The 68,701-nt window shown below is 39.7% G+C and overlaps 4 protein-coding genes across 5 annotated transcripts; 2 read left to right on the forward strand and 2 right to left on the reverse strand.

Moving 5' to 3' along the window:
• Positions 1 to 20,153: 20,153 nt before the first annotated feature.
• On the reverse strand, positions 20,154 to 22,758 carry LOC136971533 (uncharacterized). Of its 2 annotated transcripts, none has more exons than XM_067265994.1 (2): positions 22,543 to 22,758; positions 20,154 to 22,253 (listed from the first exon to the last, which is right to left on the reverse strand). In XM_067265994.1, exon 2 carries the CDS (start codon positions 22,251 to 22,253, stop codon positions 20,364 to 20,366), a length of 1,890 nt encoding a protein of 629 aa, XP_067122095.1. In that variant the 5' UTR covers positions 22,543 to 22,758; the 3' UTR covers positions 20,154 to 20,363. The 2 variants fall into 2 exon arrangements, with proteins under 2 accessions (XP_067122095.1, XP_067122094.1); XM_067265993.1 differs by having other exon boundaries at positions 20,154 to 22,298; positions 22,337 to 22,758.
• Positions 22,759 to 38,493: 15,735 nt separating this feature from the next.
• On the forward strand, positions 38,494 to 39,726 carry LOC136971520 (piggyBac transposable element-derived protein 2-like). The gene has a single exon (XM_067265981.1). It carries the CDS (start codon positions 38,494 to 38,496, stop codon positions 39,724 to 39,726), a length of 1,233 nt encoding a protein of 410 aa, XP_067122082.1.
• A 6,460-nt stretch (positions 39,727 to 46,186) lies between these two features.
• On the reverse strand, positions 46,187 to 47,146 carry LOC136971521 (piggyBac transposable element-derived protein 4-like). The gene has a single exon (XM_067265982.1). The coding sequence runs from the start codon at positions 47,144 to 47,146 to the stop codon at positions 46,187 to 46,189; it is 960 nt and encodes a 319-aa protein (XP_067122083.1).
• Positions 47,147 to 62,658: 15,512 nt separating this feature from the next.
• LOC136971523 (E3 ubiquitin-protein ligase SIAH1A-like) lies at positions 62,659 to 63,886 on the forward strand. The gene is made up of 2 exons (XM_067265983.1): positions 62,659 to 63,486; positions 63,704 to 63,886. Exons 1-2 carry the CDS (start codon positions 62,659 to 62,661, stop codon positions 63,884 to 63,886), a joined length of 1,011 nt encoding a protein of 336 aa, XP_067122084.1.
• Positions 63,887 to 68,701: the final 4,815 nt, after the last annotated feature.

Genomic DNA, 68,701 nt, shown 5'->3' on the forward strand with positions numbered 1-68,701 from the left:
CGCAATAAGAGATTTCCATGTGATTTTTGTGATAAAATTGGTCATTTCATAGCTCAATGTCCAGCTAGACTACAAAAAGAAAAAGAAAAGTGGACAACAAGATAGAAGGAAAGTAGCATTCATTGGTGTGAATATGGTGGAGGTAGCACCAAGTGAAAACTCGTGGATTGCAGACAGTGGAGCCAGCAAGAAAGAATGGTTCCTCAGTTATTCAGAATTTGATAAACCAAAGTTGATAAAGATTGGTGACGGATCATATCTTAAAGCTTATGGATCAGGCAAAGTCAAACTTTTATCTAACAATGGCAAATCAAACATTTTATCAAGTCTCAACAACATTCTATATGTTCTAGATCTGAAGTTTAATCTATTCTCAATCAGCTCAGCATCAGATAGAGGCTTCAGTATGATTTACAACAAAAGAGGTTGTAGACTTGTTCGAGACAATGAAGTGTTCGCTATCAGAACAAAAAAAGAAAAGCTATACTATATGCAATTTGAAAAATACCCGAGAAACACAAAACATTAAACGAGTTCGAGAAATTTTAAAGAAATGTGGAATAGAGTACGAAGATGACCCTGATTTCTTTTGTGAATCCTGTATGACGGGAAAACAACATCAAATTCCCTTCAAGTTAAGTACTTCAAGAGTAAAAGCACCAGGTGAATTATTACACATTGATCTATGTGGACCTATGGAGGCAGGATTTGTAGGAGGAGCTTGCTATTTCCTGCTTGTAAAAGATGACCTAAGTCACTTCAGAATTGTATATTTCTTAAAAGGAAAGAATGAAGCCAAAGACAGAATCCGAAAATACATCAAATACATCAAAAATAACTTAAACTACAAAGTCAAGATAATAAGGACAGACAATGGTAAAGAAGAAGTTAACTGCTTAATCAAAGAAACCGAAGAAGAAGAAAAAGGAATTGTTCATCAGTTATCCTGTAAATACTCGCCACAACAAAACGGTTAGAATAGAAAGAGAAATGCGAACAATCATTCAAGCAGCTATAACAATGATCCATGCAAGAGGATTATTCAAGTCACTTTGGGCAAAAGCTGTAAACACAGCTGTACATGTTATAGATCTAACTGGAAGGAGTAGTGTTCGTTTTAAGTGGTGCATTATGTTTAGAAACCGTTTATAAAGAACTTAAAACCTTGCGAGACTCATAAGAATAGGCACACTTACTTTAAATATTTTATTTTGGACTTTCTTGGCCTGAGCGACCTCCGCTCTTACATTAGTCATGGACGTCTCCTTTTTTGCATACCCCCTAGCGTGCCAGCTCCGTAACACGTTTCCTTTTTTTTTCTTTTTGAAATAACAAAAACACAAACTTCAAACTCAAGCACATACATATTTACAATTTAAGTAGAACAGGAGCTTTGAAATTCCTTTTCTTTTGAGATTCCTGCTTGTTCCTTTTCATTTTCTTGCTTTTCTTCACCTTTCTCTTGAGGTGCTTTTCTGGGGCTGTGATTCGGTTTCAGATGTACTCTGTTTCTTCGGTACTGTTGTCCGTGTGGGTCTTCTATTAAGTATGATCTGGGTCATTTAGAGGTTTTACAACCGTTGCTGGAGACCATTCTTTTCCTGTATGCACTAAAACTCGCATTGACAGTCTCAATGGATTGAGGGGAACACTACCTCTGTCATAATACATTGACATCTTGTGCTGGTTCTGCTTTAGTTGCTGTTGGATATCCTCTCTGGAAAATAGGCATTGGCAATAACACTTCCATGCAAATCATCCCATTGACCTTATGTTCCTTCCAATGCATAGCTGGGCTGGAGATGGCAACGAGTTCCTAGGAGTGTTTCTCCAATTTTGCAAAGCCAAATACTGATCTTGACCTGCTTCTGCTGTCTTTTTAAGTATGTTTTTTATCGTTTGCACATGCCGTTCTATATGGCCATTACTCTGGGGGTATCGAGGACTAGATGTACAATACTTGATACTCCATCTGTCACAGAAGTGATTAAAAGCTACTGACGAGAATGGGGGACCATTATCAGTCATCAATACCTCTGGACTTCCAAATCGCAAAAAAGTTTCTTTGAATTTGGGAATGACTTTGGAAGCGTCAGTTGATGGCATTTTATAAACTTCTGGATAGGCACTGTATCTATCCACAATTAGCAAATATGGACTGTTGGCCAAATAGAAAATATCCGCTGTTGCTTCTTGCCATGGGTATGTAAGGATTCTGTGGGGTATCAGAGGTTCTTTAGTCTGAGCTGGTCGAAACCTTCAACATAGTTTACATGATTTTACTACTTCTATGTCACGATTTATTCCTGGCCAGTATACCTTATTTCTTGCTCTGCTAAGTGAAGCGTTGATTCCTAAGTGTGCAGCATGAATTTGCTGTAGAACCCTGGTTTTTTGTTTCTCTGGAATTATTATGGCAGATCCTTTACATATAATATCCTTCCATAGATATAGGTCTTTAAAATCGAAGTAGGGTTTGATGTTTGATGGTATAGACTTTTTATGTACTGGCCATCCTTCTGATATGTATTGGGTTGTTCGGAAAGTTCGTAGCGATTTTTAAGAGAAATAAAAGAAATTGTTTTAATACTAAAAATATACTTTTATTCCATTATGTATGCGCCATTGTTTTTAATGACGTGTTGCCATCTATGGGGCAGCTTCATGATACCCTCTTCGTAGAACTTTCCAGTTTTTTCCGCGAAAAACCGATCCACGTGGTTTTTGCAAGCTTCCAAAGTATCAAAGTTTTTATCATGAAGGGAATTTTGTAGAGAACGGAACAAATGGTAGTCCGACGGGGCAAGGTCGAGTGAGTAAGGGGGGTGGGGTAAAACATCCCAGCCTAGTTCCAATAATTTTTGGCGTGTTCGTAAAGACGTGTGAGGTCTGGCATTATCTTGGTGAAACACAATGCCTTTTCTATTGGCCAGTTCCGGACGTTTTTCTTTAATTGCCATGTTCAGCTTATCCAATTGGGAACAATACTTATCAGAATCAATTGTTTGATTCTGTGGAAGCAGCTCATAGTACAGGATTCCTTTCCAATCCCACCAGACAGTGAGCATGACCTTCTTTGGATGAAGACCGGCCTTTGGAGTTTTTAATGGTGATTCATTTTTCTTACCCCACGATCGTTTTCGGCTGATGTTGTTATAAATGATCCACTTTTCATCACCTGTCACTAAACGCTTCAGAAAAGGGTCATTTTCATTTCGTTTTTCAAGAGAATCACAAATGGAGATGCGATCCAGTAAGTTTTTTTCCGTTAAGTCGTGAGGTATCCAAATGTCATAACGATTCACGTATCCGAGCTTCTTTAGATGTTGAAATACAGTACTGTTTGATGACTTCACTATGTCTGCAATCTCTCGAGTTGTGTAATGAGGGTTTTCATCCAATAATGCTTTGATTTGGTCCTCTTCAATAACAGGAGGTCTTCCTGAGCGAGGAGCATCTTCAAGGCCGAAATTATCAGTTTTAAATTTTGCAAACCACTTTCGAACAGTTGATTCTGATACAACACTCCCACCATAAACATCACATATCTTTTTTGCTGTTTGTACAGCATTTTTGCGTTTACGAAAAAAGAAAAGAAACAAGTGTCGATAATGCACGTTGTTCGCATCCATTTTTGCAATGAGCCAAATTAAACGCTATTTGAATAATCTTAACGGTTTTTTTGTAACGGACGCGTCTCAAGGCCATTTATCGTAATATTCATTGGTTTGTACAATTCTAATCATTTTTGCGTCAATCGGTGTCTCAACTGTCGGCTATCAAAAATCGCTACAAACTTTCCGAACAACCCAATATTTCTTTAGAGTTTGTAGACTTTGATCTTGTTTTGTGTTTTCAGCTGATTCTATGAGTTTGGTATCTGTAATTTCCATACCAACTGTTCTTATTTCTTAATACTTGTTCGTCTAGATCCGGTGTTGCAAAATTGGGTGTAGAATGCCTTATGCCTCTTGAAAGAACAACTGCAATGAGATTATCTCTTCCTGGCTTGTAGTATAGATTGAAGTCATAAGCCAATAACTTTAGCATTAATCTCTGCAGTCTAGGAGACAATGCGCTTAATGGTTTTTTAATCAGCGTGATTAAAGGTTGGTAGTCGGTATATGCTAGAAACGATCTTCCAAGTAGCAGGTGATCAAACTTTTTACATCCATAATATAAGGTGAGTAGTTCCTTTTCAATTTGGGAATAGTTTTGTTGTGTATCATTCAAAGATAATGATGAAAAAGCTAAGGGTTTTCCTTCTTGTGAAATTACTGCTCCTAGAGCATGTTGACTGGCATCTGTATTTAGGGTTATAATTTTGTTTGTATCAAATTGTGCTAACGTTTGAGGCTGTGTTAAAATTTTCTTTATATATTTAAAATCCTTTCTTGCCTCTTCTGTCCATGTCCATTCAATATTTTTCGTGAGAAGCTGCCTGAGATTGTGTGTAAGATTTGATAAGTTAGGTATAAGCTTGCCTAAATAATTCACCAATCCCAAGAATCTTTGTAGTGCTTTTTGATTTTCTGGTTCTTTTAATTGTTGAATGGTAACAAGTTTTGATTCTTCTGGTTTTATACCGTCTGGTCCTATTATGTGCCCTACAAAGGCGACTTGCCTTTGTGCCAGCTGGATCTTGCTTTTTTCAAATTTTAGGCCATGAGTTTCTGCTTTTTGTAAGACTTTTATCAGTTTTTGATTATGCTCTCTTAATGTGTCGCCATAGATTAGAACATTGTCCATATATGTGTAAATGCCTTCAATATCAGAAAGTATTGTGTCGATAGCTCTTTGAAAATGCTCTGATGCTGTTGTGATTCCAAACGGCAATCTTGTAAATTTATATTTTCCGAAAGGTGTATTCATTATTAACAGTTTTTGTGATTGTTCTTCCACCGGCAGCTGAAAGAAGGCTGACTTAGCAACCATAACTGTATAATATCTGGCTTTTGGAATGCTGGCTAATAGTTCTGTTGGCGATGGTATCTGATAATTATCTCTAATAATGTATTTATTTAACTCACGTGGATCCATACACAGGCGTAATTTCCCTTGTTTCTTTTTAACAATGACCATTGGGTGGAGCCAAATAAAAGTTTCTTCTGTCTTTTTTAAGATTCCTTTTCTAACCAGATCCTGTAATTCTTGTTTAACTTCTGTTTTTAAAGCTTCTGGAATCCTTCTAGGAGGAACAAGTTTTGGAATTGCATTTTGATTTAGTTTGATTGTAACTTCATGTTTGTGTTTGAGTTTGCCACTTCCCTCAAATGCACTGGGTTAAGTTCAGTTGTAATAGAATTTATTCTTTTAATAAGGTTCAGTTTTTTGCATGCATCTCCACTCAACAGGTAGTCCACGCGTCCTGACGACAAGGAATTTGCTCGTGGTTTCATGGCTTCCAGATTTAAGTCGGAGGTGACATTCACCGATGATAGGTATTCTTTCGCGTGTGAAGGTATAGGCTTTGACCTTAGTCGGTATTATCTTTGGAGAATTGGTCCACTGCTTCAAATACGTCCAAGAGATAACGTTAGTGTCCGCTCCAGTATCTAATTTGATTTTAGTGGAATTCCCATTTATTTCAACGACTTCTTCCCAGTGTTCATGCGTGACTTCATTCAGCACAACAATTCTATCCAATAGACAATCTTCCTGATCTGAGATGATGGTGGAATTCGGATTATCAATTTAATTTATTTTCTTCGCCTTACATGCTGAAGAAAAATGGTTTTTCTTTTTGCATTTAAAACAAAATTTTCCGAAAGCTGGACAGTTTCCATACTTGTGTATAGTTAAGCATTTGTGGCATTTTTTATTCTTGGCGCTATTTTTATTCGTCATGTACGTATTCGATTTTTTTCGGTTTATCTTTTTGTCTTGGAAACTGAGTTTTCATCTTACTTACTATTATTTCCCCCTCGATGTGGGTTCCTGTCCATGGTGAGGGAACCTCCCAGAGATGGTTTAGTAACCTGTCTTTACCAACCCTGGGATCTGAACGCCTACCCACGTGTTTGCCGTGCGTGGTGACCCGTATGTCAGAAAGGGGGATTCTGGTAGTTGAGAGGCAACATAATGTCCCCAACACACGCTAGTCTATACTAAGCGCTTCTCCGAGTTTTTTGGCGTAGGAGATGCCTAGACCGTTCAACCGGATGTAATACTCCCAACGAGGACAGATGAACGTGCGCAAAAGGTGATGTTTTTGGTGCACCAGCAGAGGGCTGGACGCAGTTTTGCTTAGCAGAGCCTTAGTATCGTTAAGAAGCTCCCAAAAGGAGGACCATATACCGTTCCTCAGTTTACCCAGTTTATTGCCGAGATAACGGAAAGAGTCTTTGGAGGGAATCGGTTTGATGGTGTGGTGGCCGACTTTCAGGGAGATGTCTAGATCCCGACTGGAAAGCAAACCTTGGTTAGAGTTCTTTGTGCCTTTACAGGCGAGAAGTTTGCATTTGTTGCTATTGAGGGAGAGACCCGAATTTGTGGTGAAGTTGATGACCGAATCGTGCAGTTGTGTAAAGTGTTGGGGTGTTTCCGAGATGATAGTAAGGTAGTCGGCATACAGAAGGTGGTTGACCCCTTGGCTCGTCTTCGGTAGCTTGTTTAGAGATCTCGACAAGTGCTCCAACACCAGATTAAAGATGAGTGGAGAGGACGGATCTCCCTGCTTAACTCCACGATGTTGAGAAATGAGACGGGTCTTACCTGCAGGGGTTTCTACCCAGAAGTTGATGTCACCATATAGGCTCATGATAATGTCGGTAGAGTTCTGGTCGAAGCCTAGATTGCTCAATGACTTCCGGATCAATGAGTGGTCGATGGAGCCGAACGCATCCTGAAAGTCATAAGAGCATATGAAAACGGATGATTTACATCTTTTCGCTTTGCGGATGGCGGAGTGGATCATGAAGTCGTGTTGGATGCAGCCGGGAGTCGGCATAAACCCCTTCTGATTACTGGAGATGATGTTATTTTGTAAACAGCATTCCCTGATGCTGCGGGCAATGCAGGAAGAATAGAGTTTGGCTATTGTCAGTTGAATGGTAATGGGTCTCCAGTTGTTAATAGAGTTAAGGTCCCCTTTTTTATATAACAGAATAGTTTTAGAGGTTTTCCAGGCATCTGGAATCCTTTTCTCTCTCCAGCATCTTGCGAATAGATTAAGTAACCACGATTTAAGTGCGGGGAAGCGTTTCCAGATGGCATAAGGGATGCCGTCGTACCCGGCGATGGAACTACCATGAGTTTTCTTAAGTACGTGGTCGATGTCTTCGAGAGAAGGGGGACGTAACTGAACATGGCCATCACTAATAGATTCCTCAGATTGCGTGTTACCGCCGATTTCCCGGGAGTACCTTTCACGGAACGCCACTTCTATGTTGGACAAAGATAGGAGACAACGAGGAGATGTGGTCCTGGCGATCAACTCCTCGAAAACCTGCTTCGGCCTAAAGTTGAATTTACGACGCCAAAAGGAGGCCGAGCGGTCCGAGAGGAGTTTCCTGCGTCTTCTCAGAAGGTCGCCTCTCTGCCTAAAGGTTAGGTTCCATTCATTTAAGCGAGCATTGATGTCCATGATTTCTTGTTGAACCGGATTCACCTCCCTAGAACAGTTGACCTGCGGGGTAGAACCCGAGCGAGTAGTATTGAGATGGGAGACAGAACTAGCGGTTTGGCTGGAAGGATGTGTTAGAGACCAAATGTAGCTGTAGAGCGAGTCTCTGAGAACGTGATCTTTACGCTCCACCTCTTCCCAGGAGTCATCTTCGCAGATCGAATGAGCGTTAGATAATTCAGTGATGTCGAAACAAGCCTTTTCCCATTCCTCGGCAGATTTGATGATCAGATTGCGGAGTTGCCAGCGGGAATCCGGAGCGCCATTGAGGGAAGACGGGTCCTGGGGGCGGATGGGGGACCAAATGGTGGAGACTGGGGCGGAAGCCAAAATTTGGTTGTTGGGAGACCGAACAACCGAGGCGCTAGGAGGCCTAGGCGGCAAGGGAGAGCTGTGGTGGGTGGAACTGGGTGGAGGATGGAGAAACGGGGACGGTAGGTGACGATGGAGGAGGGATCACAGTAGGAGAAACGGGAGCAGCCAAATCGGAGCAGGAAGGGGCAGCGTTGGCTAGATTGGACGGAGTGAGAATAGGAGGAGCCGTAAAACGGTGGAGCTTTTACAATCCGCCAAACAAACTATGGACTATAGTCAACATACAAGTTCTACGAGGAATACACAGCATCAGGCCACCTCTTCATCTTCTAACAGAGTCATTATGTCTTCCTCAAACCTTAACAACAACCAGAGTCTCTCCATTTTACAAATAAACCTGCAAAGGGGCAAAGCCCCATCTTCTCTTGTGATCAAAACTGCCGACGACTGGGACTCAGACATTATTATGATTCAGGAGCCGTACCTTTACAAAGGTGATCTCACTAGTTTTAGTGGCTGGAGAACTTTTCCCCCTAGTGGCTTCAATTCCAATATAAAGACAGCCATCGTCGTCAGAAATCACAACATTAACGTCCAATTTATGCCGCATCTTTCTACCAATTATGTCACCACCTGTGCAGTTAACAGCAGCCATGGAGACATCCTTTTGTCCTCCATCTACTGCTCTCCCTTCGAGAACATCGACCCTATGATCGACGACCTAGATAAGATCAGCAAAACCATCGCTGACAAACCCTGGCTGATTTGCGGTGACTCCAATGCTAAATCTTACCTATGGCACAGCCCGATAGAAGACACCAGAGGCTATCGTATGCAGGAGTTTGTAGCGGCCCTTTTCCTCACTTCTTGCAACACCAGTCCCCTTGCCACGTACTATTCCACTAGGGGAGAAAGCTGGGTCGACGTCGCCCTTGCTAACATTCATATGGCGCCCAGAGTTACTTTCTGCTCGACGATGACCGAGCCCAGTGCCAGCGACCATCGGTACATCAAGACTGTGATCGAAGCTGCCGCAAACCCTGGTAATTTTAATCCATCTTACTGTCACACTCACTGGCCATCTTATCAGCATACCATCTGCACCAGCTGGGACCCTTTGATTCCCATTGTTCAAATGAACCAAAGTGAAATCGACACCTGTATCTCAAACCTTACTCAGCTCCTTACCAGCAGCTACCACCTTACCGGCAAGCTGAAGAGAAATACAAAAAATAACGCTTCCTGGTGGGACGACGAACTGGCCAGACATCGTAGAGAGGTCCGTAGGCTTCGCAAGCTCTATCAACAACAGAGTGACACCCAGATTAGGAGTGATTATCGAGCCACCTACATCCAAAAGTTCAATGATTACAAGACCCTCATCAATAAAAAGCGACACTATGCTTGGAGGAAATTCTGTGGCTGCTTTACGCATCCCTGGTGCGACCTGTACTACATCGCCTTCAAGAAGAGGCAAAAAGCAGACCGACCTCAACCTATCAAAAATGCCAACGGTGACTACACAAACTCCCTGGACAGTACTTTGAAGGAACTCTTCAATTATCACTTCCCTAAAGACGATCCTGATAATGACTCGAACCACCAACAGAACGTTCGCTCCACATCTTCGCAACCTACTAACTTGACGGACGCCCCTCTCTTCACCTACAGGGAAGTTCAACACGCCATCAAGCTCATCAATAATAAAAAAGCAACTGGCATCGATCACATTACTGGGAGAATGGTGAAAAAGGCCTTCCTCGCTATTCCCACAACCTTTGTCACGCTTTACAACCGCTGTCTCACTCTGGGCTACTTTCCTGATGTCTGGAAAGTAGCGTCTATCAAGCTCATCGGCAAACATCCTAATGATCCTCCCCAGTACCCTAAAGACTATAGGCCTATTAGCCTACTCCCGATTCTTGTAAAAGTTCTCGATAGGCTGGTCATCACAAGGATTCTCAACTTTCTTCGAAAAAATGACGTCCTCAGCTCCCGCCAACATGGGTTCACTCCTGGGAAGTCTACGATCACTGCCCTCACCAACCTCACCAATTTCATTAAGCAAGCCAAGGAAGCTGGCAAGCATTCTTTACTGGTCTCCATCGACTTCCGTGGGGCGTTCGATAACCTGTGGTGGCCAGCTATCCTCCACCAACTTAAGAATCACCGCTGTCCCAGGAATCTTTTTAATCTCGTGCATAGTTTCATCAAAAACAGAAAAGCCAGCCTTTTTCTGAATAACAGCAGTTACATTCACAATGTCACTAAGGGCTGCCCACAAGGCTCGATTGCTGGTCCTGGGCTTTGGACAATTGTCCATAATGACCTATTGTCAAATATCTTCAATGATACAGATACCAACGTCTTTCTCCAAGCCTATGCCGATGATACGGTGGTGGTGGTCTCAGACAAAAATTGTGACAGATTGCCTATCCTGAGTAATGACCTCCTGGAAAAGATCTCCACTTGGTGTGATAGTGTCAACCTTTCTATCAACCTTTCTAAGTGTTCTTACATTATTTTCTCAAAGAACACCCCTCTCCAAAGGAGCCCTCGGATTGTGATAAATAATACCAGAATCACTCGTGTGAAGGAAATCACTTATCTTGGAGTTACCCTCGATCAGCAACTCCAGTGGACTGGCCACATTGACACAGTTGTCGCAAAAGCAACCAAGGTCTCGAACGCCCTTATCAGTATTGCCAGAAATACTTGGGGTGTTTCCTACAACGCTGCCAAAATTATTTATTTGGGGGCCATTGAGCCCATTCTTCTCTACGCTGCACCTATTTGGGCAGAGGCCACTACCAGGCCACTACCAGGACACACATTGTTAGGAAGCTTCTAAAAGCACAAAGGATCGCCGCTCTCCGTGTCTGCAGAGCCTACCGGACTGCCCCCACGGCTGCCCTTTTGGTAATAGCAGGCCTCATCCCGGTTCACATAAAAGCCAGGATGACTGCCAGGAACTGGAAAGCGAACTACTTATCCTCAGTTGTGCACACGCTAACCAATAATGACTTCAAAAGCACTTTTGCAAACTTCCCGGCTCAACTTCAAGAAGACATTATATCATTTGGCATAGAGACGAAGAATAGCCATCAAAACACTCTCCAAGACTATCCTACTATAAACAACGACCCATGGAAGCCAACTGCTACGAAGGACATCTCTATTTACACCGACGGCAGCAAAGACGGTGAAAACGTTGGTGCCGCCTTTGTAGTCATCAACCACCAAACTAGCAACATTCATAAATTCGCCTACAAGCTGGGCCCTCATTGCTCTGTGCCACAGGCTGAGATTCTTGCTATCACAAAGGCCTTCGATTACATCTACGCCGATTGGTTTCCACCTAATAAAAACATCACAATCTTTTCAGACAGTTCCACTGCTATTCATTCCATCTTTAACATCAAGCAAAGAGGGGCCAACATCCTCCATATTCATAGTCTTCTTTCTAATAATACTCACAAGCATAATGTTTCCATCTGCTGGGTCTGTGGGCACTCTGGCGTCCCAGGGAACGATGCAGCTGACTGCCTGGCAAAGACAGCAGCAGCTTCTGCACTTCCTTCCAGCTACAATAAGATCCCGATGTCAAAAATCAAGCATTGGAACTGGGAGCTGGCCATTCACGAATGGCAGCAGGAATGGAACAGTGGCGACACTGGTAGACTAACATTTAATTTTATCCCGAGTGTCTCTCGTAGGTTGGGGTGGAAGCATTTCACTCCCTCCTACGCCATGACCCAGCTCCTGACTGGCCATGGCAATTTTAACGCATATCTAAAGCGATTTCACCTCAGGAACTCGGACGCTTGTCACTGTGACGACAGGTCTCCACAAAGCAGTGAACACTACCTCTACGACTGTCATCTCTTCGATAACCACAGGGATGAACTCATAGGCCATGTGCTCCTTGCGGGGTTTAATTGGCCTTGCCCCCCCCGAGGTCTTAATCAGCGATAGTGACATTCACAAAAGGCTAAAGTACCTGGAGTTTACGGCAGTTCTTCACAACACGAACAGTTAACTTCTTGAGCTCTGCCTGAGCGGACTTTACCTCAGCAAGCTCTTCTATCTTCTGCGTCCAGCTCTACACATGCGTTTAGAACTCTCCACCACTGGATCACCTTCTCGTCTGTAGTCCTCCACCGACTGTTTGTTTGAGCGCCGTCCTGCAGTGTGTCTTCTCGCGTTACCTTACTCATCACGCGCTTAGGTTTGTTGTAGCTCTATTAACCTAATGTCTTTGTTTGCACTTGTTGTCTGCCAATTAATACTTACTGTTTATACTCGCCGCATTATTTAGCTCACCTTTAATGTTTATTTGTTGTATCCAGCCTTACTTATTGTCGCGAACATGCCATGTCTGTATACGTTTTTGTATTTTGTATATCTTTGTCGCGCCATCAAATTGTACATATTTTCTGTGTTACTTTAATCTTTGTATTTGTAAACTTTATTATTTTGTATTTGTTTTATTCAATAAATGCGATGCAGGCGCCCATGGTCTCATCTTTCTCCTGTCCCAATCTCATCTCCTTATCTTCCTCCTCTCATCCTCCTCTTATTTCATCCTCTTTCCCCCTCCCGGTAGTACCTATGAGTGAAACCGGGAGCTTCCCCACACTTCTATCTATGTAAGTCATGTGTATTTGGCTGTGAAACATTTCCGGTTTATGCTGGAAGCATGACAGTTCACCATTTACACAGACCATAAACCATTAACGTTTGCCTTTCAGCAACAACACGATAAGTGTACACCCCGTCAGTTGAGACATCTTGATTTTATAGGACAATTCTCAACAGACATCAGACACATAAAGGGGATCGATAACATTCCAGCTGATGCTCTTTTCCATATCGAATCAATTAGTAGCCCATCTATAGATTATAGCAAAATTTCAAAAGACCAACAGCAAGATCCTGAGCTCCAGTCTCTCCTAACTTCACGTGACTCATCACTTGTACTTAAGAAGTTTAAACTTTCTGATAGTGATGTCGATATTTACTGTGATGTATCGACAGGTCGCATTCGTCCATGCATTCCGCCTAGTTATCGTCGCACTGCTTTCAACACTGTCCATAACCTGTCCCATCCAGGTGTAAGGAGCTCAACAAGATTGGTAAAAGCAAAATTTGTTTGGCCATCCATCAGTAAAGACTGCCAGACATGGTCTCGCACCTGCATTTCTTGTCAATGGTCGAAGATCCAGAGACATGTCGCTAGCCCTTTGGGAACCTTTCCTATTCCAGACGCTAGATTTTTAAATATTCATATTGACATTGTTGGTCCATTGCCACCTTCCAACGGCTCAACATATTGCCTCACAATCATCGATAGATTTTCTCATTGGCCTGAAGCAATCCCGTTGCCAGATATAGCAGCTGAAACAGTAGCTTCAGCCCTGTACTCAGGCTGGATATCTCGCTTTGGAGTGCCTGCCCAAATAACATCTGACCAAGGACGGCAATTCGAATCTGGCTTATTTAAATCTCTCACTCAGCTTCTTGGTACCCAAAGAGTTAGGACAACAGCATACCATCCAATTGCAAATGGCATTGTTGAACGCTTTCATCGTTCACTTAAAACTGCCATCAAGTGTCACTCTACTGAAAGATGGACGGAAGTGCTACCTACAGTCTTGTTAGGATTGCGAACTGCGCTCCGTGAAGACACCAATACTACCGCGGCTGAGATGCTCTATGGCACCAGCCTCCGACTGCCTGGAGAGTTTTTCGTTCCAGGTTCTCAGGACGTCAATCCATGTTCTTTCGTCGAAAAACTCAGGACGATGATGGCAAACTTAAAACCAGTGCCTGTGGTGCACCACTCCTACCGCAACCCATTTATCCACAAAGAACTGCAGTCATGTTCCCACGTATTTCTTCGCAATGATGCTGTACGGAAGCCCTTGCAGCCTCCATACGATGGACCCTACGAAGTCGTGTCGCGTGGTAGCAAGACATTCACTCTATGCATAAAGGGGTAAGAAACTGTAGTTTCTATTGATCGACTGAAACCGGCTTTTATTCTCGCAGCGAGTGAGTCGGACCAGTTACCCCCAACGTCTCCAATGCCAAGACCAGCGCCAACTAAACGTACCACACACACGAGGAAAAGGGGGAGAAGGGCCGCACTCAGAGGTATAGCCCTGTTAGGAGGAAAAGGAAAGAAGAGGTAAAGTAATAGGGAGTGTTAAGAGAAGGTGGAATAAAGTGGAATAGGATAGTGTGAAGTTAGAGACTGGAGGTCCATGGGACCAAGGGCGCCTAGCATCGCATTTAATAAACAGAACAAAGTACAAAATTGAGTAAAAATACAAAAGTTATACAATACTTAACCGATATATACAGGGGACAGTACAACAGAAATGGCGCGACAATGTTAACTATATACACGCGAAGATAACATAGAACACCGCGAGGTAAAACAAATGACAATAGGTAATCAAAACAAAAGGTACAATGATGTAGGACATTGCAGAGAGGTGGCTGAGAGTAATCGCGACAAAATGGTAGTAAACAAAAACTATAGTGAACAACTACAGGTGGCATTGGACAAATACATTAATCGCGTGCAGAAAGCAGATACATGGCGACACGGCAGACACAGGGCACACAGAACGGGCTATGCCAGAACATTAGTACACAATAAGACAGAAGTTGGCCGTGAAAGAGTCCAAAACAAAGTCAGTTTAATATGCCAATGTCCATGGCAAAAGTCTTTAGTGCATTGAAGATATTTTTATTGCTGATCATAGTTGTGTAGTTGCATGGCCAAAGTTCGTTTTCATTTTGGACTGCAGAGATAATAGTCCTGCGCTGCCTGCTGTAGAGCGGGCAGTGCCAAATTATGTGATTTGAGTCTTCGACTTCCGTGGGGGAGCAGGGACACTTACCGTCCGTTTTCTGTAAGAACCTATAAAGGTACCCGCGGAAATTTCCATGACCTGTGAGCAATTGAGTGATTTGAAAGGACGGGACCAGGTGCTTGTTGTAGCGTCTCTGCAGAATGTTTGGGATGTAGTCATGTGTGGTCCTGCCTGTAGTGCTACGATCCCACCTTTCCTGCCAGATGCTGAGGGAGTGCTGGCGAATGTTCGTAGTAAACCAAGCCACCGGAGTAACCTCGAAAGTGTTGTTTCGTAGCCAGTTTGGTGCTGTCCGGGCTAAGAGGTCCGCCCTCTCGTTTCCGTGCACTCCAGAGTGCCCCCTCACCCAGGCAAACTTGAGGCGAATTTTGTCTTTTAGGTTAAGAATAATACGTACACTGTCATGGACGATCTTCAGCTTGATATTGAAGTTTTTTCAATTGTAGCAGTGCCACGCGACTGTCACTGAGAATTGTGGCGCTCTTGATGTTATGGGTCGCCATATTGTTAGATATCCAAAGTAAGGCTTTGCAGATGGCGAGCGATTCTGCCTGATTCACAGTACAGTGCTCTGCCAACCTATACCTGGCCTGATAGACTATGCTTTCATGCTTCAAGACCACGACAGAACTGCCTACACCAACATCGGTCTTTGACCCATCAGTGTAAACACAGAGGCCTGTGGTGGCTGCCGGACTTTCAAAGGTGAACAGTTCGTCGATAGTTATACTGGGGTGGTAGAAGTAAGGCTGCGGGCTATAATCTAGGTTATACTTGATAAGATGATCAGAGAAAATGGATAATGTAGAGTTATTCACGAGATGATTTAGTACACTATTAAAGCGGTCGTTGGTGATTTTACCGGTTGTCAAATTAAGTTGCTGGAAAACCCAGACTTTTTCCCTGATTACGATGTCTATAGGAAGGATGTTGGCGATAATCTGAAGAGCGTCCGTTGGGGCGGTCTTATAGGCTTTAGTAATGGCAATTAATGCTAGTCTCTGTGCCGACTGGAGTTTACGCTGGATGTGCACTTTTGCTATGGCAGTACCCCAGACTTCTGACCCATAAGTCAGAATAGGTTCGAGAACCGTCTTGTAGAGCAGCCTGCACGCATTGCTCCCGTACCCCCACCTGTTACGGGCAATGCTGGCCAGAGAATGCATCACTGTTAGGGCTTTCTCATAGGTATAATAGATGTGAGGCTTCCAAGTTAGCCTATTATCCAGTTGTACGCCAAGGTATTTTATTGTATCTTTATTTTTAATGCGGATCCCATCTAACCTGATAGTTGGGCCTTTACGAAGAGGGGTGGTCCTGGGAAAGACAATGCAGCAGCATTTTTCGTGATTGATCTTAAGTTTCCTGTTCTGGCACCAGGACGAGATGTCTTTTAAAATATTGTTGGCCCTTGCTTGCAACACCTCTTGATTCCGATGAGTAAGTGCAAGGACTGTGTCGTCCGCGTAGGCTTGAAGCCTGCAGTGATAGTCTGCAGGGAAAGAGGAGCTTAGATCCAGGAGACTGTTGTGCATTATATTCCACAGAAAAGGCCCGGAGCGAGAGCCCTGCGGGCAGCCCCTATTTATGTTCTTAGTGAGGTAGGTGTGGTTATTGCTGCTAACACTGATCTTCCTGTCACTTAGGTAGCTGTTTAACAAAGCGTAAAGGTTTTTAGGGCAGCCGGTGCTTTTAATGGCGTCGAGAATTGCAGGCCACCAGGCGTGATCAAATGCGCCCTTAAAGTCAATTGCAACCAACATCGTATGCTCGCCTCTTTCTTTAGCCTTCCGAATAAAGTTGACCATGTCGTCCAGAGCGATGATAGCGCTCTTCCCTTTTCTAAATCCGTATTGGTTATTGTTTATGTAGTTGTTTTTCTCACAGTGGTGCTGCAACCTATTGGTCAGCAGCCCATCCAGTATCTTACCAATGACTGGAAGGAGGGAAATTGGTCGAAAGTCTGATGACTTAGAAGGATTGCCGGTTTTTGGGAGAAGCTTAATGGAGGCGGTTTTCCAGCAGTGGGGAAAATAACCCAGCTGCAAGCACTTGTTGAATATAACAGTAAAAGTTGAAGGGATGGCTTCATAGGCCAACTTGGCCATACGGGGTGTTATGAAATCTGGGCCGGGGCCTTTCGAAGCTTGAGATTAGAAAATTCGTTGGCGATTTCTTGATAAGTGAAGAGTCGGTCATCATCATTGGTGCAACAGTTTGAGGCGTTATTTCTGATGGAAAGATGAGTGTTGTTATCTGTTGTAGGGTCATCGTCAGGAAAGAGGTCCGTGATGATGCTGTCCACTGTGTCTTCGATTGAGGAGCTGGCATTAAAGTTATTCGTCTGAAGATTATTGGGTATTTTGGCATTTTTAACTTTTTTCCTGGCGACATAATACGGGATAGACCAGGGATTTTTACCGCCCATATCGGTACAAAACTTTCTCCACGAGTCTGTACGGGCTTTATTTATCTCAGTTTTGTAGCATCGGAGTTTAGATAGGTATTCCTGCCTGAGAGTTTCTTTTCTGTCTGAATTAGTCTCCCTCCTGAATATTCTTCTGGCTTTCCTAAGGTCGGTTCTCTGGGTGGACAGCTCTTTTGTCCACCAGGGTGCAGATTGTTTCGTTGCCTTTATAGTGGTCGCTGTGTGATACGCACGCAGAATGATGTTCTGAAGCTGCTCGATGACCTCTTCTAGGGCCTTGGTATTGTCGATTTGTTCTACAGAGTTGATGTTCCAGTTGGTCTTTATAATATCTTGATAGTATATCCAGTTGGTATTTTGTTTAATGCACCTTTTCTTTTCTATCCCGGACATCTTGATGCAAGTCACTATGTAATTATGATCACTTACTGAGTGCTCGTCGAGAGTGCTGCATTGGACTCCTTGCCTGTATAGGAGGGGGTTTGCCATGCTGATGTCGACCCAACTCTCTCCTGTTGAAGAGGAGTAAGTGGGCAGAGGGCTGGTATTCAGTGATTGCATATTAAGACTGTTCATGAACTCGACCACTTTGTAGCCCCTCGGATCTTCAGTGGGGCTAAACCAGACCTGGGATTTTGCGTTGAAGTCTCCCACCACCAGGACTGGGAGTCCATTAAGCTGCTGGATTGTGGACTGCAGTTTTTCAAGCGGGTCTGTTAGGTCGTCATAAGGCGAGCAGTAGAAAGAGATTATCATTACCTGGGTGCTGTGATGTTTAATCAGAACGGTGGTGAAATAATTGTTTGTGTGTTGTGGGATAAGCTGGACATCAAGGTTGTTATTGACCAGAATGATGCCAGTAAGAGGGTTTGCAGTCGGATTATTATGATTAAAAACTGGAAAGCTACCAAAGAGGGCAATCTTCTTCTGAAAACAGTACGGCTCCTGTACAGCTATTATGTCTGCATGATGTAGGTTTGTGACTTGCATTGCTTCTGTAGCAGCAGCTTTAGAGCGCTGTAAATTAATCTGGAGCAGTTTCATATTCTGGAAGGGCCTAGAATCCATAATTTGTTTGGACTATGGCTTGCTTCTTTGCTCTGATGGAGTGTTGGCATGTAGAATGGAAGGCATTGTGGTTGGTAGGTTGACGATCTTCTGGGGTAAGCTCTCTGTTTGACAGTTTGCAATTAATACAGCAGGGAGGTTGATCTTTTCTGTTGCATTCACTGTATTTATGACTTTTAGAACAGTGACTACAGTACTGTTTAGAGTCGCAGTCACGCGCTATGTGGTTAAAACCACAGCATTTGTAACAGCGCGTTATATGGACATAGTCATCTAGAGTTATGTTGGCCCATTGAATTGAAATAAATTTTTGTTTTATCAACACATTCCTTATGTCCGGTGTCGTGTTAAGGATGACATGCCGGCAATTCTCCCGTACATTGCCATTCCTAATCGAGGTACTAACTCTTGCGGCTGACAGGAATTCTTGCTTCTCTATTGAATTGAGCGATATATTTTGTTCATAGATGGTTTCGACTATACTCCCGTCCTCTACAGAGTTGGGGACGTTTAATAAAATGAGTCTTGGGCGTCTGCCTTCAGAGACCTTTGTTCTTACTCATAGACTGCATGTCTGTAAGCTCCCCTATTGCTTTTTCTAGAGCTATGGCATCTGCCCTATTGCCAGTTCTGAAGCACAAGCCGTCCCCTTTCACCTTTCTTATGGCAGTAACTTTTATTTTAAGTTTATTTGGTTTAATATTTGAGGTAATTTTCTTTTCTATTTCACCCATGTTTATCTTGGTTCCTTCAATATCTTTTGGATAAACAATAAGAGCATGGCTGCTCCCGCTCCCTTCTTTTTTAATTTTGTTGTTTATCGATTTATTAATGGATTTAGTAGTGTTGCTAGGGGAAAGGTTAGCCCTAGCAACAGCTGCGTAAGAAAAGGCTTGAGACAAGCCCTCCTGAATCGGCTGATTTTCCTTATTATTGTTAACAGTTTTAGATCTCAGTTCCTCCAGAATGCCGTACATCTGACTTATAGCAGAAAACATTTTGGTGACCCTATCTCTTATTTCTTTTTGCTCGTGAACCGAAGGGTTTGATTTACTGGTAGCTGGGATTAAACTCATAATTCGCTGGAGATTTAAACTAGACTCTTGCAGGAGCCTATCTTCGACTAAACTGAATTCTTCTTCTCCTTCAATGCTTTCGGGAGTACCGGGTCTAGAGGTTGCCTGGTTGCTGGACTGAGGGGGTTCTGGCACAAGCACTGAGTTTTCCATGATGAAGGCTTATTAGCGCACAAGGTGGGAAGAAACAAGAGTCCAAAACAAAAGAGTAGCCAGTGCAAAATATAGAAATGCCGAAAACACGAAAAACGCCGATCGGCTAATACCACGCTGTATGGCTACGCCCCGCCGGTTCGGCCGATCACGCCGGTCAGATACGCCGCGCCGATCGGCTAAACACCACGTGGCTCGAATCAGTTCTTTGTTCACAGTACAGATTCCGAACGCTCATATCTCGATGACGGTGAAAAACAGCGATACGAAATTTATACACGACGTAGATGGTTATATAGGGTAAAGATGCCGAATATGAGATACCATTTTTATTTTTGACTATAAAAAAATAACTATTACACTTGGAGCGTCACAAATTTCAATTTTGAATAGGGAATTTAATATATTTAGCAATATAATTGCTATTTAGTCCTAAGTATAATACATTTTTAGTTATGTTAGATAAAATGAAAAAAGTCCGAAATTGCGTCTTAGGTAAATGGTCTCCTATTATGAGATATTAGGGGTTGCTAATATGAGATAGTATCTCTTATTAGGTTCCTTCAGGTTTATAGTATAAATAACAAATGGAAAAACAAAACATACCCAATTAAAATCACACTTTTAATTTGCACTTATTAATTAAATGTACACTAACATCAATCTTCAAAATAAAGGAGATATCAATTATTGTTAATTATTAATCAAAGAACAAAAATATAATTACAGCGATTTTTATAATGGCACTTTTGAAACAATATCAAAAATCAATAAATATAGATAGCGTAGAGATCTCTTCAAAAGGATTCCAAATTTTACATATCTAAACATAAAGAACACAAAAAACGATTTTCCGTTACTTCTCCACATTCCTCATGAGTCCACTTGAAACAACCTTGACACTTAGCCCATTTTTCTCCTCTCGTGTCTTCCGAGAACCTCCCACTGCAGTATGGACATTCAGCGTCATATGATTCATCATCACTACTGCTATCTGCGAGCTCCGGTACGTTATCATCTTCAGAACTGGAACCGTCCGGCTCTTTAATTTTCTTTTTCTTCGCAACTTTCTTATTATTCTTCTTTGTCTGTTGTTCTTTGCTTGCATTCTTAGAGCTTTTCCTCTGATCCTTTTTATTTTCCTTTTCTTTCTTTTTATTTAAACATTCTATAAGTGTGTTTTTATATGGAGAAGTAGTAATTATGGCAGCTGATCCAGCCCTGGTTTTCTTGGCAGAATCATTTCTAGACAGCCTGGGTATTGGCTTAAGTGCAAAAGGTGAGACATGAGACGATGTGCAAGGCATTGGATTTTCATATAAGCCAGCACTAGATGCCAATGCGTGATTCTCATCAAGAGGATTTCCAATTGAAGGGGTTACACAGTGTTCGGCTCTCTGATCCTCCTGATTCTCATTTGACACTCCATGATCAGGTGAAACGTGGTGAGTCTGGAAAGGTCTATCTGTCTGGTCATTCAGTACATCTCGACGTAGATCTTCATCATTAAAAACTGAAAAATCTTCATCTGTAAAAATATAGCGATTGCAAGGCAACAATCCAGTTTTCCGAAAACCATTGACGGAGTTACTCATAGTTGCAGCTTTTTCATAAGCAATGCCAAATAATCTAACTACGTATTTGTTGGTCACTGTGCGTCCTGGGTTATTTCGCAGCCATGTTTCAATTTCTTGGGCGTAATAAGTTTTCAGTGGTTTCATAAACGCCACATCCATGGGCTGCATTTTGTGCGTGCAATGTGGCGGTAAGCAAACAATAGCTACATTATTTTCTCGAGCTAAATTTATTACATCAATGTTGCGTGTATGTGTGTAGTGGCCATCTAAAATCAAAATAACTGGATCATCTTCACTTGGTTTTACAAAATTTATAAAATGTTGAAACCACTTTGTGAATTGGTGTGTTTGGATCCAACCAGAGGGATGACAATCGCCTATTGAACCTGCAGGTGCATCGTCCATTAGTTCTTGGCCCATATTTTTCCTTGGAAAAATTATCAATGGTGGCACATAGCTACCACAAGCGTTCATGCACGTCACTACGGTCATTAGTTTGCCTCTTTCCAATGATGTCAACGCAGCAACCTGTTGCTTGCCTTTCACGCTGATGACTTTGGACCGTTTATGTTGTACTACTGTTATTCCGGTCTCATCAACGTTGTACACTCTATGTGGAGAGGATTTTATCTTTTCAATTTCTGGCTCATATAAGTCAAAGAAATTATTGACGGCAACAGGATTGAACCCTTTCACTCTTGCAGCAGAAACTGCTTCAGGTGTTCTAACTGATAAAGCAGGATGTCTTCTCATATAACCACGTAGCCATTTTTTTCCAGCAGACGCTTTAGACAAGCTGAAGGGGTGTTTAAGATTATTTTTGATAGCCAATTGATACGCCATGTACTTAATATCCTTCAGACGTAAGCCATAAAATCGTTGATCCATTTCTTTGCAATATTTTTCCAGCTCTACTTCTAAATGGTCAGGCAAGACTGGATGTCTTCCCATACGAACCTTTACAAGTACTTCAGCATGAGCATCATTCTTGACGTAGCGCTCTAGGGTACCCTTAGGAACACCAAATTGTTTTGATGCCTTTAAGTAACCCATTTGGTTGCTCCGCACTGCATTCACGGCTCGTATCATGGCATGGTGATCCCAGGTTTTCCTTTTAATTGGAGCCATCTAAAATATATAAAAAATAACTTAAACTAATACGTATACTTTCGCCTCACATATGAAATGAGATATCTCATATTAGGATACACATGTATCATAATATGAGATATCTCATTTTAGGAACCCCCATGTGTCTCATATTGAGAACACATCCAAATTTTACAAAATGGCTTCCTACTTTTTTTGCTGACAAAGAAAACAACAGTACCACACTAATATCGTGGAATTGACCGTATAATTGATACAATGAATGTAAATTAAAAGAATTTAGCGTAATAATAACGTTGTTAAATACCTCGTAAACATTTAATGTCAAAAAATTTGTTTCGTACTTCTATGAAAATTCGCACTACCACGTTCTAACAGTGTCTCTGGCCGGCACGCACTGACATACGTTTTGAGGTGTTGCCAGGACGCTTCGGGTGACACTAGCGCCAAATGGTTGCCGTTAATAGTTTGGCCAAAACCTCGGTATCTCAAATTTGGCGCCTATCTCATAATAGGCATCTTTACCCTATGCTGGCTAACACCGTCGATAAAATTAATCGATGGGGCCTGAACAAAATCGCAAGTTTCGGATGCTCGTAAGTAAAAAACTACGAGCCGGAAAATAAAAGCTGTTACACTCACAAAATCCTTACAAAAGGCGCTATCCAACGATGTATTACTTTTGTCTGCGAGGTAATTATTTCCAAAGTTATTGCGATAGAAAGACGGAGCACATACACAAGCACATATCCACACTCCCTTTCCATTACCATCTAAACGTACCACAGACAATCCAACCCCAACGCGACAAACTGCCACACGCTCTGGCCGACATGTATCCTCTCCCGCTCGTTTCGTGTCGCAGACACTGGTGGGGGAGTAGCTGTGGCCGCCAGCGCCAGAGATCCCGAACACTGCCTGGCAACACTTGCCAACGAGAGTTGGCTGGCAACGTGAAAAGGAAGCGCGAAAAGTTCGCGGGTTTTTGCGTGGGTGTTGGCCGAGGATGTCGGTGACAGTTCTCACCTTTTTAATAAAGTTTTTGTTACTGTTCGTGTTTGTCTGCTTAGTTCTAAGATCAGTAGGATCGAATGACAAAAGTTGAACAACAATGGCAGGAAGAGTGGGAACACTCCACAACTGGAAGAACCCTATACAGATTCATACCAACAACTAACAATAAACAAACATACAGACATCTGAGACCCAACTATGAGGTCACACAGTGTCTGCTAGGACATGGAAATTTCAACACATCTTTTCCGCTTCGGCAATAAAAACAACGATAAGTGCGACACTGATACCGACAAAATAGATGATGTCTCCCACTATCTCTACGAATGTAGCAAATATGAACACCAACGAGAGAAATTCCAAGGACAGTGTGTTTTAGCTAGATCTAATTGGCCACCAAAAGAGAGTGAATTGACTCAAAACAGAACTCTATATAGGCAACTCTGCAATTTCATTAAAGCAACCAGAAAGCTGTCATCACCAAAGAAAAGAAGAAGCGAAAACCATCGAAAAGATAACCCAATGAACAGTAGACTGACACCAACATCTCAAGAAGAGACTGGCAGACATTCGGAATAGCATCTGAATCAATACAATAGAATTGATATTGTGTAAATAATGTAAATACTCTCAAATGTTAAGCATAAATTGTTTAAATGTTTGCCTTGATTATCGCGTTCTTGGCAAAATAGCCACAATTGTAAATTTTTGACTTTTGTATTCTAATTTTGCTACTTTGTTTTTTTTTTTAAATCGCCGGGTTAGGCGACTCGTGTGATCCCCTCTGACTTCATCTTCTATCCTTCCCTTTACTCTCCGACTTTTATTCTTCGCTCCTTTCATTTCTCTAGGGCTAAGTCTGTCAGCAAGACAGACAGCTCTCTTAAACTTTACTCTAATAATAATAATAATAATAACTCTCCCATGGTCACCACCTGGTCGTGGTGGGAGAGCCCAGTAATTTTACTGATCCATAGGGCAATGCAGGCTGGAGCACAAGCTCCTGGTAGGGACACCCATGCCAGTAAGGTCTATGGGGAGAAATGAAGCTAAGAGTGACCACACACCCACATTCTGTGGAGATATATATCATGGTAGTAACCAGATCTAAATGTGATACCGGCTCGGACGTCGCCCGGGTTAACAAGGTCCGCGTTCGTGGGTTAGGCAGAGGCTCACGTTCGAAAAATAGGCCACAGTCTCCCTTGGTTACCGGTGGCGAAAGCAGCACCGGCCCAAGCATGGCTACTGCAATGCCCTCAACAGATGTGAGGAATCAACCCAGCCTTGGTGTTTCTGTGGCAATGCATCCACAGACCACAAAGGCTGGAAAACCACGCCAACGGATAAAATGGACAGTAGAAATGAACGAGTTTATCATCCGTAATTATTACATTATCACAAAATTCGAAACAAACATGACAGCATACAGACAACAACTACACCATAAATTCACACAACAATATCCTCACCTCACTGTCACCGAACAAAGGGTTGTTGATCAAAACAGAACAATTATACACAACAACCTTATTCCACAAACAACACTTGAACTTATCAAACAACAGGTTGCTGATCAAATACATCAACAGACAGAAACATCTAACATTAATGAAGATCATGTAACCTGTCAGGATAATCCAGCAACAAGCATTGATAATAACACACATACAACAATTACCACTAATGATACTACAGACACTTCCTCATCCATCACTGATAACATAGACATGGATTTAGTTAATATGCTCTCACTTATATTTCAGGAAACACTCACTAAATATACAGGCACAGATCCCACACAAAGACCACGAATACCAAAAATCAACATGTCGAAGGAAGTAGGAAAAACACTAAATTATGTAAACACTCACTTACTACCACACTACATTCATTCAATTTCTACACTCGCAGACATTCATACATTAGTTTATGCTGGGGCAGTCACAGTAGTGACACACCATGGACTGAAAGTACAATCACAGACAAATACACAGAAAACACAATTCTATCACAAGCCTGCCTGGCAGAGAAGAATAGAAACACAAATAAATGACATTAGACAGCAATTAGGCAGGCTGACACAATACACTAAAAACAACATAACACCCAAATTAAGGAAACAGCTCAAAAACATTTTCAAGAAAATAAAAACACACACAAAACATGAACATCACAACACACGCATTACAGAATACATTGATACACTAAAACAAAAACTTGCTGCCAAAGCACGTAGACTCAAACGATACAAAACATGTACACTACGAAAACAACAAAATAAATTATTTACAAACAATGAAAAACTCTTTTACAGACAAATTAATAACAAAGCAAACACTGATACACAGCACAGTGGCACACCAACAGAAGAAGAACTCACAACATATTGGTCTTCTCTTTGGTCCAGTGCTGTCACGCACAATGCTGAAGCAGGCTGGATCGAGGAGGAGAACAAAAACTTACACAACGTACCAACTATGCCCTGTGTTGAAATAAGCATACGTGATTTCCAATACACTGTTAACAGAAGACACCTGGTGTAGACAACATTCACAATTTCTGGTACAAAAAGTTTACATCACTGCACCAGGAACTAGCTAAACACCTAACACACATCATCATCAATCCACAAGACATGCCAAATTTTCTTACTCAGGGCATCACCTACATGAAACCTAAAAACAACAATACCACAGACCCCACACAATACAGACCAATTACATGTCTTCCAACACTGTACAAATTATTGACATCCTGTATTGCAAACAAAATATACAAACATGTTGAAGAACACGACATTCTAACAGAACAACAAAAAGGTTGTCGTAGAAACCACAGGGGATGCAAAGAACAGTTACTCATAGATTCAGTCATTCTACGGCAAGCACACAGACAACACAGAAACATACACATGGCATATATAGACTACAGAAAAGCATTCAAAAGTGTTCCACACAGTTGGCTGCTACATATTCTACACATGTACAAAATACATCCATCACTCATTGCATTCTTTCAAAACACTATGCAGCACTGGAGAACAACACTACATCTCAGGGTTAGTAACACTTCCATACAAACAAACCAAATTTTTATTAGGCGAGGAATTGTTCAAGGAGATTCCTTGAGTCCTCTCTGGTTCTGCTTAGCCTTGAATCCATTATCCAACATGTTAAACAACACGCAATATGGTTACAATATCAGGCATGAAAAAACAACACAGTATACACTGTCACATCTCATGTACATGGATGACATAAAACTTTATGCATCCACACAAAAACAACTTCATCAACTCCTACAAATCACACATTCATACACCAACGACATACAAATGGAATTTGGTTTAGATAAATGCAAAACACTTCACATAGAAAAAGGAATCCTGAAGAAAGAAGATTTTGCACTTGAACATTATGGAGACATGGAAGAGACATGGAGACATTATCGAATCCATGGAAGAGGGCGAGTTCTACAAGTATTTACAAGGATTCCAACAGGCCAAACTAACAGAACATACACAAATAAAGCAAAGATTAATTAAAGAATACCAAAGTAGGTTAAATGCTATTCTCAGAACACAATTAAATGCAAAACACACAGTTAAAGCAATAAACACATATGTCATCCCAGTACTCACATATTCTTTTGGAGTTATACATTGGACTCACACTGATCTTGAGCAACTCCAAAGGAAAACAAGAACATCATCATCCTAAATCCACCACAGAAAGATTAATCCTTCCACGTAAAGATGGCAGGCGTGGCCTGATTGACATAGTTAACCTTCACTACAAACAAATACAGTTACTGCGAGAGTTTTTTTATGAAAAACAAGAAATATCACAATTACATAAAGCAGTAACTCTAGCAGACTCGAATAACACACCATTAAACTTACACTCACATAATATGGACACAACACAACATATAAAAAGCATAGACACTATTAAGCAATCGTGGGCTCGAAAGGCACTCCATGGCAGGCATCCTTATGATCTGGCCCATGATTTTGTTGACAAAACTGCGTCAAACAGCTGGTTAGCTCGGGGATTCATGATTGCCATACAGGATCAGGTCATAAATACTAAAAACTACAGAAAACACATACTCAAAGATGCAACACTCACAAATGACACATGCAGAAAATGTCACATCATGCCAGAAACTATACAACACATCACCTCTGGTTGCAAGCTCTTGGCACAGACATAACCAAGTAGCAAATATAATACACCAAGAGCTTGCAAAGAAAAACAAATTAGTAGACATCCACGAACCATACTACAAATACATTCCACAGACAGTATTGGAAAACAACACGCACAAAATGTACTACGACAGAGCCATAATCACAGATAAAACAATTTACCACAACAGACCAGACATCACACTCATTGACAAACACTATAAAATCACATACATTATAGACATATCCATTCCAAACACTCACAATATACAAAACGCATGCACTGAAAAAATTAGCAAGTACACAGAACTCGCCCAGGAAATAAGGCATCTGTGGAGGATGGATAGGGTGCTTATTGTACCTGTTGTTCTCTTTTCTAGAGGTGTCATACCACACACACTACACAAAAGCCTGGGCACATTAGAATTGAATAGAAACACATCTATTCAATATAGTGGCCTTCTGTAGAGTGATATATGTCATATTGTGAGAAAATTCCTGAATACAGACACACACACTGATACACTTCTTTAATTTCTGTTTTGGTTACTATGCCTTGACTTTGGTCCGGCATAGTACTTAGATATACTCGGTTAACACAGGTGGCTAACTTAACCCAACATAATAATAATAATATTAAGGATTTTAAATTTTATAAAAAAGCTTTTGATGCAATGAATGAACATTTAGACAAATGTGTAAATGTTTAAAATATGTCTTTTATATTAAGGAAAAAAGCTTTTAGAGGTTATGCTAAAACTTATCGTGCTCTTATTTTAGAAAATAGTGATCCATCTGTCTTTTTTGAAAAAATAACATCTAGTATTTATAATATTTTAGCTAATGATAATTTAGTTCGTAGAAGAAAATTTTTAATAAATTTAAAAACTATATCCATAGAAACCATATAGGATATATCCTTATAAACTATATAGTTAAAACTATATCCTTCCCCGACCGGTGCTTAACGGCTCAACAATAGGCGACCCCATTATGGACAATGGACTGTACGCAGCCCTCAGGGGTAGAACTAAGACAAAGGAGTCACTTTTGAGCAAGAGCTGGAGGAGGAAAGACGAGAAAAGGAGAGCTCCTGTATGCGTCTTCGAGACCGCATGAGTGAAGACAAGGAGGACTTTATGTTTAGTGAATATATTGACTGTTTTTTCGTCATTAAGAAGAGATCTGTCATATACACCGTTATATGTACCGTTATATGCACCTCATCGCATTAGCGCCGAAATAGTTGGGTACCCATTTCTTTTTTTTTTATTCTCTTAAATTCTTCTATCATTCTGCATTAGTTATAATTAATTATAAGTTTAGAAGTAAGGTCTACATATATTTGTAATCACCCTTCGTAATATAGTTATTTATGTATCGGAATAGTCGTCACGAGACCTGAAGCTTATGTCATTATTTTTTTGTCGGGTTCCGTACTAATATATACCTGTGTCGGGGATAGATATATTATAGCTGGTATCCCACAATCCTTCCTGTATCTATATACGCGAATAAAAGATCCTGTTGTAAAAAAAAAAATTATTCCAGTTTCTTTGTGTACCACATTCGCAAAATTCACAATAGTAACAGTGTGAAGGAAGAGGTAGGGAATGGGATCTCTTTCACATCTTACATCGCATTAATTAAGATAAGCAAAGAATTTACATAATATATACATTGAAGCAGATGCCAATTTGGCTGGTTGATTCCTTGTAGAATATTATACTGCAGGCCGCAGTTTGCGGCTTAGTTGATACATCTCATAATTTAAAGAACAATTTAAATATTTACAATATATACAGTAAGGCTATGCCTGTTTGGCTGGACGATTCCTTGTTGAGCTTAACACACTGACCGCCATTGGCGGCTTAGTAATACCACTCCTATAAATAAGAAACAATTAAATATTTACAATATAAACATTGAAGCAATGCCAGTTTGGCTGTACGATTCCTTGTTGAGCTTTGGCCGCTGTTGGTGGCTTATTAATACCACTTGTATAATAAAAGAAACAATTAAATATTTACAATATATACATTGAAGGGATGCCAGTTGGCTGGCGATTCCTTATTGAGTTTAACACACATGACCGCTGCTTGTCGGCTCAGTAGTACCACTTGTATTATGAAGAGACAAATAAATATTTACAATATATACATTGAAGCAATGCTAGTTGGCTGGACGAATCTTTATTGAGCATACACACATGACCGCTGTTGGCGGCTTAGTAGTACCACCCATATAATAAAATTTAAAAATTAAATATTTACGATAGTTACATTGAAGCAATGCCAGTTTGGCTGGATGATTTTTTGTTGAGTTTAATACACTGGACCGCTGATGGCGGCTTTATAGACAACTGTAATATTTTCAATTAAGTTTTTTAGTTTTTGAAAAGTGTCCTTCGACGCACAAAGGAAGTCCAGAGTCGTTGGTGGCCAGCTCTGGCCGTTGGTGAGGCAGTGTATAATGAGTTCACGCCGTTCGAAGTCAAATTTGGTACAGTCGGTTAGAAAGTGGATGACATCTCCGTGTGAGCGCCCATCGCACTCACAATGTTCATGGTCACGTTTTTTAAATCTGTGGAGGTAACTCGGGAGATTCCCGTGCCCAGTAAAGAACTGGGTTAGACTATAGACAGGCTGGAGATAATGCATTTTCATGCAATCCTTGATGGAAGGCAGGAAAGAATAGGTGGTTCTATCCGTGGAGGAGGCGTCCCAGTCCGCTTGCCAAAGGTCTAGTGAATTTTGATTGACAAAAGCACTAATATAGCTGAGTGGTATCTTCTGAAAAGATGGTGGGTTCTGGGAGCAGGCTGCCTTTTTTGCCAGAGAATCAGCTCTTTCATTTCCTTTTATGCCACTATGCCCAGGAACCCAGTAGAATCCAATGGTTCTCCTTTTATCCAGGTTACAGGCAAGATGTTTGATCTTTGTTCCAGTTACAGTTGTAGTTTTAGTGTTATTTATAATATTTAGTACATAGCAACTGTCTGTGAGGAAATTGATGGTACCCTTGAGTTGTTTAATGTTTCCCGTGACGTAGCTGAGGGCTTTAAACATCGCCCACAGTTCGGCTTGATTGTTGGTACAGAGTTCTCCCAACTTGTAATACTCTTCATGTACCGTGTCATTTGTGATCAAATTATAGACCACAAAAGCCACTCCTGTGCCCTCCTCATTACTGGCACCTCACTAGTTAACAGTCTCTTCAGAAATTTCATGATCCTAATTACCAAGTACGGCTCTAATAACATCCGATTTGTATCATGACGGATCGCATACCCCGGCACTGCTTTGTCTAATCCATAAATTTTTTTATAAATTGTAATTGAATTTTTTCAAAGTAAGATAACCAGTTCAGACCTCATAATGGTAGGGCATAACAAATAGAATTGATAACCAGCACTGAAAACAGACGAAACTGAGTTTGAATAGAATTTGTTTTCATTTTAACAAATAAACCAATTAAACTATTAATTGTTCTATATGCTTAAACCTTCATCCGCTGAAAGTGTTTTCCGAAAGACAACGTTGAAGTGATAAGAACCCCCAGATAGAAAAATTGAAAGTAACTGAGGAAGTATTATCTCACCAAATAAAAGTCATGGTCTTTCCTCGCCAGCTTACCTCCCTTTCGAAACACAACAATATGGGTCTTATTCGGGTTGATTTTCAATCCCATTTTCGTATCCTGAATGGATTAGCATGGCCCCTGCGCAAGGATGACACGCAAAATCCCATTTTCGAAAAGTATCTCTCAGTTAAATTTAATTTTCTTTGAAGACCTATTTTTGTCGGTGAAATAAATACCACATCATCAGCATATTGAATCGAATGTACTATCATATTATCCTTAATAATAATACCATCCTCCTCCTTCATAAATTGATTATCTAAGTCATATATCATAAAATTGAATAAATAGGGTGATAACAGATCAACCTGTAGTAAACTGCCACTTATTTCGAACGAAGGGTAAGTAATTAGGCCACTTTTAATTGTAATAGTGTACTGACCAAACAAACACTTTATTACCCTTGTAAATGTTGAATCTGCTCCATTATCTTCCAATTTCGCACATAATTTATCCACTGAAATAGAATCAAATGCTTTTTCTAGATCTAAAAAGGCCATATATACCTTACGTCTTTTTTTAACAAGGTGAATTTGTATGGTCAAAAGCAATAAAAATATTGCCACTTCCGTCCCACTCTTTTTTACAAAAGCAAATTGTGAATTTGAAATTAAACCATTAACCTTAGTCCATTTTTCAAACCTATTCACAAGAACTGATGTAAAAATTTTTCTTAGCGTTGATAATATGGCTATAGGTCGATAATTCTTTGGATCAGTTTCTTCGCCCTTTTTAAATATCATACGAAAATAAGCAGAATGCCACATTTCGGGCAAAAAAACTTGATTATAAATATAATTAAAATTCGACACTAAAGCGTCTATCAATTTTATAGGTAAACGTTTTAAAAAACTAACTGGTATTAAATCCAGTCCCGCCACTGTCGATTCTCTTAGTTTTGTAATAATCTTCACTAATTCACCTGCTACTATTGGCTGGTTTAACACCCTTTCTTTATCTCTTTCCGTAGGTAAATCTTTATCGTCAGTAACCATTAAAGCACTCGGCTCTCGCTTCTTAAAAAACCTATACCAGTTTTCAACACCAATAGGGTCCTGATATTCCACCTTCTTTCTCGGACAGTATTTTTTTATCACTGACCAAAAAAACTTATTATCAGATAAAAACAATAATAATCTTCTGTTCAAATTATTGTAATATTTTCTTTTCTTAACCTTTATGAGGTTATTGTATGTTCTTTTTGCCCTTATATAATCAGTTAATCGTTCTTTCAATCTAGTTTTACAAAATAGAGTTAAATAAGATTCTTTAAGTTTCTTTGCTCTGTAGCAACACAAATCAAACCATTCCTGTTTGAGCTTATTTTTCATTTTAAGTGACTGTTGGATAATCTGTGGACTTTGATTAATATTTGTAATGAATATATTATAGAACAATGTGGAATATATTTGATCGGGCCTCACTTCATGAATTAAGGTTTGGTTTGTATGAGTTTTTTGGCACAAGAGCCATATAGGCTATGCTGCGCCATGCCAAATAGTTAAATGAAATAAAGCTATATATATATATATCAAAAAATTTTAATATAACACAAAAACAAACGAGTGCAAATAAAAAAGAAAAAAAAACAAATATAAGTGTATAATAAATAAATAAATATATTAGTTAACTCAAATCTCTTTATTAAAATTTATAACTTTCAAAAAGTTCAGTATCTTATCAAGATTTGGCCTCTGGCCCAAAATCTCTTTCAAACTTGCATTTCCGAAATGTTGTCTGCGACTCTGGTCAAAAGCAACACAGTTGCAAAGTATGTGTTTAACACTTAAAGTACAAATGCAATATTGGCATACTGGCTGGTCATCACCCTTCAAAAGGTATTGATGAGTCAGCCGAGTATGTCCAATTCTCAGACGAGTAAGAATGACTTCAGATCTCCTATCATACTGTTTGTTGTGTGTCCAATTTTCTATCACAGGTTTGATCTCGTGTAGTTTATTGTGGACTTGTGCGTTCCACACATTTTGCCATCTCTCCTCTAGTCGTTTTTTAACAACTAGCTTCAAGTCACCTCCTTCAATAAACATTGTATGCTGAGAAAGGCTTGCTGACTTTGCAGCTGCGTCAGCTTCTTCATTTCCTCTTATACCTACATGGCCTGGGACCCAACAAAATTTTATAGAGAAATTCCTCGCAAAAAGATGGCAAATCAGATTACGAATTTTAATCACTATGGAGTGAGAACTAGGTCATACAAGATCAAAGCCTGAAGTACACTAACTGAGTCAGTGTAAATCACGCAGCAACGATGACCTTTTTTATTTATATACTTTAAGGCTAAATAAATAGCCTGCAACTCCGCAGTAAAAATAGAGGAATTTGGTGCGATTTGTTCTGCCACAATTTCATTCTGGCAGACAAAGGCTGAGCCAACATAATCATCCGATTTAGACCCATCAGTGTATATAGGAATTAAATTCCTGTCACGATGTCTAATTTCAGCAAAGTACTGTCTATACATGTAATCTGGGGTGGATTCCTTAGGAAATTGCTTTAAGCTAAGGTCGACATTTATCACAGGAGTTGACCAAGGTGATATACTGTAAAGCTCAGGCTGTGAAATGTTGCCCATATCCAGGTCAGTCTTGCTGCTGACATTCTCCATTCTTATGCTGAATGTAGGGACACTACTTGGGTGGGCTGCAAATAATCTTATCAGCTGAGTATCTAATACTATACAATCAACTGAAGATTTAATCTGAGATTTCTGCTTAATATAATAAAACAGAGACAACTGCTCTCTCCTAAGAGATAGTGGAGGCTCATAAGCATCCACGTACAGACTTTGAACAGGAGAAGTTCGAAATGCACCAGTGCACAAACGCAATGCTTGATGGTGGATTGGATCCAGCATCCGAAGAGTAGATTCTCGCGCAGACCCATACACAATACATCCATAGTCCAGCTTAGAGCGAACGAGGGCTCTATATATCCTGAGCATCAAGCATTTGTCTGCTCCCCAGGATGAGCAGCACAGTACCTTTAAAAGGTTCAGAGATTTTAAACATCTACTCTTCAAATTGTGCAAGTGTGATAAGAACGTCAGTTTTTGGTCAAACACAACACCCAAAAATTTTGCCTCATTCACTATTGGGATTTTAACCCCATTTAGGTGAATTTCCGGGTCCAGGTGCAAACCGCGCCTTCGGCAAAAGTGGATGCACGAGGTCTTCTCTGCATTAAAAGTAAAACCATTGATCTTGGACCAATTGCCTATGCGGTTTAGCGAGGTTTGCAGTTGTCTCTCGATGAAACCCATGTTACTAGACTGGCAGGAGATCTGAAAGTCATCCACATACAGAGTGTGTTTCACACTGGGAGGGAGACACTTAGCTATGCTGTTAATTTTTACTAGGAACAGAGTCACACTCAAAATACAACCTTGAGGAACACCTTCTTGTGTGAAAAGCCTAGATAAAGTGTTGCCCATCCTGACTTGAAATCTACGATTCTGCAGGAAGTTTTTTATAAAAATTGGCAAATTACCCCGCAATCCAAATTCATGCAGATCACGGAGTATCCCGTATCGCCAGCAGCGATCGTAGGCCTTCTCTATATCAAAAAACACAGACACTAAGTGCTGTCGTCTGACAAACGCTTCGCGTATAGATGTTTCAAGGTTTACTAAATTGTCTGTGGTACTTCTGTTCCTACGGAATCCACTCTGATGTGGTGAAAAGTAGTTCTTTTCCTCTAGGAGGAACATCAGGCGTCTGTTTACCATTCTCTCGAAAAGTTTGCAGAGACAACTAGTCAGAGAAATTGGTCTATAATTAGAGGGATTTTTGTGGTCTTTACCTGGCTTGGGTATGGGAATGATGATAGGTAGCCTCCAAGAGTCAGGGAAAGTATGTTCTGTCCATATTCTGTTGAACAGATTCAGAAGGTTACTAAGGGAATTGTCTGACAGATTTTTAATTATTGCTGTAGTGGATTTTATCCGGGCCTACAGCAGTATTCCCCGAGCGAGAGATTGCTGTACATAGTTCTATTCTGCTGAATGGCACATTATATTCCTCATTAGATGAAGAATGGAAATTTAAATTTTGTTTTTCTGTTTGGGCTTTATAAGCTTGAAAGTCCTTTGTATACATTATATTGCTGGATGAAGAAGAAAACGTTTCACCCATCAAATCAGCAATACCCTGTATGTCGCTGATTATTGTGCCATTATTTTCCAGCATGGACAGAGAGTGAGAAGCATATTACCCGTTAATTTTATGGATTTTATCCCACACTGCTTTTGAGCTGGTGGAAGATGTTATGCTAGATACATACTTCCTCCAAGAATCCCTTTGGCTTTGCCTTCTGATTCTCCTGGCATTTGCCTTTGCTTTTTTAAAAGCAATCAAATTGTTAGCAGTGGGGTATCTTCTGAAAATCCCCCATGCTTTCTTTTGCTTTTTAAATGCTGCCTCGCAATTCTGATCCCACCATGGTTTCGGATGTTTTGGATATCTGGTTGATGTTTTCCCCATTGTTTTTTCGGCTGCCTGAATAATACTGGAAGTGACAAATTCAACTGCGTCATTGATATCAGCAGTATTGACCATTTCCTCAGTGATTTTAGCCAAAGAGGAAAATGCAGGCCAATCTGCCGTTTCAAGTTTCCAGCGTGGTGGACGGGCTGTTTCACAGCTTTCTCTGCCTCGATATTTTAAAAATATTGGGAAGTGGTCACTAGAGAGTGGATTAGATCCAACCTCCCATGTAAACGCTGAAAACAGATTCGGGGTTGCTAATGATAGATCAATGGCAGTGAATGTTCTTGTTGGGGTGTGGAAGTATGTCACTTCTCCAGTATTAAATAAATACAGTTGGTGATTGCCTATAAATCTCTCAATGGCCCTGCTTCGACGGTTTATGTCAGGACTGCCCCACATTGGATTGTAGCCATTGAAATCACCAAGTAAAAGGAATGGAGTCGGCAGTTGTTCAACCAAGGCATCCAATTCATCTTCATCGACTCTGACATCTGGTGGCAAGTATATGGAACAAACTGTGACAGTTACTCCAATAGAAATTCTGACTGCCACCGCTTGCAGCTCTGTTGTTATTTGTACCGGTAAGGTATTGGGATTCCAATTTATTTTAAATCCATCAACTTTGATTATAACAAATATTAACCCTCTATAACATTTGGTAGACTACAGGCAACAAAGTCAGTTCGCTTTTCTAATTTTCAACGGAATTTTTTTCATCCCTTTTTATGCATTGTAGTCTGTTGTCTACGTTCCAAGTTACAATATTAGTTTAAAATCTAAAATTTAGATGGCGCTACTTGTCACAATTTTGAATTTTTCGTTACTGATTTGAACATTTGAACAAGTTCGTGCACATCGCGAATATAAAAATCTAAAATTAGAAGTTTTAGAACTTGCTGATGTGTGTTTTTGTGAAATTCTGAAAGGTAAATATTTGAATTTTATTATCTAATGCTATCTTTGAGAATTTTATAGATTTTTATTGGATAATCTGGTATTTAGTGTTTGTATCTTTTGAGCTACGTCATGTGAAAAGGGTAGCTGTCTTGTATGAAGAGTGTAGTTAGTGATATACGTACTTAACACCTTACACTTGCCGAGAAAAATATATTTATTTGCAACAAACACGCAAACGTTTTTAGCCTGATTCACAGGCCATCTTCAGGCTTGGAATACATTTGAAATTAAAATTCCATCCATGGAATACAAAAATTCAAATTCAAAATTAAATAAGGTACAATCAAAATAAAATATTGAATAACTAACATAAAGCAAAAAATAACAAAAAATATATAAAAATGTAACAAATGAATACGTAAGCATTAATAAATGCAAATTTCTAAGACATACAATAAAACCACTATATTGATTGGTTAGAGCCGTTATTAAACTTCTTAACCATAAACTTCCATGCAGAGGGAAGACTATGAAAGTATGAATACAGTCATGAAAGAAATAGCACACAGAAAAAGTTCGAAGATGCTTATAAAAAGGGCCCCTAATTTATACAAAATCCTCAGGAATGATAAAGATGTTATAAAGGCAGAAGAGAAAGCAGGAGTTTATAAAATTCCGTATGAAAACATGCAATTAGGCGTTAAAAAAGATTACATCGGAGTAACCACTAGAAGTTTAGGAATTAGAATCAAGGAGCATGGTTATGATATCAGAAAGGGGTCTAATGCAACAGTTTTGTCCCAAATGGCGCAAGCGCCAGGAGCTACGGTCAAATGGAATCAGGCGGCCATCATAAATCCTTTATCGTCTCCATCATTAGCCTTGACAGCGGAAAAGTTGCAGATTTTTAGAAGTAGATTACAAGAAGGCTGTCTTAATGCAAGGGACGCAGATAGTCTTCCCTCTGCATGGAAGTTTATGGTTAAGAAGTTTAATAACGGCTCTAACCAATCAATATAGTGGTTTTATTGTATGTCTTAGAAATTTGCATTTATTAATGCTTACGTATTCATTTGTTACATTTTTATATATTTTTTGTTATTTTTTGCTTTATGTTAGTTATTCAATATTTTATTTTGATTGTACCTTATTTAATTTTGAATTTGAATTTTTGTATTCCATGGATGGAATTTTAATTTCAAATGTATTCCAAGCCTGAAGATGGCCTGTGAATCAGGCTGAAAACGTTTGCGTGTTTGTTGCAAATAAATATATTTTTTCTCGGCAAGTGTAAGGTGTTAAGTACGTATATCTATAATGATTTGCTGAGTGCTTTATAATATTATTGAGTGTAGTTAGTCACAAAGGCTATTTTCATGTTTTAGGATGGCTCACAAACATCGCCTTTATGAAAAAGATATTATTTCTGAACTCCGTGATGATTGTCCGAGTGAAGATGGCCTGGATTTTGACGACGACAGCCTCGCTGACCCTGATTTTGACCCCGAGTTTGGAGAGTTTGCTGAAGAAACTTTGATGGATGAAAGTGATATGGATGCTATAATGGAAAATCTAGAGGATGACGACATTGACCTTTCTCCTGACATAGAACCACTCCCTTCAACTTCAAGCGCTGCAGGTTCTTTAGTTTCCGTAGCAAAACGACAAAAACCCAAAAAAACTAAACTTGCGCTGGAAAAAGAAGAATCTTGAATTGAATGCAGAGCAGCTGGCATTTATCGGCGATGAATCACTAGATTCTAACATTTTAGACCTTGAAAGTCCTGTCCAGTTCTTTCTTTACCTGTTTCCACCAGAACTTATCAAGAGAATATCGGAAGAGACTAACCTTTACCTGGTACAAAGGAATCCTAATGACACTTTTCGTGTATGTGAAACGGAAATCCGGCAATTCATTGGTGTGGTGTACCTCATGTCACTAATTCAACTGCCTAGAGTTACCAACCACTGGGGGCCTGTCCTTGGAACACCCCTTATTCAACAAACAATGGCATTGAACAAATTTGAAAAGATTAGACAGTTTCTGCATTTCAATGATAATAGCAAACTTCTTCCTCGGACTGACCCAAATGCCGACAGGATTTTCAAAATCCGACCAGTTATTGATGCTTTGAATACAACATCCAGCAAAGTTCCACTAGAAAAGAACCTATGTGTGGATGAGCAAATGTGCTCCACCAAAGCCCGAAATTTGCTGAAGAGATACAACGCCAAGAAACCGCACAAATGGGGATACAAAATCTATGTTTTGAGTGGCGTTTCCGGGTTTGCTTATAAGACAGAGGTTGAAACAGGCAAAGAAAATATTGTTATACAAGGAGAACCAGATTTGGGAGCCTCGTCCAATGTCGTAATGAGATTGTCACGTATGATCCCTAGGCATCAAAATTTTAGGTTGTACTTTGACAACTATTTTACTTCTCTGCGTCTCCTAGAGTATTTAGCCAAAGAAGGAATCCTCAGTCTTGGTACTATTAGAAGAAATAGAATTCCTGACTGCAAACTGTCATCAGAGAAGTTGATCATGAAGAAAGAACGAGGATATTCAGAAGAATACGTAGCCAGCATCAATGGCATAGACGTGTCAACAGTCGCGTGGAAGGATAATAAAATTGTCACCTTGGCTTCTACATTTGCTGGCCAAAAACCTGAAACTGAAGTCCAGAGATATGACAAAAAGAACTCAAGGTATGTAAACATCAAACGACCTAATGTAGTTGGCGAGTATAATCTTTTTATGGGTGGCGTAGACCTTATCGACAGCATTATGGGTAGATACAAGATTCGACTGCGGAGCAAACGTTGGCACATGCGCCTGTTCTATCATTACTTGGACCTCACGATGGCCAACGCATGGCTGCTTTATAAAAGGGTGTGCAAATACAAAAATATTTCTCAGAAGACCATCATGGCTTCAGCAGATTTCCGTCTGGAGGTTGCAGAGACACTGTGTAAAATGAGGACAAAATCAAGTTTTTCGACCCGGCGATCTCTACAGGGTGAGATCCTAGCAAAGAAACATAGAGGACCTGCTCAGCATGTGCCTCCGCAAGCGGTTCGTCAAGACCAGATTGGACACTGGCCTCAATGGGCTGATAAAAAAATCCGTTGCAAATTCCCAAAATGCTTGGGATTTACTCACACTGTATGTGAGAAGTGTGGCGTGGCTCTATGCTACACGAAAAATAAAAACTGCTTCAGGAATTTCCACCTTTCATAAACCATCATGCATAATTAGCATTTCTTTGCAATTATTACTCAGTGTTGCCTGTAAACTACACTCCCTGTTTTGTATTTTTTGCTCCGAAATAAAAAGAATTTTTTTATTTTTTAAATTACTTGTTTATTATTTTCCTAAACCCTGCCTAAATCTGTAAAAATAATTAATATCTATGTTTTTGAGTTATAGAGGGTTAAGTTAACATTAGAATGAAAATAAATCCACTCTCCCATATTTTTCTTCACCAATAACAACAATCCGCCCTTAGGTCTTCCAACTCCCAGTTTTTTTGTAGCTGGGACCATTAAATAATTAAATGAAGACTGCAGAAATTCCATCTCTTTGGCAGTTAGGTCAATGATCCAGGTTTCTTCCACACCAATAATCTCGTATTGTTTCATTAATTTTTGAAAATAAGTAGAATATAATTTTTTCCTAAGACCTTGAGTATTCCAGTTTATAATCGTTATGTTTGGTTCTTTAACTAATGTTTAAATTTGTTTTCATAAAGTTATTGCTGCTATTCTTACTAACTCTACTATTTATTTTAGCCAATATGTTGGTTAGTTGATTTCCACTTCTAAAAAAGAACCAGTGTCCACCAAACAGTTCTCAGTTAAATTATAGGTAAATATCTTATTTCTGTAAATCAAAACAATCATTACGTAATAAAATCGGACTACTCTTTTTCTTTTCCTCTAAATAATATGGGATCAATTTCGCTCTTCTTTCCCTAGATTCTTGGGTAAGATCAGAAGTTATGTGTAATTTACTATATAATTCATTGGAGGAATCTTTTTTATACTTATAAAACAATGATATTATTTGGTTTTTCCTCTGGATTGAATTTAGAGTGATTTTTAAAATAGTCGGATCTACTTTCTTTATTACATAATAGTCTCTTATTTCCTCTATCTTAAATTCGATAATCCTTAACTCTTCTTCTATAAATCTACCTAGACTTTCTCTAGTATTCATATTATCAGACAAAGGGTATCCGAATAATATTAAATTAGACTGATTTGATATATTTATAATTTCGTTTGTAAAATATTTTTGGGTTTCTAGTTTCCTATTTAGTTCTAGCAATGCTAATTCTAAATTATTAACCTTCTGTTCCATTAATCCAAGTCTAGTCTTAAATTCTTTATTATCCTCATGTAGCCGACCAATCTCTGTTTTAACATCTAATATTAGTTCAGTTATAGCTCCATGTGAAGCTTGAATTAGTTTAGTCATTTGGCGTAAACTTGAGGTGATCGGACAGTCTTCTCTCTCTATCGACTCAAAACATTCCACAAATGTAGATTCAAAATCAAAATCACTCACCTCCTCAGCTGTTATCTCATTTTTCTCCTTTTCCCTCAAAGCAGGCCTTGATTTACGTAGCATATTCTCCAAACTAGTCGATTTAGACATCTTAACAGCATTATTACTTCTTGTTAATGGAGGTCGACCTCTTTTCGATGGTGAATGTGATAAAGGGCCCGGATTTTGCTCAACTCCGGCCAAGATAAGCAAATTCTGTATTATTAAAAGTAAATATACTTTGATCCATAGCATTTCCATCTTTTAAATTCCTAATAACTCTTCGGAACAAACTCTCACTAAAATCACACCAACACCGTTGAATGCTAGCAGCGCCCCCCATTTCCGGAAATAGGCAGGATGGGCATCTTGGCAATTCACACAGTGTGGAGTACTTTTACATTCAGTACTGTTGTGACCTTCAGTTCCACACTGTGTACATAAGTTTTTGCCTCAGCAGGAAATCTGGGAATGTCCAAATCGCTGGCATTTGAAACAACGCAGCGGATTTCAAATATATGGACGCACTTGGCAGCGTAGGTATCCTGCGGTAATGAAGGATGGCAATGTTGGCTTGTCGAACATCAGAATTAAATGTTTTGTAGGAATCAACTTGCCGTCTCGGCAGATGGAAATGCGTCGAACAGAAGTGACCCCTTGGTCCGAGAGGGTTGATCTGAATGTCTGATTCATCTTCAGACATCAAGTCAAACTCAGATATCACACCATGTGATGAGATCAAACTACCGTGTGGTGTGACTGATATTGCCATGTCTCCAAGAGTCTTCATTGTCATAAGCTTTGTAGTCCCAGGCCATGTAGGTATAAGAGGGAATGAAGCAGCTGACACAGCTGCAAAGTCAGCAATTCCTTTTCAACATACAATGTTTATTGAAGGAGGTGACTTGAAGCTGGTTGTTAAAAAACGACTAGCAGAGAGATGGCAAAATGTGTGGAACGAACAAGTCCACAATAAACTTTACGAGATCAAACCTATAATAAAAAATTGGACACACAAACAGTATGATAGGAGATCTGAAGTCATTCTTACTCGTCTGAGAATTGGACATATTCGGCTTACTCATCAATACCTTTTGAAGGGTGATGACCAGCCAGTATGCCAGTATTGCATTTGTACTTTAAGTGTTAAACACATACTTTGCAACTGTGTTGCTTTTGACCAGAGTCGCAGACAGTATTTCAGAAATGCAAATCTGAGAGAGATTTTGGGCCAGAGGACAAATCTTGATAAGATATTTATAACTTTCAAAAAGTTCATTATTAATAGAGAGATTTAAGTTAACTAATTTATTTAATTAATTAATTTATTTATTTATTTATTATATATTTATATTTGTGTTGTTCTGTTTGTTTGCACTTGTTTGTGTTGTATTGACGTTTCGTGATATATATATTTAGCTTGGTTTATTTTACCATTTGTCATGGCGCAGCATAGCCTGTATGGCTCTTGTGCAAAAAACTAGAACTAACTAACTAACTAACTCATGAAAAAAATCACAAAATAATAAACATATCAAATTTCAACTCGCTGTAAGTTATCTGACGTTTCACCGATAATCATTGGGTTTGTTTTCAAATGGGGAAGAAAGATCACTCATTCGTGTGAAGTCAGTAGAAATTCAGTACTACTGCTAAAAATTTTTTAAACAGACCTCGCGTTACCTCCTATCGCGAGAGTCAATAAACATTAATTGTTTTATGGCTCTATTAAAAAATGCTTATTTTTGAGTTTCAAATCGACTAATTGACAACTGTTTTATTTTGTTTTATTCATTAGAATGTCATCTTTAAGATTTAACAGATAGTTTTGTTTGATTTTTACACATGAATTTTATTTTTAATTTTTAATGTGATATAGTCGTGTGTTAGGCTTAACTCGATCACCTGTAGTGCTCTGCCACTATTTTTTTATATATAGGTATTTTTTTTTATTTTTATTTTTATTTTTTTTTTGCGTATCGGGACCGATCCGGCTTGGGAGCCGTACATTGTCGCGTTGTATTTTTTTGTAAAATATATTGTCACGTCATTTTTGTAAAATTTTCCGTTGTCGCGTATCCCCCGTTTGTAGCAACCTCACGTGACTGACCAAAAGCCCCGGATGGCGAAGGAGTATAAAAGGGTGGGTCTAACGTGTAGCAGGATTTTCTTTTTGTTTTGCTTCCTGGGACATTGAAGGTAAGCGGGGAAGGACGGATAGTGGCTAGACTGAAGTGGAAAGATAATCCGTGTGCATCCACAAGGCAAGCCAACTGATAACGTAACCAAGGAGACTGTAAGAACTACAATAAGGAGGACAATCTATTAGTGTGTATATTAAACCGATCTGTTGTAAGGTTTTCGTTCAATACAAGTGATATTCAACGTACTTAAGCCAGTCCAGCATGTACTCACCAGTGTGACAGATTGTATATATCCGGTTAGAATAAGCGTTTTTTTCTGTTATTTGTAATTAATATACTAGCGATTTTTAATTTTATAAGTTTTCTTTTGTATATATTTGTAAACTTTAGTAAATTCCTTCCTAGTATTCACGTGTCAATTCTTGTACGGCCCTTAAATTTCCTCACCCATTGTGGGACCGTTCCTCACCGGTAACCTACTCACTACACACCTAATACAAAAATTGACATCGGTCAAAATATTATTCAATCTATCAAAATTCTTTGTTGATAGTTTAGATATAAATGTTTTCTCTGCACGAAATGAATCAATCGAAAAAATAATGAGGGGCCCATCAAAAATTCGGCAATTAATGACATGTTGTCGATTCTGTAATTTGTTTTTTTTATAATATAAAATATTCACATAATAAAACTTTAAAAAGGCATCCATATCAATATCTGAATGTTATCAAAATGCAATTATCAAAAATTTTATAATTCATTCATAATTACTTGTTATGTAGATCGGGCTAACTTTTCAGGTTTGTTTTGTTGTGCCGCGATGAAAAATGAATAAATAATAAAAGCAGATTATAATTAAAAGTATTTTTATCAGATTAATCTGAATTATTAGATTATAGAATAATTATAGCTATGCGATATGATTGTCGCGTAGTTGTAATTATTTTTCTTATATCTAATTCCTTAATGTTTAGGGTCTAATTAGCTAACTTCTAGTTGTTATATTTCGTATGAACGTGTAAGCATCGTTTCAAAATTGTCTGGTGGGAATTGACTGAGATTAGAACTACCCTCCACGTAAATCAAGGTTATAATGTAAACAAACGTTAGACAATCGCCCAGTGACGTAGCGTGGGTGTCAGCCGCCTGGGGCGGAGGAAAATTTCCCCGCCCTCTTATTTAGGTATTTTTACAAGATATTATTATTTATTGTGAAATTTTGCCGCTCTCACTACGCTACGCCACTGCAATCGCCGAATTAAAATTTAATTTTTATTTTAAATTTGTATTTTAATTTAAATTGACCAGTCATAAACTGTAATATGTTTCTGATAAAATCTCAAAACAAATCGATTTCAGTCTAATTTTTAAAGAAAAATCGCAATTTAAATTTTATTTATGCGGAAAATACAAAAAAATTCCAAAAGTTAATAAACTTTTGGAATTTTTTTTTGTAGCTAAAGGAATTTATATTAATTAAAAAATTTAAAACAAAACACACAAATCAAACTATTAAACAGAATTTAATTAAAAAGATACAAAAAAACATTATTTTGTTTTTGTCTTTATATAATATTTGTAAACATTCGAAACATAATATGCTAACAAAGAATAAAATAGTATTTATGTTGTATTTATATTCTATTTATGTCCGAGTAAATACACTATATAGTTACTGTTTAAGTTGCAGAATAAAATACATATACTGGTTGATATTTAAAAACTAAATAATTATTATTTTCAAATTTATGCTCAAAACATTTAACTTTACTTGTGCATTCAGAATAAAAACAACTTCTACCTAATAACAAATATATAGCATATATTTATCTTTAGTTAAAATGTTGGTTTCTTATTTTTATTCAACACAATCTCTACATATTTGAACTGCATGTTCCAAGCATAGATATTTTTTGCATTTCACGCAGGTATATTTCGTTTTTCTATCTTTCCGTGTTTCACATTCATCACATCTCTTTCTCTTTTTTTCGACACATTCCGTGGATGAATGTGAAGGTCCGGCTTCAGAATCTGACGGAAATATCCTTTCCGCTGCCGTTCTGATAGTTTTCGAAAGATTTAAAATACATTTTTTTTTATCAATATGTTCGCTCATTAGAATGATACATAATTCCTTCAAAAATTCTCTTCTATTATTCAATTTGGATGTATTTTTGTTTGCTTGGTGAATAATATAGGAATTAATTCCTGCTAAATTTAAAACACAATAAAAAATGATCATAGGCCATCGTCTGGTGTTGCGTACGCAATTATAATTCCCGGTTAACTGGTCCACGGTATCTACTCCCCCTTTAGTTCTATTATAAAAGGATATTATTTCTGGCTTTGTCTGCCAGTCCAGTTTCCCGATCAATTTCTTCACTATGATGTAATGACGACAAAAGCAATACATTTTTACTTTTTTTCGGCACATAGGAGACCAAAGTGATCGCTTTAGTAAATGCAAACTTACTACTGTTTACTTTTCTATTTTTTATATTTAAAAATTCTGCAGGAATTTCTTTTCTATTTTTTCTGATGGTACCAACTAGCGTTAACCTGTCTTGCAATAAATCTGTAGCCAAACTGAAACTGGTGAACCAGTTATCGGTAGTTATATTACGGCCGCTGTTAACAATAGGCCTAGTTAATCTTTTCACTACACTGTCCGCAGAATTCGATACTGAGAAGGGTCCATCGGGCTGTTTTCCGCAGTAAACCTCTAAATTGTGCGTTTAGCAATGTAGCTAAAATCCGTCGAGGTGTTCGAGAGAATAGGTCCAAATTAGATCCTACCTCGAGTGATAGTAGTTCCGATCTCGCCCACGTGTTCCACGTCCTTTGTTCGTCGGACAAGATTAACGAGGAGACTGATTCCTTGGAAACACTATATTTTATTTCTCTGCGACCACGGACTATTTACAAAGATCTAAGTTGAATAACTGTACAAATATGCGTTCGTCGTCGAGGCTGACTTCGGAAGATTGGCGTAACAAAAGCGAAGGTCAGCGTACGAAAGCGTCTCTCCAAATCAATGTCAGAGGACCAAGTGAGGACAGAGGGGAAAGGTCAAGCGGTGGCGCCCTCTGCCCTACATGCGTATAAAATGTTTTACTGTCTACCAGCAAGAATATTTTTATACCGTATTTATTTGGTTTACTTGGTATATACTGGCGGAATCCGCACCGCCCTCTGAATCCTTCCAGTTTCTCATCTACGGTACAGTATTCCGATACATTGTAATTTTTTATACAATTATTCGTAAATACATCTAAAAAAGTTCGGACTGCTGCTAATTTATCAAACTTTAGTCTTTCACCTCGCGTCTGTTTATCATCAAATCGGAGATTTGCTAACAAAAAACGAAAACGTCTCTCCGACATGGCCGTTCTTGCGATTTCGAATCCTGTACCGTCCATTGTCCACATTTCGTTAACGTGACAGCGATTTACCTTTTTATACGCAGCAAGGTAAAATAAACCGATTAGTGCTTTTATTTCCTGCAGATCTGTTGTATTTGCATCACGTTCTCTTTCGTAATGCGGTTGTACTTTTTGTATTTGTTGATTTGTGTGTATGACTATGGTATCTAAAATATCATCTGTTACGAACAGATTCCAACATTCAAAAATAGACCTTGCGTTTGTAGCCTCTCCAATAGGACCAGGTATAAGATAAATCAAGTTCTCTCTTCTTGTCTTCGTTGCAGGATATTCCCACATACTCCATCTGGTTCCATCGCGAGCTAGGAAAGAACAATGCTCACCTATTTGTGATGACGAGGCTGCTACTTGTGATGATGAGGCAACTGCAGGTGAGCCTACTTCTGATATATCTTCGTCTTCCTCTTGCTCGGTGTCTGTATTCTCAGATCTAACTTCTACAAAGTCACATTTTTCTTCCGAAGAAGCATCTTCATATACTATATTCTCGATCTCTGAATCGATCATAAAATCTCCGTACATTTTTACTTTACTATAGACAAGGCACTCAAATATAGTCTATTAGGCCAGGCTTGTTTCTCCTAGTTTCAACGGTGGCATTGCCTTATATACAGTTTTTAGATCTGTTGGCCGACCAATCAGGAGCTAACTCGGTTGCTCTCCTGCAAATCTGTTTCAGTTGGCATATCTGTCTCAACATGTCTAGAACTGAGGCTATCCGATATTTTCAGAAAACGAGTTCTAACGACTAAAACCAGAATTCTCCTGTCACTACTCGACAAGTCTTCTTGAATGTACTAGTCTAACTCAGAAGCAGAAATGAACTAAAAACGCCATAAAAGTGATTTAATGACACACCGATCTCTTCTGTCGGCTCTATTTTGTTTGAAGTATATGAGAATATACATTAAACAAAATAAACTTGACAGAAGAAGGGCAAAGTACTGAAAAGCGTCCCGACAAATAAAAAAAAAGGAATAAACAAATGTAAACAAATCATGTGTTATTTAGATTACACTGTATTGTGAAAAATAATCAAAAAAGAAAATTGATACAGATTCAGATATAAAAGCCGGTTTATTACTACAGTACAGTAAATATATTACAGTTTACGGTGTTTAATTTTTTTTTAATACAAATTTAAAATAATACTAAAATTCACAACTAGATATTCCATAGACTTACTATAGGAAAATAAAGTTTCCAGGAAATATTTATTGCTAAACAATTTTAAAAACATGTTTACTCATCTGAACACTGTCGAACATTTAATTAGCAATTTATAGCTCATAACGCGATTAAAACAAAAGAATTTATAGCGATTGTGTAAATTCGATTACCAAGATCATTTCCGAGGGGGCAGGATATTTCCCGGAATTTTATAGCTAGACTGTTTTCACAAGTTTCTGATTACTTAGTAAAAGTGAAAAAAAGCCAACTTGCATCGCCTAATATACGAGGAATAATCATTACTTATCACTTTTATATTTAAATTAACATTATATGATAAAAATAAAAAATAATTAAAATAATTAAAAGTTTATTAGACATTACTTTTAAAAACATTATAACAACAAAAAAAACAAAAATATAAATATACAAATAAATAACGATATGATAGGATTTAATAAACACCGCGCGACAACTTCAACGCGATAAAGTTATTGCGACACTCGCTATCGGCAACGGCGACAAATTAAACGGTCTTTTTTTACCCCCATCATGCGTCGCATGGGTCTGACAGACCCAAACTATTTTTTTTCTCAAAAATGAGCGTTGCTATTCAAAAAAATTTAACAGCATGTTAATCGGGTTAGAAAGTTAGAAGAATATTAATTTTTTCAGATTTTTTGAAAAATATTAAATATTAAAAAATTTTAACTAAAGTTTGCGCCGGGTCTGTGAGACCCGTGCGACTCACGTAGGGTTAAGAGAATTAATCTTATATATAAAATTCTCGTGTCACAATGTTAGTTACCTTACTCCTCCGAAACGGCTTTACCGATTTTTACCAAATTTCATATGCATATTCAGTAGGTCTGAGAATCGGCTACTATCTATTTTTCATACCCCTATACCATTTCCCCCCTTTCAAAAATATATTTATATATGGATTAAGGCTTCTATTTCCAACAGATGGCGCTAACTTCCGACGACCTAAGTTTGCTTTTCTTGAGGCATTATGCTTTTCTGTGAGGATGAACTAAAGCAGATCGTCTTCTATCTATTTATATAAATAAAAATGTAATGTTCGTTTGTTCCTACCGATTCCTTTGAAATATTGACACAACGTTGCATTCGAATACGCACGTGTTTTTATATAATATACATGTCGAAATTCCCCCCAGTGGGGGGAGATGGACGGGATTAAGGCTTACCGTAAAGAACTCAGCTTCTATTATACTATTTTACATGCGGTTTTTTGCGTTTTTAATCGCATTTTAATAGGTTACGTCAACAGAATATACACTAAAAAGGGATTTTTCGATATTCCCCAGCGGGAAAAGTGACGGGATTAAGGCTTACTGTGAAGAACTCTGCTTTTATTATACTATTTTAGACGCGTTTTTGATTGCGTTTTAATAGGGTACGTCAAGAGAATGTACACTAAGAAGGGATTTTTTGAAATTCCCCCCACGGGGGAAGTGTTATACATTTATAATAGATACATTTTGAGCCACAACAACGCGTGGCCGGGTCAGCTAGTATTATATATAGTTTTAATATATTTTTATATATATAAGTATTTTTTTGGTTAAGCTGGTGCCATCTGTTGGCAAAATATTAAATTTTTGTTAAAATGGTGCCATCTGTTGGCAAAATATTAAACTTCATTTTTTTAATTATTTTTTTGGTCCTTCGAAATTACGAAGGTGATTAAAAAAATAACAAACAGCACAAACCGTCCGTCGCTAATCGGATCGTGCCATTTGCTATTAGTAGTATATATATATGACAGCCTCTGGGATAATTTTGTAAAAGTTTAACACTTTATAACTTTTATCCTAGTATCTCGCTATATTTTCGCAGGAAAGACAGCCACCAGGGGCTAAAATCGACGAATTTCGCAATAACGGCTAAATTGCTCGAGCGTTTCTGAAATATTTTGTATCCCAGAAGCTCGCCTACCCATCAAAACCATACCCATTTTTGATGCCCCTTCGGTTATACTTTTCCACGTGATTTAAATGAGAGTTTTTAAAATATTTTCTAACTGTTTTTCTATATACAAGGAAACTAATATTTTTTTTAATATGAGGATCTAGTCATTTAAAAATTAAAAATGACATTTACACGAATAATATTTAAATGAAAGCAAGACTTCGAAAAACAATTCTTAGATTCCAAAAAATATTAATTAAATAAATCGATCAATAATTAATGACGACAAAAATATTTTTGTGCCGCCATCTGTTGACAAAAATATTAAACTGTGATTAAATAAATTGACTGCTTGTCTGACGACTAGTTTTTTAAGTTTGGTGATAAGTTTTTTATGTGGCGATGGTTTTTTTTTTAAATTGGAATAAAGAACAAGGCTCTCTTTTATTGGGATAAAGAATAAGACTTTCTTTCATTGGAATAAAGTTCGAGAGACTCTAATGTTCAGACGATGATTAAATAAACAGTTAGACGCAACGGATAAATTTATAATTGAACAAAAATTATAGATTGTTCGACAAGGTAAGATATTACTTTTTTTTCTTGGAAAAATTAGCATTATTTTATGACTAAGATTGAGTTAGTATCTATTTTTCCTAAAGAAGTTTTAAATACTTTTTCCCGATAATGTTGAAAGTGTAAATAATTAAATAATCACAACGACTTTCTCTCTCTCTCTCTCTCTCTCTCTCTTATTGGTAAAATAGAGACTACAGTAATGATAATAAAAATGGTTACATTTTCATTTAAGATTTAAAAATAAGCATTACAATAAAATGAGTACATTTCTTCATTTAAAAAAATAAACGTTACAAATAATAATAAAATGATTACATTTCTTCATTTACACTAATAATATTAAAAATATCAATAAAAAAGTATTAAAAAATGTCTATGAAGATATAGAATAATGACCATAAGATAAGAAATATATTTTAAGTAATGGAATAGATACTTTATCATAAAAAGCAGAAAGTGAGATTTTATTTTGAAATTGGGTCGTGATCACATGATTTTTACTAATTATTTGTGATTGACTATGACAGTGTTGTTGTTTTTTTAATAAAGTTGACTTATATAGATCATGATAAAAAGTTGATTTAACAACCGATTTATTTATACCTTTTGCTGTTTTTTTCTCATAGTATTCTCAAGAAATCGAATACATTTTAGCTTTTAAACCTACAAATTCTGATATTACTTTCGATTTAGCTTCATCTTTGAAAAATCCTAATTTGTTTTTATTTTTTTCACTGTATAATGGATGATCTAGAGCAGTGATTCTCAAAGAGGGGGTCGTGAAAAATATTTGGGGAGTTGCTGAAAAATTGATGCCATATCAATGTTTTTTCAAATAAATTTACTATGGATTCATGTTTAGAAATAATAGAAATAAAAAACATATAAATTAATTTTTACTATTGCACATATAAATAATAAAAACAATATAAATATTAAAATACGAGCCTAAATATAATATTCATAAATTTGTGCTCTATTGGGGAATCCCCCGAGTTCCACTCTCCAACTAAACTATGATAGAACAGCATTGTCATTTGGAACGGTGTTCGCTAGCAGCGTTGCGTCTGTAGGCAAGTCGAGTTAGAAATACAGTAGAGTGTCTATTATCCGAAAATTGATCAACCGAAAGCATTTCAGTAGGCTAATTCGAATTTCCGCTAGTGCTGTGGCGCTGCAATATTTGGCTATGTCTTGGGATACTCAGATATTATTTTAGTTGATATGCGTTTTGTGAGGATCCTAAAATGGCACCGAGAATTCGGTTGTTTTCAAGATCGCTACCTCGGGAAATTTCGGAAAGTCAATCGGAGCAAGAACGCGCACGGGCTATAAACCGGACATCTGTAAAGCATTTCTTCTAAAACAAACACAACGCGGTAATAAACGACGAAGGGAATGTCGCGGTGCTCGTATACAAGAGTCGAGATATAAACAATTAACAAAAAAAGGGGAGAAAGAAGAGAGACAGATGGTCACGGACACCTGCTAGACCATATGAGCCCGGGATCGTCGCGAAAAGGGGGGGCAGCCACAGAACGTTTGGCGGATCGGTTCAGCCCGATTTCCACGAGAGGGGGGCAAACTGTGTAAATTATGTGAGTAGCTGTCAACGCCCAGGCGCCATCCCCGGCCGAATTTGGTTTTCGTCTTGCTTAGAAACAGTAGACTGACCAATCGAAAAAAGGAAAAAGGGACTCAAGACCAATCAAGAGGGGAAGATAGGAAGGAAAATCGTATAAAAACCCCCGAATCAAGGTCAGAGGGGAGACGACGGAGCTTTCTACCCGGAAGTGGACGACGGTACTCCAACCAGCCACCTACTCCTTCGCCGACGTCCGTCACCGACCCCATCGGACTCTCCTACCCGACTGCCCCGGGGCCTTACCGACGACTCCGACAGCATTCTCCGATCGCAGTCATCCGGAGCGCCTTCTGCCGCAGACGATCTAGATCGCATCTTGTATTGTAGGCCTACTTTGTAAGTTTGTTTTGACGTTAAAATAAACGGTTATTGTAAGACACTTGTCATCTTTGCCTCTGCCGCCACCACCCACATACGATCGGTCCCTAGGTTTTTCCTGACGTGCAATTAACTAATTGCCCCCATATGTCGGCAGCTTACATTGGTGTCAGAAGCTCGGGATTTACTAGCCCCACAAAACTTTAGTAGGTTACGCCGACAAAGAGTTTTTCTAACAAGTGGGTCGAACGATGGAGGCAGATGCAAGTGTCACGACGCGACCTCGTGACGGTGGCAGTGGCGGTTCTCTTCCCTCCTTTTCCGCGTTTGGAGGATTGATCCCGACGTTTTCGGGTGAATCAAGGCGCGTCACCGATTTCTTTGACACGTTAGGAGAGATTGCTAGTCTGGCGGGATGGACCCCTTGCCAGTGCTTGAGCATAACCAAGTGCAAACTCGCGGGTGTAGCCCGAGATTTTGCATGGCGAGACCTCAGCATGAAGAGCGTAACGGAGTTTGAAACTTTTCGGAAGCTGATGATCCAGCATTTTGACCAAGAACCATACAGCATACGTGTCCAGAAATTCCATACATGCTCTCAAAAGAGAGACGAGATGGTCCAAGAATTCGCGGTCCGCTTGCAGTCCCTTGCTAGCGCGACAAGCATAGATCAGACGGGTGCGAACGAAGAGGAAAACGCAATTATCAAACGCTGCCAACAGCGTGAACTGGACGAGAAATTGCGCGTTCAGTTCCTGCATGGCTTAACTGACAAGCTAAAAAGAAGAGTCATGACTCATGACCCAGAAACTTTCGCTGAGGCATTAAAAATAGCCATTCGCGAAGAAACGATAGATCAATTGGCGGGAAAGACGCGAAATTCAATTGCCGGCATCACTGATGCAGTGGAAAGCCACGACACGCTGGCGGAAGAATCAAACTCACGGAGAGAATCGGCTCTCGACGCAAAAATCGCGCAGCTTTCGAAGCAATTAGCATCAATAGGGAAAAGACTCGATCAATCGCCCGCGCCTAAGCTCATAAACAATTTCCAAACAGGTGAGCCCTCGCGAACAAACCGGACACAAGGAACTGATAGAGCGAATGATGGGATGCGAAATCCACGGCATTCCCCGAATGTGCAGCGACGCCCGTCGCAACAATTTCCCTCACGATCTCAGCCCGCCAATCGGCAAAGACAACCCCGTGCGCGATATCCTTGCTACGGCCCCTATTCGGAACAAGGTCCAATGCCCCCTTGGAGAGGGAGTAGGGATGGATCACCAAAATTTCGCGCGATGAATCCTAATTGGGCAGAATACGGAGGTTATATGCCGTCGCCACTCGACTGGTATGGGGGAAACGCTTTTCCTCAGTATCCCGGGAGGTGGGGAGCGAATCAAGAAGTTCCCGAATGGCAAACCCCCATTAGAAATCTGCCAAACGCCTTTAGAGCTAGTCGGTCAGGACAAATACCCTTTTCCCCTGCGCGATTTAGACAATTCGATTACAAAACCAACGGACAAGGTGTTCCGTTGCTCTTTTATCCCCCGCGTTACGGTCCAGGTTGGCCTGGAAGTAGCTTCGAAATGGAGCGCACACCGAACAACGTAGCCACTCCTCGATTTTTAGCGTTGCCTGCCCCTGAAAATAGACCGGTACACAATAAACAAACGCGAGACCCCGACAGAGTCACATCAGTTGCATTTAAAGAACGAAACAGCGAAATAAATCAACCGTCAGTAGGTCCCGACGTACCACAATTAGCGGGAATCAATAAATCAAGAAGTAGAGAATTACCTCCTTGTACCATGATTTGTGAGATAGAAAATAGGAAAGTTCAGCTGACGATAGAAATCAAAGTAACGGCTGCACCCGTGTCTAAGGATCTATTTCCCGACACGGCGAAATCGCAGCAAGCGGAGACTAGAATGGTAGAGTTAATAAGTGTTACCGGACACGTTATCGAGACATTCGGAAAGTTTAAGTTAAAATTCCAAATCGGACGTTTGACCTTTTTCCATGATTGTTATTTAGTGTCTCCCGAAATTACCATGCCTAACGATGGACTCTTAGGTAGGGACTTTATCCAAAAATATGACGTTACAATCTCGGTAAAAAACGCGACGCTCAGTTTCCCCTCAGGAGACACGGTGACGTTTTGGGGATTAGCCAATAAGAAAAAACCCGACCATGGTTCGGAATTAAAGGAAATCACCAAGGACAATCGCACGCAACCAAGCGCCGAGCTAAGCGTACCGCCGAAAGACGATTTAAGTTTATCCTTAAATAGTGACAGCGAAAATAGAGTTTTAGAAAGCAAGGGGATAAAAAGGAAAAATAAACGTACACAAAAATATAAGCGAAAGACTAAACGGGGGAAGTTAAAACAAATAGCGGTAGACAGCCTAGAACGGGGAGAGGACGATTCTCCTATAGAAGTAACGTTAGTCAACGACTACGTTATTCCTCCAAGATCAGAAGTCATTGTAGAAGGGAAGGTCCACAACCAGCTGACAAGTCAATTAGGAGTTGTAGAACCAACACATCAGGAGCGAGAGGGAGTGTTTATTGCTAGCACGTTAGTTAAAACACGGCAATTTGGTAAAGTACCCGTTAGAATAATGAATGTAAAAACACAACCGGTTAAATTAAACAGAGGGAGTAAGTTGGGAAATTTCCTCTTAGCGGAAGAGGAAACAAAAGAAAGCGCAGAACAAAATAAGATGACGCGATCAAATGCAGACGATTTGACTAGAGTTCAATTTGCGAATTTATTCGATTTTAGCGAAGTAGGAAAGGACAAATTAACCCCTTTGGTAGATTTATTATACAAATACAGACAAGTATTCGCGAAAGACGATTACGATCTAGGCTATTATGATTTAGTGGAGCACAAAATAGACACTGGAAACAGTCCCCCTATTTGTCGTGCCCCATACCGAATTCCATACGCGCAACGGGAGATAATGGATGAGATAGTGGAAAATATGATCAAAAACGGCGTAGTTGAACTGTCCAGTTCCCCCTAGTCGGCACCTGCGTTATTAGTCGCTAAAAAGCCCCAAGGCTACAGATTAGTTGTGGATTATAGACAATTAGATAAAGTTACCAAGGTAGACCCGTACCCATTGCCCCATATCCAGGAGTCATTGAGTTTGCTGGGAAAATCGCGATACTTTTCCTCCATGGATACTTTAAGCGGATTTTGGCAGTTGCCTTTGAGCCCTGAATCGAAAGAAAAGACGGGGTTTAGTACTCCCTCAGGGCACTACCAATACAATCGGATGCCAATGGGTGTTACCTGTGCCCCAGCGACATTCCAAAGATGTGCGGATTTAATATTAAGCGGTCTGAAGAACAAAATTTGCCTCGTCTACATGGACGACATTTTGGTATTTAGCCCAGACTTCGAAACTCACTTAGAACGGATGGAAATTGTCCTTCAGCGCCTGGCGACAGCGGGTCTGAAGTTGAAGCCCCGAAAATGCCAGCTGCTGAGGCAGCGAATAAAGTTTTTAGGGCACGAAGTGTCGGAAGATGGTATCCGGCCCGACCTGTCTAAGATCGAGTGCGTTAGAAATTTTCCCCAACCTCAGAATGAGCGAGATGTTAGAGCATTTCTGGGACTGACAGGGTACTATAGGCATCACATTTCACAATATGCAAAAATTTCAAAGCCCCTTTCGGACTTACTTAAGAACGATGTAAAGTTCCACTGGGCCGAGGAACAAAGCCGCGTTCGAAAAATAAAAAAAAATTTTGATAACTGCACCCCTATTAAGATCCCCAGATTTTGGCCGTCCTTTTGTGTTAGCAACAGATGCCTCAAACACCGCAATAGGCGCTGTGTTATCACAGGAAGATGAACGGGGAGAACTCCCAGTGGCATATGTGAGTAGGCTGTTAAAACCAGCCGAAAGAAATTACAGCACCACAGAAAAGGAATGTTTGGCCATGATATGGTCAATCAAACACTTTAGACCCTATCTTTACGGGAGAAAATTCACAATAATAACGGATCATAGACCCCTTAGGTGGCTTATTAATGTTAAAGACGAAAGTTTGAGACTTAGTCGATGGAATTTGGCGTTACAAGAATATCAATTCGAAATAATCCATAAGCCAGGCAAGGCCCACACGAACGCAGACGCGCTAAGTCGAATGCCCGTGGCAAAGTTCAGCGAAATGCAACCTATATACAGTAAGGTGCAAATAAAAGAGCAACAGTTAAAAGATCCCTTTTGTAAGCGAATCAGACAACAATTACTGAGAGACTCGTCCTCCCAGGAGACAAATCGAGAAATCGCGGATTACTACTTAGACGCCGACGAAACACTCTATCACCGAAAAGAAAATCCCGAGAGAAGCGAGAAATGGGATAGAATAGTCGTACCCCAGGTTATGATAGATTACGTTTTAAGACTGTTTCACGATATCCTTAGTTCGGGACATGTAGGTAAGAAAAAGATGCGAAAGAAATTACAGACACAGTTCTTTTGGCCAGAGATGAATAAGAACATCACCCATTATTGTGATAGTTGTCAAGAGTGTGCGGTGAGGAAAAGGCCCCAACACGGACATCAAGCCCCATTGCAGACATTCCCTCGAGTGTCAAGGCTCTTCGAATGCACAACACTGGATATCCAGGGTCCCCTTCCTATTACTAGTAGCGGCAACAAATATCTATTGGTCTTTATCGATCACTTTTCTAGATGGGCAGAAGCGATTCCGTTGCCCGATATTACCGTGAAAACAGTGGCGAAAGCATTCGTCACGCAAATTATTCTTAGACATTCGGTCCCAAAACAATTACTCACTGACAGAGGATCCAATTTTGTCTCCAAAGTCATGAAGGAGGTCTGCGAGCTATTGAATGTGGAAAGACTCCTTACCACAGCTTATCATCCCCAGTGCAACGGAATGGTTGAGCGATTAAATAAAACGCTAGTTGACATTTTAACGCACTACGTCGACGCGGATCAGAGGAACTGGGACGAGATGATCCCGTATGCGCTCTTTGCGTACAACACTACAGTACACTCGAGTACCAACGAGACACCTTTCTTCCTCCTGTACGGACGTGATCCGACCTACCCCTTTGATATCGTCATTGAACCGAATCGACCCCGATATGACAAACGAAAATTACGCGAGCGAATTGAGAGTGAGGATGACCTCAGCTCATAAATTAGCTCAGGAACACGCGAAAAAGGCCGCGAATGATAGAAATACCTATCATCAACGTAAGCACAAGCCATACAAATTTTCAATCGAAGACAGAGTTTTCGTTAATGAGGTAGCTACACCCGCGGGAGTGAAACGAAAATTGGCTGTTAGTTAGTAAGTTGGTTAAAGTTTATTGGCACAAGGACCACATAGGCCAAGCTGCGCCACAACTTATGGTATATATATGTACATAAATAACAATAAACAATAAAAATGAACAAAACAAAAAACAAAGAACCAATAACAAAAATATACAACAATTAAACTGTGTATAACAACAAGATGTATATAGATATGAATAAATAAATAATTAATTAAATTTCTTTATGAATATTTGTAACTTTTAAAAAGTTCAATAATTTATCAACATTTGGCCTCTAACCCAAAATCTCTTTAAAACTTGCATTTCCAAAATGCTCCCTACGAATCCGTTCAGAAGCGATGCAATTGCTCAGTATGTGCTTAACACTTACATTACAGTTGCAATACTGACATACAGGCTGGTCATCACCCTTCAAAAGGTATTGATGAGTCAGTCGAGTATGTCCAATTCTCAAACGAGTAAGAATGACCTCAGATCTCCTGTCATAGGGTTTCTTCTGTGTCCAATTTTCTATCACAGGTTTAATCTCGTGCAGTTTATTGTGGACTTGTGCGTTCCACACATTTTGCCATCTCTCCTCAGGTCGTTTTTTAACAACTAGCTTCAAGTCACCTCCTTCAATAAACATTGTATGCTGAGAAGGTCTTGCTGACTTTGCAGCTGCGTCAGCTTCTTCATTTCCTCTTATACCTACATGGCCTGGGACCCAACAAAATTTTATAGAGAAATTCCTCGCAAAAAGATGGCAAATCAGATTACGAATTTTAATCACTATGGAGTGAGAACTAGGTTCATGTGAGATCAAAGCCTGAAGTACACTAACTGAGTCAGTGTAATAATGCAGCAACGATGACCTTTCCTATTTATATACTTTAAGGCTAAATAAATAGCCTGCAACTCCGCAGTAAAAATGGAGGAATTTGGTGCGATTTGTTCTGCCACAATTTCATTCTGGCAGACAAAGGCTGACCCAACGTAATCATCCGATTTAGACCCATCAGTGTATATAGGAATTAAATTCCTGTCACGATGTCGAATTTCAGCAAAGTACTGTCTATACATGTAATCTGGGGTGGATTCCTTAGGAAATTGCTTTAAGCTAAGATCGACATTTATCACAGGAGTTGACCAAGGTGATATACTGTAAAGCTCAGGCTGTGAAATGTTGCCCATATCCAGGTCAATCGTGCTGCTGACATTCTCCATTCTTATGCTGAATGTAGGAACACTACTTGGGCGGGCTGCAAATAATCTTATCAGCTGAGTATCTGATACTATACAATCAACTGAAGATTTAATCTGAGATTTCTGCTTAATATAATAAAACAGAGACAACTGCTCTCTCCTGAGAGATAGTGGAGGATCATAAGCATCCACGTACAAACTTTGAACAGGAGAAGTACGAAATGCACCAGTGCACAAACGCAATGCTTGATGGTGGATTGGATCCAGCATCCGAAGAGTAGATTCTCGCGCAGAGCCATACACAATACATCCATAGTCCAGCTTAGAGCGAACGAGGGCTCTATATATCCTGAGCATCAAACATTTGTCTGCTCCCCAGGATGAGCAGCACAGATACCTTTAAAAGGTTCAGAGATTTTAAACATCTACTCTTCAAATTGCGCAAGTGTGATAAGAACGTCAGTTTTTGGTCAAACACAACACCCAAAAATTTTGCCTCATTCACTATTGGGATTTTAACCCCATTTAGGTGAATTTCCGGGTCCAGGTGCAAACCACGCCTTCGGCAAAAGTGGATGCACGAGGTCTTCTCTGCATTAAAAGTAAAACCATTGATCTTGGACCAATTGTCTATGCGGTTTAGCGAGGTTTGCAGTTGTCTCTCGATGAAACCCATGTTACTAGACTGGCAGGAGATCTGAAAGTCATCCACATACAGAGTGTGTTTCACACTGGGAGGAAGACACTTAGCTATGCTGTTAATTTTTACTAGGAACAGAGTCACACTCAAAATACAACCTTGAGGAACACCTTCTTGTGTGAAAAGCCTAGACAAAGTGTTGCCCATCCTGACTTGGAATCTACGATTCTGCAAAAAGATTTTTATAAAAATTGGCAAATTACCCCGCAATCCGAATTCATGCAGATCACGGAGTATACCGTATCGCCAGCAGCGATCGTAGGTCTTCTCTATATCAAAAAACACAGACACTAAGTGCTGTCGTCTAATAAACGCTTCGCGTATAGATGTTTCAAGAATTACTAAATTGTCTGTGGTACTTCTGTTAATTGGCGCCTCGATGGCACGGTCCCTATAGGATAATAGCGGAAACGAGCCCCGTAGACTTCATAGTCCAACACATCCAATCCAGGAAGAAATTGCCTACTCATGCTAATAGATTGAAGCCTGCAATCGCTAGGATGGAGTTCGTACCCTCCGATGCAGGAGAAAAACTCCCCGACGCGCAAAACGCAAAATCATCAATACCAACCGAAGCGCAACCGCAGACGGAACCGGTTGACCCTTGGGATGAAATTATTTTAGAGTCGCTGCATCAAAGCCGGTTAGATACCACGAACGTTGCCGAAAGCACAGGAGTTGATCGACCCGCAACTCCGTCCCAACCTACACACAACTATGCTCTCCGAAGCCAAGGACCAGTAAGCGAATATCCCTGGGTCCTTCCCAGATCGTCGGGAATTATACCGCCGGAAGTGGGGGCGTTGCGGGAAGCGAGACTGCCGAAATGACTCAGCAAAGCGAGGGCCACCCGCGGCTGCCACCTCCCACTCCGACTGGATTATTTGGCAATTGTAAATGGTAGCTCCTCTTTATTGCGAAAGAGAGGCTATCATCTCCTAAGCGGAGAGAGGTCCATTGTAAATACGCGTGTTCATTTAAACAAATTGTCGCGAACCGGGACTAGTAGTAATGTAAGACTCCCTTTTTGATAGATGACGATGGAAAAATCCGTAACAATATATTTGTTCGTGCTGATAAGTTACATTGTGTATGAAGTGTCAACAATTGTGCCCGCCTTGACCAAAGGTGTCGTATTTCTTCACCAAGGAAACTTCCTCATGACCACGAGCCAGTGGACCATGGTTATAGAAATATCGTTCGAAAAATATGACAATTACCTTCGTGGATTACATCGTCACCTGTCCTCTTTAACTCCGGTCGTCAGAAGAGGGAAACAGAAGCAAGATGATCCCATGAAGCCCTTATGGACTCTAGCCGACGCGGAGTTGACAAACTTACAACAATCCCTCGCCGACTTCGAGGCGGAATACAACGAATTAAAATCCACCGTAACCCTAGGAAATCCCTCTCGAGCAAAACGAGGATTAATCGACGTCGGAGGGAAAATCTTAAAATTCCTTTTCGGAACCGCTACCTCGGAGGAGGTGGAAACAATGAATAGCAGGATAGACAAACTATCCCGCAACCAACAAAAGTTCGTACACATATTAGACGCCCAGACAACCGTCATGAACCAAACCCTTCAAGCGGTCAAGGACAACCGGAAATACATCGATATGATGATCCGACGACAGGACTATTTAGATAAGGAACTTCAGGTATTCAGTTACACATTCGTCGTGAGTACTGCACTTCGATACGCCGAAAATGCCGTCATGGAATTCCGAATCGGCATCACGAACCTAAGACAAGCGATAGAGATGCTAGAAAACGACCGACTTAGTTCCTATTTCCTGCCAAGGTCACAATTGGTAGAGGCGTTAACGGAAGTAAACAAACACTTGCCCAGCGGGATTTCGCTGATCGAGACTTTAAATGAAGACAATGTCTTTAAATACTATCAATGGATAACCACTACCGCTGTAGCACTTCCGTCAACACTAAGAATTTTCGCAAAATTCCCACTAATTACTCCGGAAGGATACTTTGATCTATACGAGGTAGTGAAATTCCCCGCTTATTTCCCTATTTCGAAGACATTTGCTCATTATCAAACCGAATATCCGTACATCGCCTTGTCCAGGAATCGGCAGCTTTACATGCTATTGGAGGCCCACAACTTGCAAAAATGCACAAACGGCTTAACCACTATCTGCGCACCGGAAGTTGCAGTCTGGAAGCTTCCGTATCAATCGTGTGAATACGCCTTATTCATGGCAGACGAGCCAACTGTAAACCGACTGTGTAAAAGAAAGGTGTCAGTTTATCCAAAACCAGTGTTCCGCCGTATCGACGAGGAAGGAACTTGGATATACTCCACCCCGTCACCTTTAAATTTAGTCATCGAATGTAGTCAACTGAGAAACCCACGACGTTCACCAGTTACGATGATTAAGCTAAATAACACAGGAATCTTTAAGTTGCCCATGACTTGTTCCGGCCACGTACCCGGCGTGCGACTCACGTCACACTTCCAATCACGGACTTCCTTTAAAGTTACACTCCGAAACCACTATGTGATACCAGCAATACCGGACGTTCTCAATCTTACGGAAGCGAAGATACTACGGGACTATATCCAAGAAAACGTCACCTTAAACGTCCTTCGAACCAACGAACACGATTGGTCATTGGAATTTCCGGGATGGAAATTACGAGATATAAGCCGAGAAATAAAATCAGTTAACACGGATATTCTCTCGACGACACCGAGTGTGTTAAACTATCCCGTCTCAGCATGGAACACGATCCTCATAGCCTCTTGCGTTACTGTTCTGGCGACACTTTTAATCGCTTGGGGATGCCGCAAACTATTACGCTGCATGGGAACCCGAAGATCTGCGAGTCCTTACCCCTCTTTCCGACGGGAAGAGCGAATAGAACCGGACGCCGTGGAAATGATCGAACTGATACCCGTAACTGCGGAAGCCGGACCATCGTCGGGTATCCCGGAGGCAAGAAAAGACGAAAGGGAGAAGTTAACCGTAGCCAAACGGGAAGAGGTAGTGACGCCTCCCGTCAGAATTGAGACCATTCCTACCCAAATGAGACGATTATAGAACGGCGCGAGAGAATTAAATCATCTTAAATAATAGTATTTTATGTTGTCCGTGGCTTAGAAAATTTCTATTCAACCCAACTTTCTTTTCCTTTTGTGTAGAGACGAAAATATGGAGGAAGATCAAGTTGTGACGCCCCCCATGGAAACATCAAACCCGGAACAAGATCCGATCCAGGAGTCACCTCCAGATCCTGCCCTGGTCTCCCTATTTGAATGCCCCGTCTGTTACGACTACATGGAACCCCCTACCTTCCAATGCCCGGCCGGACACACGATATGTTCCCGATGTTCGCTGTACGTCCGTCAATGCCCGCTTTGCCGGGGAGAACTCAGGAATTACCGTAACTTGACGCTGGAGAGACTAGCCGAAATGGTGGCCTTGCCGTGTGTCTACAGAGGTAACGGCTGTCCGAAAACAGGACTTGTTCCAGAGAGAAAGGCCCACGAACAGGATTGCCCGTATCGAACGTGCTTATGTCCATCAATGGACGAAGTCTGCACATGGGAGGGCGTGTATCAACAGGTGATCCCCCACCTGACGGAACGACACCCTCACATAGGTCACATAAATCACGACGCTGTCAAGTTAGTCCTCATAGGGTTGGAAGCAACTCAACCCCTCGTATGGATAACACATCTCCACTGTCATCAGCGAGACTTTATTGTCCAGGTTTTTAAAACGGAAACCAGCGATGAAAACTCTCCCGTTTATATCATTGTACAGAATGTGGGAAGCCGACAAGAGTCGGGCCGCTTCCTGGGAAGAATCGAGATTCGCGGGCGCGGTAAGACGATGCTTTGGGAGTCCACTCCTCAGAGCGTAACCGACGATCTAAAGGCCACCCTACGAATGAAGGACTGCTTAACCCTCAACATAAAAATGTTGGAGAGAATGCTCGAGGATCACATTTTGACGGTGATGGCGACCATTTACCCAGTGGGAACATATAGGGGCGGCGAAAGGCCCGAAACAAACAAAGCGGCATAAAGGACCCTAACGCCAGGAAATACGGACCTCCTCTTTATGAGAAGGCAACCCCAATCGCGAATAGAAACCGATCTCCGAAAAGAGACGGGGGAAGAGAGGAGAGAACCCGCCAATAAAGGACGCCTACGTCATTAACCAATAAAACCTTTTTCTTTATATTTGGCAGACAACGAAAACAAAAGCACGAGTAGACAACATGGCAGAAGCAGCCGAAACCTGGGATTTGGAAGAGTTGGATTTAGATACAGTGGCCGAACTTTTCGGGTGGAGTGACGAAGAAGAAGAAGAAGAGGAGGAAGAAGTTCCACGTGTGTCCGACGGCGGTGCGGCACGCTATCGCTCGCGTTAGAAGTGCCCCCGACGAGGCTATTCCGGAGATGGTGGTCCTACCCCTGCAGGGAGAGGTGGACCCTGAAGTAAGGCGGGAAGTGGAGGAAGCGGCGAGGTACGCGGCGCAAAGGGCGAAGCATTTTCAAGAGAGGAAACTCCGGGCCCAGAGCGACCAACGTCGTGAGGAGGAAAGAGGACAGGAGCCTCTGAGAACGGAGGAAAGGGGGGCTTTTTCCCTTTGGGCTCCGCGAGGCATGGGAAGAGGCCTCGGAATGATGCGGGAGCTCCCCCAGCGGTATCCACAAGAGCGGGACCAGAGGTGCCCAGCGGCGGGGAGAGCCAGGGGCTGGTCTCCGAACCCGCGATGAAATGCTTGCCGGGCGGGGACCCCTCGGAGACCGGAGAAAGAAACCCGGAGGCCCCGACTTCTGGATGTGCCGTATGTGTTTTCTTCTTTTGTCCTTGTTCGTCTATCATATTGTATTCTTTGTAGTGTAGTTTGAAATTCTGTTTGTCTATATATATATGTTTTATATTAAATCCTTTTTTTGCTATATGGTCCGTCTAACAATTAACACAAAAATTGATCTGTCGCGAACAAGAACGGAGACGGTGGTCGACAAGAGTAAATGGAACTCATCGGGGAGAAGTAAAATAGGATCACTACTTCCGGCAAAGTGGAGATCGAACTGGCAGCCGAGCTGCCAGGTAAAATGTTGCCAAAATGTAAGCAACATTTTTAAAAGGGCGGGAGCCCTGTGAAGATCCTAAAATGGCGCCGAGAATTCGGTTGTTTACAAGATCGCTACCTCGGGAAATTTCGGAAAGTCAATCGGAGCAAGAACGCGCATCGGGCTATAAACCGGACATCTGTAAAGCATTTCTTCTAAAACAAACACAACGCGGTAATAAACGACGAAGGGAATGTCGCGGTGCTCGTATACAAGAGTCGAGATGTAAACAATTAACAAAAAAGGGGAGAAAGAAGAGAGACAGATGGTCAAGGTCACCTGTAGACCATATGAGCCCGGGATCGTCGCGAAGGGGGGGGCAGCCACAGAACGTTTGGCGGATCGGTTCAGCCCGATGTCCGCGAGAGGGGGCAAACTGTGTAAATTATGTGAGTAGCTGTCAACGCCCGGGCGCCGTCCCCGGCCGAATTTGGTTTTCGTCTTGCTTAGAAACAGTAGACTGACCAATCGAAAAAAGGAAAAAGGGACTTAAGACCAATCAAGAGGGAAGATTCGGGGGAAAATCGTATAAAAACCCCCGTATCAAGGTCAGAAGGGGAGACGACGGAGCTTTCTACCCGGAAGTGGACGACGGTACTCCAACCAGCCACCTACTCCTTCGCCGACGTCCGTCACCGACCCCATCGGACTCTCCTACCCGACTGCCCCGGGGCTTTACCGACGACTCCGACAGCATTCTCCGATCGCCGTCATCCGGAGCGCCTTCTGCCGCAGACGATCTAGATCGCATCTTGTACTGTAGGCCTACCTTGTAAGTTTGTTTTGAGGTTAAAATAAACGGTTATTGTAAGACACTTGTCATCTTTGCCTCTGCCGCCACCACCCACATACGATCGGTCCCTAGGTTTTTCCTGACGTGCAATTAACTAATTGCCCCCATATGTCGGCAGCTTACAGTTTTTAACTGGCAGCACTGGCGCGACAATGAGAGGATACTTAAGGACGCGCCAGTATTTGAACAAGACTTTTTTCCCATCGTGAGTGGTAAGTTTTGCTTGTTTTTCTGAAAACTGTGTTGTGCTGAATCGGAACATTTTGAGATGAGATTAACTTCCGAAATATAATGTTTTTTGTTTTTATATTCTTCAATATATTTATTTTGTTTGTGAAAAATACAGTAAGGAAATAATTTTAAAAAAAATTTGTTGGTCTTAACATTGACAAGCGGCACACAACAAAGAGAAATTTCAACATGGAATAGATTAATTAAACAAAAGAAATTAACTCCTCCTGAATTTAAATTAACCCCCTCCCTCCGGATGTTTTTCTACACATACTCATTCTTCGAGGATCCTTCGAAATTTTTAAGTGCAAAAGGGGGTCACGGACCAAAAAGTTTGAGAAACACTGATCTAGAGGATAGTTGCTAAAATCAAATATGTCAGGAAGATTGTTTTTAAAATCGAGATAAATATCGTTGGTAAATATCTCTAAAATTAGCGAATCGGTGTCCGTGTACAAGAGATTAACATTATTTTTATAGTAATTTTTGAAAACATTGTAATATGTTTTATACATGTGTAGCTTACTCGATTCTAGCACACAAAAACCTATATATAGTGGTTTATTGAGCAGTAAATTTGATCTCTTTAATCTGAAAACGGCACAATCTTCATTGATTATTTGAAAATTTTCTAGTGCCGGATCGTTCAGATATTTTTTACATTGATCTTTATTCAATCCAGCTTTTAAATTAATTTGTTTACGAACATTTTGCATACATTTTCCATAGAAACTATTATTCATTAATTTAAAAAAATTTTTGTCAAATTCACTTTTGCTAGCTTTTCTTTTTTCATTGTTAAAAAAAATATATGGACTTAAGTATGGTGCTTGTTTAAAAGAAAGAATTCTATGGATTTTTTTAAAAATTAAACCTTTCTCTAGATAAAATTTTAAGTTTTCATAATATGTAATATAGTGCGATTTATCTTTTAAAGTGGGAACCAATTTTTTGATATTACTGTTAAATTTTAGATTTAAAGAAGATAAAAGCGATTTTTGATAGGTAGATAAATCTTCAAATTCTACTTTTTCATGGTTTACAGCTAAAGGTAAATCGTTATGAAGGTTATGAAGCGAAACTGGATACTCTAAATCTACTTCGAGTATGTATCCTATTTCGGATTCCGAAGAAACATTTTTAACATTAAATTCATCAATTTCGGATTGTCGTAACCAACGAAACTCCGAATATGGGAGATATTGAACCATACTTAATCCATATAGATTATTGCTATCAATTATCACTATATAACTATGAGGTTTCGAATTATCATAAGTTTGCGATAAGTAAGGATTGTTCGCCTTAGAATATCTTTTTCCGACTAATGACACCCGCCTCGAATTGCGGATTCGATATACAGATACATATCCAAATCAGTAAATAGATCTAGTTCTATTTTAGCCATTTTTAATCCAGCGATAAATGTAAGATTTGGAGAAGTTAAAAAATGAATTGGATCAAGACCGTAATACTTTAATGATAAATTACGAAAATTTGTAAAAACATCTGCAAGTAAAATTGTATCAGTAAATTGATATAAACGCAAATAATCTAAAAATTTTGTACAGTTAAATGCTTTCCATACAAGATGAGCTAAATCATATTCTTCTGAGCTTATATGACTTCTAGTCAAATCGTTGTAAAACGATTTCTTATCCGGTAAAGATTTATTATTTAATTTTAAAGAATCATTGAACCAACTATAGGGGAAAATACCCTTTTTTTTCAATAGATACCTATTTTTATTACTGGAAAAAAATGATTAAAGATCGGAAATTCGTAGTTTGACTTTACTAAATTATCAACTAAATTTGCTAAAGAAAAATTTAAAAAATTGTAACTGTCCAAAAATTTATAGCAATCTAAAGTATATGTAGTATATTTTTCCATATTGACAGGAATAATTTTAAGAGAGGATATATACTTTTTAGAAATATCTTTTAAAATTAGATGTGAATCGTAACCGGAAAAATTGTGTAGAACAACAGGGATAAAGGGTTTTAGGTTTAAGTTCAAATTACACGCCTGGCAAAGGATCTGACGATAATTACCGTTTAAGTGATTATGGTCAATTACGCTCACATCATTAGGGGAAAACTTTCTTCCACAAATATTACATTTATCTCGATTAATAGAATTTGGAATTGTACGACGATCTAATGGAATATTCAGTTTTATTTCTTTAATAAGGCGTTCTGATAGTTCTTTTAGTCTAGCTAGAAAATTATCTATAACATTATCTCCACAATAAAATTTAGAATAGATAATTGTATCGTTTTTACCCAAAACAATCATTGCATAACAAATTGGTTTATGAATTTGCGTAACAGTACTAAAACTAGTATCGGTCGATTGCATAGCATTAGAAACTGTTTCTGTTAAACATTCAAAGTCACAAAATATGACTATGGATGTTTAAGCATCTTAAAAAATTCACTAAATTTAAGAATAGAATTTTCGACTTTAGGAACTGATAGTCTTTGAAATTTGAAATTTGTACATATTTGTCTATGTAAATTTAAACTTGATTCGCGATGAAAACCATTTAAACAATTTTTACAATAGTAATAAAGCGATCTTTGTTTTTTGTGTAAAAGTCTATTAAAGTTCCGAATTAAAAAATAATGATCTTGATATAACAATAGATCTACACTTTTATCGAATTTAAATTTACTTATATAATAAGGAAAAACAATATCCTTATAACCATATACATTAATACAAATAGCATTTGATTTCTCAAAAATCGATATTTTATCTAATGAAACAGGAAATTTTAAATTTGAACAATTAATAAATTTTAAATATTTTCTATAAGTAGATACTTTATTTTTATTATTTGCGAATGGAAAAATAGATGCAAGAATGCAATAAACAAAACATTTATCGTCTTTACAATGAATATTTAAAAGACATTTTTTGTTTTGTAATTTTTTGGGTAAAATTATAGACCCACAACCTCCAACACGACCATTATATTCCGATCTATGAACATCTATAAAATCTAATTTATATATTATCCATCCACTACCAAATGTAACAGCAGTTGATATATCTCTTAGAATTTTTTCTATTG

The sequence above is a fragment of the Centruroides vittatus genome, unplaced genomic scaffold (genome assembly GCF_030686945.1).
Source record: "Centruroides vittatus isolate TY-2023 unplaced genomic scaffold, ASM3068694v2 contig_260, whole genome shotgun sequence".
In the NCBI taxonomy this organism is placed as follows: Eukaryota; Metazoa; Arthropoda; class Arachnida; order Scorpiones; family Buthidae; genus Centruroides; species Centruroides vittatus.

Excerpts from the sequence above, each read along its gene's own strand:
- LOC136971520 (XM_067265981.1), top strand. The coding sequence starts at position 38,494 with ATGGCATTGAACAAATTTGAAAAGATTAGACAGTTTCTGCATTTCAAT.
- LOC136971533 (XM_067265994.1), bottom strand. The coding sequence starts at position 22,253 with ATGGCTCCAATTAAAAGGAAAACCTGGGATCACCATGCCATGATACGA.
- LOC136971521 (XM_067265982.1), bottom strand. The coding sequence starts at position 47,146 with ATGTACGGAGATTTTATGATCGATTCAGAGATCGAGAATATAGTATAT.
- LOC136971523 (XM_067265983.1), top strand. The coding sequence starts at position 62,659 with ATGGAGGAAGATCAAGTTGTGACGCCCCCCATGGAAACATCAAACCCG. Across the intron at positions 63,487-63,703 it reads TGATGGCGACCATTTACCCA|ACAACGAAAACAAAAGCACG; the intron begins GTGGGAACATAT and ends TATATTTGGCAG.